Raw genomic sequence first — 70,759 nt, forward strand, 5'->3', positions numbered from 1 at the left:
GAGCTTGCTCAACAGTTAGCACGTTCTGGCTAGGCTCGAGAATCGTATCCAGGATTCCATCGGCCTTGAGATGCTGGCGGACATTACTAACCCACCTGTGATATCCAGAGCCAGTTGTTCCCAATGGAGCAAAGTCCAATTTGTTCAGGTTACTCATCCTGAAAGAGAACAAGAAATTAGGGTTAGTTTCGAAGCGTAAAAGGCTACCACGAAAACATATAAAATTTCTGAGCGTAGTTGCTCCCAAGAAATTATGAATTTCTGAGCGTAATCGCTTCCAAAAATTTAGGAATTTCTGAGCGTAATTACTTCCAAGAAATTCAATTCCAAGAGGTATTGGATTAGATCGAAACAATGACGTAAGTGGTCAATCATAAATTCTCTACAAACTCTAAGTTTGGAGATCTCAACAAGCTTCAAGGTTGGAGTGAGCACGAACCCCCATCGTCTGGCTTAATTAGGCCTCCCTTATGATGAAGAAAGAGGGGAGGGTAGAAGAGGGAGTTTGCAAGTCCTCGAAAAAGAAGAGAAATTGAATTTAAAAACTCTAAAAAACGGGAACTTTTAGGAAAAAAAAAAAAAAAACCTCGCAATAGGTCACCGGAAAATTTGATCGGAAAAAGTCGCCGGAAAAGTGCATGGAAAAGTCGCGGCGGTCTTTGACTGGCATTGACCAGGAGCTGACCGAGCTTACGTGGCAGTGGGGTCCAGTGCTGACATGGCAGTAGGGTCTAATACTGACTTGGCAGTGGGTCCCCCAGATGCTAACGTGGCAATGGGGTCCAGTGCTGACGTGGCAGTATGGTCTGATACTGACTTGGCAGTGGGTCCCCCAGATGCTAACTGGCATTGGGTTCCCCGGATGCTGACGTGGTGGCTGACTGTTCTGTTGACGTGGCGACTGACTGTTCTGCTGGCGTGGCTGTGGCCCTGTGCTAACGTGGTTGTGGGGTCTGTGGGTCTACGTCAGTGGTCTTGGGCTTCTGGACTTCTTTTCCTTTCCTTTTTTTTTTCTTTCTTCTGTTGACTTTTCTGTTGGCCGGTTCTGCTACTTTTATACCGGTTTTTGGTATTTTTCTTCCGGTTCCTAGATCCTGGTATCGAAGAGTTACTGCTGGAAATATTTGGTAGCAATCGGAGGTCCGGAAGGTGGTGAACTGGTGCAGGGATCCCTTTTCTTTTTTTTCTTCTTGGAGGGCTAGTTCGATACTTTCGGTGGCCTGTTCGGTAGTTTTCCGGCCGATTCTAGTGGTACCGCCGCTGGTTCTGGAATTCTGGGATTGAGGGCTTCAATATATGCGGCGGTGGTGGCTAGGGTTTCAGGGTTAGGGGTTCGTGCTGATAACGTGTTTAAGGAAAACTAAAATTGGGAGAGAATTGAGTTGTACTTTCATTGATAATAGGGGTCTCTTAATATAGAGGATTACAAGGTATAGAATCAGAGTTCTACAAGGAAACGTAATATTACAATTAATTGGATATCTCCAAGATTCTCCGATATTATCTCTAATTCTAACCCTATTACCACTATGTCAAGTAACCTAGAGTTTGAGCCAGACACATATTCTTGATTTACTTGAACAATTTTAGTTTTTTTTTTTTTTAAGAGACCGAGAGAGGTTGCCCATGAGACAGAGTTGTGGAGAAAGGAAGGTTTTGTGATAGTCCATCCATGGCTGGTGAAGCCCTTATTGCAACGAGGTTATACTGTCAAAGCCACTGTTTTTGACCCAAGTTAGTTCATTCCCCCTTTTTTATTTCTTTTTGTTCCCTGAATTAAAGTTGCCCAGATTGCCAGTTCCTTCAAGAAAATTCATTATCAACTTCTCGGTTTTAATTTTTACCGTAAAAAATCTGACCAGTTCTGTTTTTGCATATCGTAGATGATCAATAGAAGACAAAAGGGTTGGTCTGTCACTTGATGGAGCAAAAGAAAGGATTCATTTGTTCAATTAATGCAGACTTGTTAGAACAATTTAGGGTCACTCTTTTGGTCATGTAATTCATCGATCCCCTGTACTTGTTTCAGTTACTGACCCAGTGGTTCAATTATCTCTTTATTTCTTGCAGTTATTAGTTGTTTAACTCACTTGTATGGTAATGTTCATTCCTTGTTTGTAGCATATTGCCAGTGGGGTGTAGAATTCATTTTATTTGATACTTTGCTACAAGTTACAGATGCAATTCAATTTTAGCTGTAAATACTAAACTCAAGATCCCTTACTGTTGTCAGGCAGAATTAATTGATCCTGATTTAAAGGGAACTTAATGTCCTCGGATAATGCGCAAAAGGGTGGATATAACATCCTCTATCGTGTCAGTTTTGTTCAATGGAAAACCTGTTTTGATCCCCTGATGTTATAGTTGATAAAACTTGGATTTCAGATCCAGCTGTTTGAGCCCAAAAGTAATTTTGGCAAGATCCTTTAGTGGATTTAGCACAGCGGGCAGATACCTGCGGCCCAAAAATAAGCCTACTTGGGTTTGGGTTACAGCTTCGCCCATTCCATAATCCATAAGGAAAACGAAACCTTATTGGAATCAAGTAGCAGAGATTGAATAAGAAACTTCAATCAATAATCCTTCTATAGCAAGGAACAGTCGAAACCCTAGTTATAAATACTAGGTTTCAAGGACGAAAGAAGGACCTCTCTCGAATCAATCAATCCCAGCAATTACAAAGCCTCCCCGGAGCAAACCTTCAACCTCGTTGAAACCCAGTGACCGCACGCCAGTCCTAGTCTCCCCGCGAGCCAACTGTCAGCATCACTAGATCAACCCGGCGATCGTGCTTCCAGTCCTAGTCTCCCCGCGAGCCGACTGCTAGTACCACTGCCACCGATACAACCAGCGAAGCAAGGGTAACGCCCTCGCAACCCAGTGAAGCTAAAGTCATGCTTTAGCAAAACCCGTGCTTTCTCCAAACTTCCCAGTGATTGCTCTGCTCAGCCTACAACGTTGAGTATCGATTCGGTGACGCAAAGAGATCACATCCAAAGTCCTTATCCGTAAGGAAAGAAGTCCTTTCTCGGAAGGCTAGAGAAGAACCTTGTGGCGAGGTTGGTGCTCTCCTTGCCCACAAACGCTTGAAGAAGAAGTTAGGTCAAGGGACTCCCCCGACGACTGCAGCCCACGGTGCTGGCACGTCTGTGTACACGCTTAAAAGAGACAGTTTGCACGCCAACTGGTTTTGGAGCCAAACATTTTGGCACGCCTAGTGGGACCGCAATAGTGTCTCTTCGTGAACGTAGCCATTGGGAAGTCGAGCGAAAACCCTTACCAAAAGGTTTACGCTAACTGCTCAAGACACAAGACCTCCAGTTACAGACCGCACTCTGGCGCGGACTGTCGTGGTCTTTCTGAAGAACAAGTGACTCAACGATTTTCTCATCCGGCCCACTCATCCGACATGTCAACCGAACGGGGAGAAAATCACCCGACCGCTACTGAGGGTCAGAATGTCACTACCAATCAGGCCAGCGAGCCTGTTATCACTACTGCTGTCTCCAATACAGCAGAAAGTGGAGGAAGAGAGGCTTTCATAGCGAAGCCTATTATAGAAGAAGCGACCTCAGAAGTGAGGTTCGCGATCATCATGGAGAACATTGAAAATCATCGCAAGAAGATAGCCGCTGATTTTGAAAGGGAAACCGCGAAGACAGACCGGCTAATAAGCGAATTAGACCAGCGTATTACCCGACATGCAGAAGATACTAAGCAACAAATCGCACAATCAGAAAGTGCAGTAAGGGCTCATGCCACGGGTATCGCTGGTCAGCAGAACCAGTGCCAAAAAGAGATCATGGAGGCCATCACGAACCAAACCAAGCAGACCACGTCGGATATGGCAGGTCTTCGCAAGGATGGAGCTAACCTCGCAACCGAGGTTGCCATGCAAAGAGCCGAACTGAACCAGGCACGAGAAGTATTGAACAAAGCTTTAGGGATCCTAATGCTATCCTCGGCTCTCTTGGCCAGCCATTTGGTTCAAGCAAGTACGTGCCGCCGAACCAGTGAGAAAAGGTTAGCACAATGCCGCTACACCTCCCCCAACTGTCACTGCTACACAACTGAAGAGTAAAGAGCAAGCTTTGGTTATCAGCGGTACCAAAGAAAATGCCACCCCGTCAGGCGGACAGACCACCAGGCAGAAGCATCAGGCATCAAGGGTTGGTGGAACCGCGTCTGGTTCTACCACCTTTGTTCAATATGACAGCGACGGGGCAGAAAACGTATATCAGGAACTGCCAGGAAGCTATTATGGTATTGACCAGGCTGGTAACCCGATTAAGATAACAGCCTTGACAAAAGAGATGCTCATACCAGCATTAACTCTTCAGCAACCAGTTACAACCCACGTTGTTCATGTAGGAGAAGGAACAGGGGCTCTAAACCAAGCAATACCCTTACAGGCTGCTCGCCATACTGTGGCAACACCCCCTCCTCCACCTTCGGGTCCGGAGTATGTAAGACGTGAAGAGGTAGAGGAGATGATCAGGCTGGCTAATCCTAGGACCCAAGTGGATGGGGTCTATGAGGGACCTTTCCTGCCGCATGTAATGCTCGTGCCCTTTCCCAGGGGTTATAAAAATATCATATTTGCTACTTTTTCAGGGGAAGACACAGAGAATGCGACTACCCATCTGGCCAGGTTTAGGGTGCAATGTGGCCAGTACCAAAATGATGATATCCTCAAATGCAGGATCTTTGGCACTTCTCTCTCAAGAGCTGCCTTTAGGTGCTTATCCAAACTTCGGCCAAGGACCGTAACGGATTGGCTCGCAATGGAAAAGCTATTTCGAGAAACCTTTAGGGCCATTGAGCCTGAGGTTGACTTGGTTTCTCTCACTCAGATGGCCCAACAGTCTACAGAGTCTGCTGTGGCCTATCTTCAGCACTTCCAAATTCAGAAAGCCAAGATGAATGTCATCCTGCCCGAGAAAGAGTTAGTCAAACTGGCGGTCAAGGGCTTGGAGCCTCGTCAGTGGAAAAAGCAACATGGCAGTATGATCCAGTCAATGGGAGAGCTCATCACAGAGGTAGGCAGCTTTGAACATCTCCTTAGAGAAACCGACGCAAGGAAGAACGCATCCAAAGGGACATATGTACTAGGAAAACATCGCACCATAGCTGCCCTGAGCTACCAGCCGGCTACTTATGACCCTTACTACCATCATCACATTGAAGAGGTGGTTCAAGATGACGATGAGGAAGAGGAGAATGATATCACTGCTTATGAACTAACCGGGAGAAAGAATCCAGCCTTGAAGCAACTGAAACTTTCCAAAGAGCCTGTCAAGCTCAAATCGATGGCCTTCACCAAACCTGAGTTCGCGACATATACTTATGATGCTAATAAGGCGCCTGAGATTCTGGATGAGATGATCGCCGCGAAGATGGTGAATACTGACTTCAGACCTTTTCCTCGACCAGACCAGTTGAAAGGGAAGAAGTATTGCAAATTCCACAACCTGTGGAATCACAACACCGCGGACTGTGTGAAGCTCAAAGACCAAATTCAGGTATGGCTTAATAATGGCAGTTTGCAGGTGGAAGCTCCAGTAACGGCGGCAGTGCTCGTAGACTTGAACCCTTTTCCTGACACTGGGGTCAATATGGTCGGTGTGAACTGGGCCAAGCAGAACTGAAGGAAACCAACCTTGGATTTGAGTACAACAGGGTGAGAGGAAAAGTCTACAGAGGATGAGATCCCGGCACAGCAAGAAACTAAACCAATTGGGAAAGCCTCACCCGTGGTCTTATGCTCGCAATGCAAGGAAGAGTGTGGCATCCAAGTGTCACATGAGGAGGTCGAGCAGACGTTTCGTTTTGGCTCTCTCCCACCTATTAAGTAGGCCTTGCCATCGCGGAACTATCAGCCTTCTAGCCCGAGAGGAAAAGAGAAAATGGAGTCGCCACCATCCCCAAAGGACTCCAATCTATTCAAGAAACTGAAAGCGGCCGCGGTCGATCACAAACAAGAGGAGAAGGCCACGAACGAGCGCAAGAATATTATGACCAAGCCCTACATCCCACCTGCTCCAGCTGCCACCATCAAGGAAGGAAAATGGTACACTAGGGAAAAGGGGAAGGCAGTGGAAATAAGCTCTTCCAGAAAGAGGAAACTGCGACACAGGTTTGGGGAAGCCAAGCGCGCTCTAGAGGCTCTGGACCAGGGCCTGATCAAGCCTTCACAATTGGTCAAATCACATGAGCAGTATCAGAAGGAGATGGAGGCACTAGCTGCTAAGCCATTAGTGGCTCCCCGCAGCCTTCAGAAACAAGCAACAGGGGCAGATAAGCCCAGTGTTTTTTGCAGGATCACTGAAGAGAGAATACCTCCGCCAGCTAGAAAGGAGGGTTCGCCGACGCAGTGACCACATGTCAGGCGCAGGTTATTTCGCGAAGAACCAGAAGCTAAATACTTTCGATACTTTACAATGGAGACCAAAAAGAGACTGGGGGGCAAGGACAAGACTTTCGATACTTTACAATGGAGACCAAAAAGAGTCCAGAGTGTAGTGGTCGCTCCCCTCGAGGTAAGCGCAGAAGGAGAACCGAAGTCAAACTCGCCCAAGCAGGCACCTGTGGTACAAGAACGCAAGCAGTGTGAGGTCAAATGCCTTACAGAGGAGTCGTTAGTAGATCGTTTGGCTAAGCAGTTCAACACTGACGCCCCTGTCAAAGAGCCCAAGCTTAATCTGGAGGACGACATGGAGGAGACAGATATGGCTGACACGTCTTGCAACATGGTTTACGTACTTCCCGCGCGGTATGCACTACCGGTTGCCGCTCAGGAATGCGTCGAAACTGAGGAAAACAGTGTGCAGCCCTTGCAGATCACATCGGCGGTCACGACATTTGTGGAAGAAGCGGTCTTGCTTGAGACGGGGGATGCTCATAGCAAAGAATTCTTCATGAGCTTCACCAAGCCAACACCTGCTATGGTCCAACACATGAGACCTCTATATATAACATCAGAAGTTGGTAGCATCAAAGTTAGCAAGATCATGGTCAACACCGGAGCTGCCGTTAATGTCGTCACTACCAGGACCATGCACCTACTCGGAATCAAGAAGGAAAAGATCCAGCCTACGTCCCTCACGCTAAAAAACTTCGCGGGGACTGTAACAAAAACCCTGGGACTACTTTTCTTGCGCATCAAGGTTGGCCCGGCTGTGGGAGTTTATGCTTTCTTTGTGACATATTGCTATGCGGCCTACAGTGCTATTCTGGGCCGAGACTGGATCCATCGGAGTTATTGTGTTCCGTCGACTTTTCATCAGGAGCTCGTTATGTGGAACAGGAAGACAGATAAAGCGGATTCTCGTCCATTCCCCTTCTCCGCAAATTATGTAGATGCCAGGTACTATTTGGAGCCTATCACTCCATTGCAGGTCAGTGGCATTGATGACAAAGGTCGCCCCACAGGGGTGACAACCTCTGAATTGGCACAGTGGGGGCTCACGCTCGCAAAAGAAGGCTTGGAAAGGCCTGGCCACGCTGTGCCCAAGCCCTTAAACGATTAATGGATTACTACCTTCCAGAGGAAGGGATAGAGGCCTTCCACTCGCTGTACGAAAGATTATCGTCATACTTAGTGGAAAAAGAGGCCTATGATCGGATCGCGACCTTAGAGGCCGTGAATGAGACACTCTCTGACCAGGGACAAGATGATGAGGTCGATATTCAGCTTGCTCCAACAGCGCTGGACGATACACCTCCTAAAGTCAGAGATCCTACCGAGAAGGTCAATCTCGGAACAGCAGATGAGCCTATGGAAGTGGTCATCAGCGCTTACTTAGAGCCTAGCGAGAAACAGAAACTCATTGATTTATTACATGAATTCAAAGACTGCTTCGCGGAGAAGTATGAAGACATGCCCGGCCTATCACCGGACTTGGTCTGCCATCAACTACCAACACTTCCTGACAAGAGGCCTGTGAAACAAGAGCCGCAAAGAATGAATTCAGAGACCCAAGTCCTTGTTAAGGAGTAAGTCGAAAAAATGCATAAATCGGGCATTATCAGGGTAGCCAAGTACAATCAGTGGCTATCTAATATAGTGCCAGTTCGCAAGAGGAATGACAAGATGAGGGTCTGCGTTGACTACAGAGACCTTAATATTGCTACACTTTACCCCATGCCGGTCGCGGATATGTTAGTAGATGCCGTAGCAGGACATGAATTGTTGTCCTTCATGGACGGCACCGCAGGGTATCACCAGATTCCGGTCACAGAGGAAGACAGGCATAAGACCGCATTCCGGTGTCCCGGGTTCTTGGGCGTTTTTGAATATGTGGTCATGCCGTTCGGACTGAAGAATGCCGGAGCAACGTATCAGAGAGCCATGAACCTGATCTTCCACCACATCCTGGGGAAGATTTTAGAGGTCTACATCGATGACGTAGTTGTGAAGTCTCAACACAGAGCAGACCACATCACTGATCTCAGAAAGGTATTCGAGTGCATGCGGCAACACAAGCTCAGAATGAATCCCGCTAAATGCGTTTTGGAGTTCAAGCAGGAGATTTTCTGGGATTCATTATCCATCAGAGGGGAATTGAGGTCCCTGAAGACAAAGCAAGTGTAGTCATCAATGCCACCGCCCCACGAACGAAAAAGGAATTGCAGTGTTTGCTGGGTAAGATCAACTTTCTGAGACGTTTCATCTCTAACTCTGCAGGTAAAATCCAGCCCTTCTCTCCATTGCTGAAACTACAAGGTCAGGCTGAGTTTGTGTGGGAGCCTAAACATCAAGAGGCTTTCGACAGAATCAAGGCCTACCTAGCAAGTCCGCCAGTGCTTGTTCCCCCGAGAGCTGGATTTCCATTGAAGTTATATATTTCAGCAGCTGAGGCGTCCATTGGCAGGCTGCTCGCCTAGGATGATGAAGAAGGCGTCGAGCATGCCATTTTCTACCTTAGTAGGACACTAACAGATTGCGAAACCAGATACACTCAAATGGAAAAGCTTTGTCTTACATTGTACTTCTCAGCATGCAAGTTGCGGTACTACATGTTATCCTTTACTACTTGCATCATCGCTCAAACCGACCTGGTCAAGTACATGCTGTCGCGCCCAATTCTGTGAGGCCGCATTGGCAAGTGGGTATTGGCCCTATCTGAATTCTCGCTACAATATGTTCCCAAGAAGGCAGTAAAAGGACAGGCCATCGCAGACTTTCTGGCACATCACCCTATCTTGGACATCTCGACGGTGAGAGAGTTGGAGATAGCGACCGTAACTACCACCCGACCAGATTTGGCGCGCATTCCAGAGTGCGCCATATGGTATCAAGCCACAGTCTCCCTGCAGCCCTGGGTATTGTTTTTTTATGGTTCAAGAACTGAAACATTAGTAGGGGCAGGAATTGTTCTGGAAAACCCAGCGGGCGATCGTTTCTCTTACTCTTTCCAACTGGAGTTTAAGTGTACAAACAACCAAGCTGAGTACGAGGCCCTTATTATTGGCCTAGAAGTCTTACTGGAAATGGGGATAAGAGATGTTCAGGTCCGCGGCGACTCCTTACTTGTGATAAATTAGCTTCAAGAGAAATACAGATGTGCAAGCTGTTTGCTCGTCCCATATTTGCATCGCACTATCGAGCTGCTGGATCAGTTTGACGACGTGGGTTTGGAGTACATCCCTCGCGAGCGCAACTTCGCCGCCAACGAACTCGCTCAACTGGCTACATGTATTACATTGAAATACAGGGTTCGCGAGCGCATTCGGAAAGTCGAGCGCTGCACATTGCCTTCATGGCTCGCGTGGCCTGACCCACCTGATGATCCCGTCGTCACGGCCCTAGAGCCTATTGACGTCGATTGGCGCGTTCCGTTGATCGATTACCTCAAACAGCCAGATCAGACAGCAGACAGGAAGACTCGTTTCCTTACCTTAAACTACTTCCTCAGGGGTGACGAGCTATGACGGCGTGGGGAAGATGGCATAGACTTCCGCTGTGTTTATGGCCGCGAAGCGAAACGATTGATGCGCGAAGCACACACTGGAGTATGTGGAGCCCATCAAGCGGGACCTAAGATGCGTTGGCTCATCAGAAGACATGGATACTATTGGCCCAGTATTTTGAAGGATTGTATCGCTTTCGCCAAAGGATGCCATGACTGTCAGGCACACGGACCAGTCCAGCACATTCCCAATATTCCCATGCAACCCATTATTAAACCTTGGCCTGCACGAGGCTGGGCACTAGACTTGATTGGGATGATTCATCCCCACTCTTCTCTCTAACACAAGTTCATCATCGTCGCTACTGATTTCTTCACCAAGTGAGTCGAAGCTGAGCCTTTGAAAGTGGCTTCAGGTCCCACCATTCGTCAATTTATTTTTCAGAACATCATCTGCAGGTTCGGTATCCCGGAGGTGCTCGTTTCAGACAGGGGGGCAGCATTCATGGGAGGTGAGGTCGAGCGACTTGTCAATGACTTGGGCATCCAGTTCGTCCACAACACTCCATATTATGCTCAGTCCAACGGTCAAGCAGAGGCCAGTAACAAGATTATTATTACCCTGCTAAAGAAGATGTTGGTTGAAAACCCTCGACAGTGGCACGATACGTTATATGAGACACTATGGGCTTATCGCACCTCCAAGCGGAATCCCACTGCTACGACTCCTTATGCACTCATGTTCGGCCATGATGCCGTTTTACCCTTAGAAATCAACGTTCATTCCTTACGCGTGCAAGATCAGCATCACTTGATAGGTGAAGATTATGTCCAGGCGATGTGGCAAGAACACGAAGACTTGAGCGAGCAGCGCTTAGCGGCTTTGGATAATTTAGTAATGGAAAAACAGCGTATCGCCCTCGCCTACGATAAGCGGACGCGTGGTCGCAGTTACAAAGAGGGAGACCTTGTTTGGAAAGCTGTTTTGCCCTTTGGTGAGAAATTGACCGGTCGCGGTAAATGGACTCCACGATGGGAAGGACCTTTTATTGTTCACCGCATTTTGGAACGCGGTGCTTTTCACCTCAAGGATTTGGATGGCGAACTTCATCGCAACCCCATCAACGGGCGGTTCCTGAAGAAATATTACCCTAATGTTTGGGAGTTCGAAGATCCACCGGGTCAACCTTCGTCCCAGACTGGGGGGCAACCATAGTTTTCGTCGGCTCGCATCATCTCTATATTCAGGCCTTCTTTTGTGGCCTAAGTCTCATGTGTTTGCTTCACCTACGACCACTAGGGGGCAACACTCTATACATTCAGGCCTCAGTTGTGGCCTTATTTTTGATTAATTTCTAACTTTTGTTGTAATTCTTTTCTTGACAATGCGTTTTAAGATTATACATGATGGCCTGTTCATGAGGCCTTATTTAATAAACAATATTTTTATTTGTGCTCAAAAACATTCATTCATAGAGTGGCTTTGCAGCCAAAAGCAGTACAAATTGAAACAGTTACATTTACAATTATAAGGCCAAAGGTGGCTTGAAAAATCATAAGGATTGCAGATCTGCTATGAGTTTCTGGATCTTGCGGCGACAAGGGGAGGTGATTTGATTGCTTATGCTCTTCCTCTCTTTACCCACATCCCTCCTCCGATCTGATTCGCAGCTACTCTCATTTGTACCGGAGGAAGAGGGAAGGAAATAATCCATCGCAACCCTTCCAGTTGATTATCCTCTAGGATCGAGATGGTCTTCAGAGAGAGCGCGACTCACAACCACATCTACCTCCGGGGGAAAAACGGAAGCCTGACACTCAGACCTCAGAGGTAGACCGCGGAAGAAGAACGATCGGCCTCAAAGTGGCCTCCCGCCCTTCTCCCTCCTGCTCCACGCGAACAGACTGAGGAGAGAAATCCCTCAGAATCTGGTTCTGCCACGTTAGGAGAGCGACATGTTATTCAGTCTAACTGAAACCGGTGAATCCCATCCGGATTTCCAAAGACCGAACACATGCCACTGGACCTGAGATTAGGCCATAAGACCTACCTAGGTTTTGATATTAAGCCATAAGACCTAGGGATTAGAGGCTTAGGTTGAGATCGCAAGGAGAAGATTTCAGAAACTGAAGGAAGAGAAGTAAGGCTTGCAAAATTATCTCTGGGAAGGCCATATTTGCTTATGTTTATTCACTTCTCCAAAGTACAGGTATGTATAGGGCCAGTCACAGTGGCCTCAACCGTGCGATGGGCAGTTGAAATCTTTTCGACGCCATCAATAAGAGTATGAATAAAATTGAATGCTAGGATCTCGGAAATGAAGGAAATTGAAAACGCATGGGAAGCGGGGCAGTCTTCAAGGAGGTAACCGCCCCATTTCGAGATTATCTTTTCAAATAGTTGCAATAGTAATAAAGGCAAATTAAACGCTGAACTGTTCGAAAATTGGAACATGTATTTGGGCCAAGCAATGTGGGCTAGATATTTGCATTATAAATAATAATATTGTTCATACAAAATGGGCCTAATAGTAGAGGCCTAGAGTTTTCGGCCCGCATAGGTTAAGCGAAGTAAATGTTCGTCCAAGCAGAAACTGGCATCTGCAGCGGCTCGCTCCGCTTGTCGGACCATCTCACGAGCTTGAGATAGGATTTCAGAGGCCGCCAGGGGTTGCTCCAGCTCATGCTCGAGACGGGCTGTCACAGCGGTCAATTGGGCCTGAAGATCTTGAATTTTGGACCGGAGGTGATTTTACGTGATCCGCAGGTCTCTAACAAGGGTAGCCCTGTCTCCTAAGAAATCACGAGAAGAATCCATTTGTAGAGCAAGGCCCTGATAATGGACCTGGGCCTGTCTGGCTTGTGCGGTCGCGGCCGCTCTTTCATTAAGCCGCTGGGGGAGATTCTGTAACAGCTCGTGTATCTCAATGAACTCGCCCTCAGTGATGGCGTGCTTGCGACGAAGAACCCTCAAATACTCTAGAGCCCATACGGATGCGCCAGGCAGCAGGATTTTGGGACTCAAAAGACGGTGAAGTCCTTCCCTGGCTTCATCTATAACTCCAGGAGGAGTCACTTCAAGTAGGCGAGCCAGTCTGTTCAATCTGGAGGGAGGCACAGGCATTGGATGGGGGGCAGCAGTAGCTGGAGCCTCAAGAGGCTCCACAACAGAGACCGCTTCCAGCACCGGCTCTACGTTCACTTCTTCTTCTTCTTCAGGAGCAGCGGGGATAGGCTCTTGGTTAACCATGTCTTCAGCAGCTGGGTCAGCGGGAATAGCACCAGGTTCTTCCACAGCGATAATTGCTTCCTCGACAAGACCAGGAGCCTGGGTTTAAGAAGGAATCATGAGAATGCCCAAAGGATCAGTAAAGAATCAGGACATCATGCTGTTTAAAGAGAAACGTACCTCTATAGCCGGAGGCTCGCAGAGAATGGCTATTGGCAAGGGTTCTTGGGCCACCTCATCAGGGATTGGATCAGGCGCTATCTCTGCCAGGACAGGTGTGATGTTTGGCTCTTCACGGGTTGCGTCTGAAAGAGGCGGCCTTTCTTCCGCTTCAGGTGAACTGTCATCTATGACTTGTACCGGGATCAGGCCCAGTTGTGCATTGCTCGCGCTGCTGACAGGAGGTGGAGGATTATTGGAACCAGTAGGCACTTGGGCTTGTGAAGCAGATGTGCCTTCACCGACGGCTGAGGAGCCTTCCCCAGTTTGTCTTGAGGATCTACGACGAACCTACAAGCAAGGATTGTTACGTGATTGCATGGCATAAAAAGAAAAATTTCAATGTGCATTTTTAGTTTCTTACCAGTCTGTCAGCGATTGGTTCATCTTCCGCCCAAGGATCAGTTCGAGGGTCAGAGCGACTGCGCTTGCGGGCTAAGATAGCGGCGATCTGCTGGATTCAAAGGAAGGAATTAGACTGGACTTGATAAGAAAACACTGTTTGTTTAATTAACAAAGTTCTTACGGTTTGCGGGTCATCCTCGTCGGAAGAGGAACCTTCTACTTCAGGTTCCGTTATCACTGTCTTTTGCTTCCCAGACTGTCCAGTGGCTGGGGAAGCACCAACCGCGCGGCTGCCAGAAGGTGGCACATTTCCCTGGTACAGTAAAGTTTGAGTTAAAAGGAAGAGTGAAAGAAGGAATAAATTATGGACCAAGATACTTACATCTTGAGGGGGCTCGCGAATTACGATACCAGCCCGGGCTTGGCGCGGGGCTCGCGTCGGTTGTGGAGCCGGTTCAGGAGGAGGCGGAGGTTGTGCAGCATCTTCAGGGAAGCGATCAAGTAGCTCAATATCAGCAGCATAGGGACATCTCAATTCCCCAAAAATGGTCGCGAAGAGTTCATCATCTCGCTGGCTCCAGCAATTGACGGAAACTTCTGCCCACCATTCCTTGTATTCTTCCCCAGTCCCATCAACAGCGTCGATGCTCTTAACCCTATCGGGAAGATCAACCAGTGTGAGCATGCTTTGTACCGGCACAGGCCCAGAATGGGGCCCAAATCTACGCCAGGAGGTGTTGTAGTTCCAAGCATCATACAGCGGGAATGGCACTAATTAGACAAGGCCGAATTGGCGAGCGAAATGGTTAGGAGCGTAAAGCTCATAACTAAGTTCCTCAGCAACAATTCTGATGTCTGAACAAGAGATCGCGCGGCGAAAAGCCAGGCCCGCGCCATCGCTGTAGCGAGGAGCGCCAGGGAGGAATCCGTTTTCAAGTGGGGCCTGGAATCTCCTGCCCAGTACCAAGTCGTAATAGGGCATCTCATGCAAAAGGTACAGGTATGTAAAGCACTCGGAGTAAGGAGGAGATGAGTACTTTTCTTCGCGGCTGAGCCATTGACCCTAGAGTTTGTCAGCCTGTGGAAGCAGTGAGATGTCATCGCGACGAAAGTATGGGAAATAGGTTTGGATCCAGAAGTCAAGAATCCAAAAAGGACCAGAAATGCTAGTCTCGAAAGGATGCATAGTGGCCTGGTAAAGAGTCCGATAGAGGGCGCCCAACACAGGTTGCCCGAGCCCGACATTGCGGCCGTTGTAGAGGGCCGTTGCCAAAAGAGTCCAGGCACCAGTGGGTTTACAGGAAGAAGTGCAGAAGATAAATTTACACAGCCAGTATTCTAGGAAAGCGATTCCGCCGGTCGCATTGTACTCCCGGCTGTAATAAGACAGCCACCGCGGATAGGAGCTGCTGTGGGCGCTGCGACCATGTTGGGCCATGGTCGAAGTGAAAGTAACAGAGTCGAATTGGCCATGCAGATAAGGCTCGCCATCAATGGGTAGACCAGTGATGGTAAGAATATCTAGTAAAGTGATACCCATTTGGCCAAATCGAAAATCAAAGGTGTTTGTGGCGGTGTTCCAAAAACACAAAAAGGCAGCAAGCAGTGAACGATTGCCACCACGCGGAAGACGAAAACAGAGATCGATAGTATGAGTGATACCTGCCGCGTTCCAGCGAGCTAGATCTCTTGTTCGTGCTTCGCGGTACCAGGAAAGCTCCACCGCGCTGATAGAGGATGGCCAGTGCCCTATCTTTGCTCGATGATTCTGCGCACCCCAACTGGTGAAATCTCCATGAGTCCTTCAGAGGATCGGGATGGGTCGACGAACGGGCAAGCCATAGAGGGCGATTGCGTCGGCTGGAATAGAGTCTCGCGGCGCTGGGCCCAGTCCGACATGGTGATTTGAGAACTAGAGGAGTAGGGGTCTTTGAATACTGGTATGGAGGCGAATGCGGGCACTGATGCTGGTTCCCCAAGTGTGGGCGGCTTGTTCATTTAGTTCCTCTTCTTGGTCGATGACTATCTTCTTTGGGGGAGCCATTTCTGGGTTTCTAAGAGGAAGATATTAGCAGTAAGAGGGTTTCTGGGTTTTAGCAGACTAAAAGAGTTTCTGATGTGACAGGTCTGAAGTGGCTGCGGGTTTAAATAAGAAATTTTGTGAGGGAAACGATACGACAGAAAGGCATTTTCTCAAGCGAAAGGACGCAATCCTCATTAATGATATCGTTTCTAGCGATCGGTGTGTCGTTTTAGCCCCCTTTAAGCAGTTACATCTTCGCGGGCCTGCTTTCGGGGCCTGGGGGGCAATGTTTGAGCCCAAAAGTAATTTTGGCAAGATCGTTTAGTGGATTTAGCACAGCAGGCCGATACCTGCGGCCCAAAAATAAGCCTACTTGAGTTTGGGTTACAGCTTCGCCCATTCCATAATCCATAAGGAAAACGAAACCTTATTGGAGTCAAGTAGCAGAGATTGAATAAGAAACTTCAATCAATAATCCTTCTATAGCAAGGAACAGTCGAAACCCTAGTTATAAATACTAGGTTTCAAGGACGAAAGAAGGACCTCTCTCGAATCAATCAATCCCAGCGATTACAAAGCCTCCCCGGAGCAAACCTTCAACCTCGTTGAAACCCGGTGACCGCACGCCAGTCCTAGTCTCCCCGGGAGCCGACTGTCAGCATCACTAGATCAACCCGGCGATCGTGCTTCCAGTCCTAGTCTCCCCGCGAGCCGACTGCCAGTACCACTGCCACCGATACAACCAGCGAAGCAAGGGTAACGCCCTTGCAACCCAGCGAAGCTAAAGTCACGCTTTAGCAAAACCCGTGCTTTCTCCAAACTTCCCAGTGACTGCTCTGCTCAGCCTACAACGTTGAGTATCGATTCGATGACGCGAAGAGATCACATCCAAAGTCCTTATCCGTAAGGCAAGAAGTCCTTTCTCGGAAGGCTAGAGAAGAACCTTGTGGCGAGGTTGGTGCTCTCCTTGTCCACAAACGCTTGAAGAAGAAGTCAGGTCAAGGGACTCCCCCGACGACTGCACCCCACGGTGCTGGCACGCCTGCGCACACGCTCAAAAGAGACAGTTTGCACGCCAACTGATTTTGGAGCCAAACACCAGCATTTTGTGAAAGATCACAGGTATGTAGTTCTTATGAACGATCACAGATTCACAGGTATGTAGTTCTTATAACTCTAATTATTTTTGCATGCTATTAATTTATGTTGTTTCCTGGTTTTGCTTAGGATACCGCTTCTAATAAGAACATAATTGGACAAACCTTATTGCTTTCATGCTATTGAAAAGACAATTGGCGCATTCTCACTACTTGCAACTTCGGTTTTCATCAGCTTTGGTGTGTGGTCTCAAAGATCTTAGCTGAGGAAGCTGCTTGGGAATTTGCAAAACAAAACAGAATTGATATGTTTACACTTACAGTACATGCATGAATAGTGAGTAGCCTTCTCCGATAGCCAACTGTGAACACAAGCATGGAGCCCCTTCTAAGACTCATAAACGGTACAATAAAGAAGGTATTACCAATCTCATTTCATGATTTCAATATGCCATAATCTCTATGGAACAACCTGTTTTGAGGATAAGATCCAATAATTTAAGGGAATTCTGATGTGCTAGTTACATTTTTTCTACACTTACCTGTCAGTTTAATAGAACTAGTGCAGTCTCACGATAGGAGATTTACTCTCTTAGCGAAAGAAGAAAAGAACATTACACTCAGCTGCTAGGCTTGATGTTTAACTGTTTATAATATAGAGGATAATAATAGTAGATGTGCGTGGGTGTGACTATGTATGTATTTTACACTAGCCATGCACTCCCCAATATGTATCTTGTCCTTGATTACCATATCTAGCACCAATAAAATCTTATGGTCGATGCTTTCTTCTATATTTATAGATGGGATCGTCTACAGTACATTAATGTATCGATACATTAAGTAGACTAGGTTCAATATAGAGGTAGACTAGCTCAGTACATAGGTAGACATGCATGGAGTTAGTCTACCCTTGTACCGAGCTAGTCTACTTCTGTATTGAACCTAGTCTACTTGATGTATCGGTACATTAATGTATTGAAGTATTTTCCTTTATAGATAGGTACGAAATAGATTTCAAATGTTAGAATATTCATATGATATTTGAAAAGAGAAAACACTTGAAATGTCTAATATGTGACTAAAATTGGGTCACAAATGATGTGGCATCTGTCATGTCAAATGTCATGTCTTCATTTCTAACGTACTAATGTCTTATAGTTGATACTTTCTTCTATATTTATAGATAGGTACAAAATAGATTTCAAATATTAGAATATTCATATGATATTTGAAAAGGGAAAACACTTGAGATGTCAAATATGTGACTAAAATTGAGTTACAAATGTTGTGGCATCTGTCATATCAAATGTCATGTCCTCATTTCTAACGTACTAATGTCTAGCATAATGATTTGTTATCTACCAAATTAGATGTCACGACATTTAGAACTCAAATTTGATACAAAAAGTTGAGAATTGTAGAACTACTCTTTGAAAATCGAAGGATTAAATGTTAAGTTATAGGACTATGTGTTGTAATTCATACTTTTTTTTTTTTGATGAACATATATCACTGTATATGCATATGAAATTATGAAGAGAATGAATCTCAGGCAATAGAACTTTGTTAGTCCCACTTTTGGCTGTCATACCAGAAACGTACAATCAGTGTTGTCAGCCAGAACTTTTGCACCTTTTCTTTTGTACAAAAGATCGGACTTGCATATACCCCTGCTTCAAAGGCTATTTGGCTATTAGCTTATATTCAGCACATCTTTGTATGCAAATGTAGCTATAGTTTGAGATTTTCCTTCTTAGTTTCTTGGGCTTATCATTTCATTTACTTGTTTATGCAGGTATCATTTCCCTTTTCTTTCTGTTATCATTATCAATATACTGTGTTGACTACTAATAGTATAGTATGTTTTCCTCGGTTGGAAACTTTAATTGTATTGCTTTCATGGTGACTAATAGTATAGCATGTTTTCCACGGTTGGAATGACTAATAGTACAACATGTTTTCCTCGGTTGAAATTTTAAAATATATTACTCTCAAGGAATTTAAAAGAAGATACGTGTTGTGGCAACATAAGTCTCGTGGTCTATTCATGGGTGAGACAGAGTATTATTTTCCTAACTTAACCACCTTACATCAACCGGTGTGGGGTTTTGTCCCAAAAATGCCTCTGTACTATTAAGAATAATTCAACCATTTATATTTTTTATGTTGTTATGTCTCATTTCTGATGTGAGATTTTATCATTTTCACATTCTGATTTGTACCGAGCCACACAACTCCAATAATAGGTTCATTTTGCTTATTGAAACTTTGGTTTAATTGATGCAGGATCTCTCATAGATGGGATGATATTTAGAGATGTTGCAAACGCACATATTCTAGCATTTGAGAATCCTTCCCTGCTCTCAATCTTCTGGGAAAGTAAGCTTCTAACTAAATTGCAGGAACTTTTAATCATATGAAATATGTGGAATAACATTATTCATCATTACATATATTGCTACATAGGACAAGCATCTAAGTTTACCTCAGAATGCCCAATTGAAATTCACCAGAAAAAAAAATCCAAAAACGGAAACCTAGCCAAGAAAGTAGAGTGGAAACAATAGATATATAAGAACAAATCCGGGAGCAGATCACCCAAGTGAATCCAGATGCCTTCAAGTCTAAGCAGCCACACTGTGAAGCACGACGGTCTCGACGGTGAGCCCAGGCCCAAACCCAAATAGAACACCCCACTCTAGCCCTTCTCCAGTGGTCTTGTGCCCATTAGCTGCAGACTTCCTCCTCACCTCGTCCAAAATAAACAACACACAAGCACTAGACATGTTGCCATACTCGGATAATATATGCCTTGTGGCTTCTAACTTTTCGGGTTTGAGGCCCAATTTAGCCTCTACTTGGTCCAAAATTGCAGGGCCACCCGGGTGTGCAATCCAGAATAGTGAGTTCCAGTCCGTGATATTCAAAGGTTTGAAGGCCTCGTTGAGGCTCTTCTCAACGTTCTTAGAAATCAGCCCGGGAACATCCTTGAGAAGGTGAAATGTGAGCCCAACTTCACGAAGATGCCCGTCGATGGCTCCGTCACTGTCAGGAAGGATAGTTTGAGCTGCCGAGACCAACTCGAACAAAGGCTTCTCAACCTCGGGCAATGGGTCAGACCCAACAATAATCGCCGCAGCACCATCACCGAACAAGGCTTGGCCCACAAGACTATCAAGATGAGTGTCGCTAGGCCCACGGAAAGTCACGGCAGTAATCTCTGAGCAAACAACAAGAACACGTGCACCTTTGTTGTTCTCGGCCAAGTCCTTAGCCAACCGAAGCACCGTGCCTCCGGCAAAACACCCTTGCTGGTACATCATGAGACGCTTGACGGACGGGCGGAGGCCCAAGAGCTTAGTGAGCTGGTAATCAGCCCCGGGCATGTCGACGCCACTCGTAGTACAAAAGACCAAGTGGGTGATTTTGGACTTGGGCTGACCCCATTCCTTAATGGCCTTGGTAGCTGCCTCTTTCCCAAGCTTTGGAATTTCAACCACCACCATGTCTTGTCTTGCATCAAGTGAAGGGGCCATGTACTCGCACATGCTGGGATTCTCTTTGAGAATTTCTTCAGTCAAATACATATAACGCTTCTTGATCATAGATTTGTCACCTGAAAGTGCAACATCACAGTTAGCCATGAGCATTATATAATCTTCCATCAGTATACTACAATCATTCCATTCCATACAATTAAATTCATGCATCAAGGATTAAAGAGTAAGCTATTCGAACACAAAAACGGACGTGTTATGAATTAAGGACAAAGAAATGGAGAAGAAAGAAATCATCGATCAGTGGCTAGGTGATAGTACTTACACATGCGCTGGAATTTCTCTTTGAGCTCAGCCTTGTGCTCGCTGTTGGTGATACGAAAGTAGTAGTCGGGGTATGTGCTCTGGTCAATACAGTTCGGTGGAGTGGCTGTCCCGATGGCCAAGACGGTGGCCGGACCCTCAGCACGTTGAGCCTTGCGGACTTCCTCGACGGTCACCATTTTGATATCTCAGAGAAGTGTCGAGTCAAGATCAAAATGGGGAGGCGGGAGGAACAAGGATGGATTGAGCTGTTTGTTTTGTGTTACAGTAGGAAGGAAAAATGTTAGAATATAATGGTATTAGAAATGGAGTTGTATTTATATATGAAAAATAGAGAGGATTGATGGGTAGCTGGGGGGTCACATGCCTGCCCAATCGCCTTGTTAGAAACCATCAGCCAATGGCACGTGCATGGTTTTTTGTGTGATCAAAATCCACATGATTTGGAATGTGCATGGTCTTTCGTCGTGCCTACCAAACAAAAGGCCTGTTTAAATTCAACAGTCGTCTTTATTTTTAATTCAAATTTTAATTTGACATATGAATTTATTTTGATAGAGCAACAGTACCATACGGATCATAATCAATGAAATTGTATTAGAAGGTTTCGCATATATCAAACATATAAGTGATTTTAATATTATTGAGTGAGTTTTTATTCATCTAAGAATACGATCATATTTTAATGTTTGATTTACTTAAACTGAAAGATTATTAATTATAGGTTTATCGACTTCATTGTCATTAATAACAGTGCTGCTACTCTACAAAAAAAATATAAAATAAATAAATAAATTGAAGTAATTTTACTTTTAGATAAAAATACCAAAAAATCAAAAGATATCGGCAAATTGATTATTATCAGTTTTATTTCTTGGTGTTAGCTAGACAGAGTGACATAGATTATAGTATAGTATATAGATGGCTAGTTAAGCAAGTGGGTCATTGACTGGGGTCGCTAGAAGATGGTTATGATAGGCGTAGGTGAGAGGAGTGGGTTTCATTTATATGGCATGGGCAGAGTAAAAAGAGAGGTGGTAGCTGCAATTCATGTACTTGACCAGTGCATTATTGCAAAGCGCTCACAAGTCTCAACTACCAAAACCAAATGCCTTGCCTTTCACTGCAATGTATAATGTGATAGCCATGGCATCAAAAAATGAACTAGGGTTTCGTAGAGAGAAAGAAGAAGGAAAAGATACTGAGACAAAAGGAATCTACTAACTGTTTTGTTTTAATCAAAAGCTTCGTTACAGAGAAATGAGAAAGTTTAGCTATATATATATACTACATAGCTAACTAACTAACTAATCCAGCAGCTAACTAAATAAAGCTAACTGACTAATACAGCTGGAAAGAATGGAAATGCTGCAACGTGTCCTCAAGTCTCTGAAATCTTCCAGATTCTGTTAAGTCTAACAACAGATTCTGTTAGAACTAACAGTACTGTTAACACCCCTCCTCAAGCTCAGCTAGGGTGGCTAGTTTGAGATTGATACAATGAGTGCGAAAGATTGGTGAAGGTAACCCTTTTGTTAAAATGTCTGCAGTATGTTCTGTAGTAGATAGCAGTATGTTCTGTAGTAGATACATATTCAAGGTACAAATCATAGCGTTGAACACGCTCCCGAACAAAATGAAAATCATTATCCAAGTGTTTAATCTTAGAATGAAACACTGGATTTGAAGCTAGAGCCAATGCAGACAGGTTATCACACTTAAGTAAGGGGGCTCTAGGAATTGGAACCTTCAAATCACAAAGTAAATGTCTAATCCAACTTATTTCAGCTGCAATATTAGCTAAGCTTCTATACTCAGATTCAGTTGAACTTCGAGACACAATACCTTGTTTCTTTGACTGCCATGAAACTGGACACATACCAAGATATACTACAAATCCAGTGGTTGAACGTCTTTGAATAACTTCTCCTGCCCAATAGGCATCACAAAATGCCTTGACACAAACTACATTGTTAAGTGCATTAGCTGAGTTGTAAAACAAACCTTTATGAGCAGTGCCATGTAGATATCTTAGTATCCTCTTGACTACACCAAAGTGAATGTCTGTAGCAGTTGTCAAAAACTGACAAATAGTGTTCACTGCATAAGCAATATCTAGTCGTGTAAAGGTGAGATATTGTAAGGCTCCTACAATGCTTCTGTACATAGTTGGATCTTTGAGAGGCACACCTTGATCTTTTGTCATTTGATAATGAGGAAGACAAGGGGAACTGCAAGGTCGAACTGTATCAATTCCTGCCTTTACAAGAAGATCATTAGCATATTTAGCTTGACTTAGAAAAATTCCTTGTTTGACTCTAGTAACTTCCAATCCCAAAAAGTATGTTAAAGGACCAAGATCTTTCATGTCAAACACCATACTCAACTCAGATATAACCTCATGAATTCATGTGGTATCTGAACCAGTGATCACAATATCATCCACATATAGTAATAAGGCCACCATTCCTGCAGAAGTATGTCTAACAAAGAGACTTGGATTAGAATGTGAGAAAACAAATCCCAAACTTGGTAGGAAACTTGTGAACTTCTCATTCCAGGCTTTAGAGCTTGCTTTAAGCCATATAGAGATTTCTTTAATAGGCATACATAATCAATGTGTACTGGATCAACAAAACTTTGAGGTTGAGCCATATAGACTTCTTCTTTCAAATCCCCATGTAAAAAGGCATTTTTAACATCCAATTGCCTTAATTCCCAATTGTTCATAGCTGCAAGTGCTAGAATAATTCTTACAGTACTGTGCCTTACCGAGAGTCTTCAAGAGCATGCAAGTACCTAAATTTGGACATTATTGAGAATGTATTGTTTTGTTGTTGTGTTGTTATATACCGTTTTACTTCTTGCTACTCTAAAATTATTGCAGGCTGCCCCATGCATTACAACTGACCCCTTGCTTGTGTTGGTATACCTTTGGGTTGATCATGAATTAAATGCAATCAATTTTTAAAGTTTCTATAAGGTTAGGTTTGCTTGGCTTGTGTTAGGTTGTTTTCCATTGTGATACTTGGTCTTTTTCATGTCACAAGCAGTCGTTAAAGGAAATCTCTCTCTCTCTCTATCATTCAATACTTGGATTGTTGTTGTGTAAGAGGCAATTTCCAATAACACAAAGCAATTCATCAAATACTTAGTATATCATTGTTCCGTGTTAGTTCATGTATTTTACAGATTTTGATGTTTCAGTTGCAAACTCATTCTATGTGAGAACAAAATCTAGTCTTTCAGTATTCAGTCAGGTCTTTCTTAATAGAGATGTAGAAAAAGTTATATCCATTATATTTGGCCATTTTTGTTCAGTACAAGTGATTGGGTTGTTGATGACTTAGGCAGGCAGCATTATTTTATTTTATTTTTTGTTACAGAAGGGAATTGTTATTGAGTGTCTAAACTACTAAGTGTTTCTTTTCATCATTTTGCCCTTTGAACTTTTTATACTCTTGAATGTGCCAAGTAGTAACATTGCTTTTATATTCATCAACATGTATTTGAGCCCTTGAGAGGCAGTAATTGTTGCTCAGGAAGTTGTCAATACAATGGCTGCGAAGGGATATGATTTGGGACAAGATGCATTAATCAAGGCCAAAAGCTTATGATGAGTCCTACCAAGTATCAGCTACTTCATAAAACTATATGTTAATGCTCAAAGTCCGGCGGTAGCCGATCTTTCGTTTAACGCGGGTCCGGTGGGCGGACCGCTACTCTGAGGACTTGATGGCCTTCGCTAGCTGTCACACGAGAGACAGGGCGTCAGAGGGAGACCGTGTTGGGCGGTCTTCACTTCTCCGATGCCTAAGTCAGTCAGTGTATATAGGTAGCATAACAATAAATGAGTAGTAAAATGCGTAATTAATGAGGAGAGATGAGAGAACCATTTATAGGTGAGGAGAAGGTTGATCTTCTTCTTGTTTTCAATGTGGGACTGATGTGCTTCGATTCCTAGCGTCTGGAGCTTCTGATGCTATCTTGGCACGGCTCGTGGCGGCGCGTCAGCGGTGATCTGGGGGCGATTCGGGGCTCAAGCGGTAGCCCATCTGGCCGTGTTTCCGTAGGTCACTCCTTTGGTGGGAGTTGGTACCTCTGGCGGTACAATGAGCGTGGCTCATTATAGCTAATCATGCTTGCAAATGCACATGTAGGTACACTATATTTTTCTCTTTACAGAGGGGAGAGTTATCAAGGGGACACCTCCATCGATATGAGCAAGCACCATATGCCCAGAATGTAGTTGAGATAGAGAAAAAAAAATTTTCCAATCACCAAGTATGTATTTCAATGTATACTTTGCATATCACACATGAGCTCAGATGTATGACCTTCGTTTCTTTAAAGCTTAATTATCTTGTAAACTTTCGTATAACCTTCATTTCTTTTGTAACATTCATGAATGTATCATTCCCTTTTGTATAAGTTGCATTCCTTTTTGTATAGCTATAAAAAATAAAAAATAAAAAATAAAAAATAAAAAATAAAATGCATTTTGCATGCCCATTTTTTTATTTATTTAAAAATACTACCTTTGCGACGGCATTTTTGCCGTAGCAAATTTCTTTTGGCAACGGCAAAAAAACTTCAGTAGCGATTGGTGGTGTTGCCATTGGTATTTGGGACGGAATTTTTCAGTCGCAAAATTCTTACAACGGCAAATGGTTTGCCGTCGCTAATAATCTTGACACGGCGCATTTGTCATGGCAAATACTATTGGCGACGACACCAATTGCGTCTGAAGCATTGCCGTCGCCAATGCTCTTTTGCGACGGTAAAAGAGGCTTTTGCCACGGCATGGCACCGTGGCTGTTGCAATTTTTTTTGTAGTGATGGAAAATTGTTCTAGATAATTGCTGGGGGGGGGGGGGGGGGGGCAGCCGAGCAGGCATAAACAGAGCCATGAGCTATAGAACTTCCAGCTGAGTTTTCACTCTAATCGCTTGGTTTTCCAAATCCACTGAATCAGCAGGGTCAGCAAACAAATATATCTCTTCATCATAAACACAATCTTTCCTCTCGAGTGACAGTAGACCAAGTGTCAGGGATGCACAAGGATTTACATCACTCATCTGTGCTGTAGCTTCATGCAAAGACGGGAAAATTGCATGTACAGTGATCAGCTAGCAAACATAATAATCGATATTACATCGATCAGTGCTCCCGCATACCACTCACTCGATCATAACCCACTTATCGCATACCTGTTCTGAACCAGACTTGATTTGCATGCATGGAGCTGATTTCTTTTTTTTTTTAATCAAGGGGCACATGATCGAGTGACATGACTATCAGCTGGGACTTTCACTTCAACCCAGCCATGCATCATCTTCACTGGTGCTTAAGTTATTGCCATTTCTTAGGTTTTCTTCAAATACGTCCTTGAGAGATTCATTTGAATTTGCCGAACCAACTTCTTCGTTATCAGCTGTGTGAAGCACTTCTTCATCTCTAGAAGCAGTTCCGCAGAGAACAGTACATAGATACTTGTTGTCACTCTGGAAATCAGGTGCTTATAGTTATATGGTATATCTTCATAGACTCGGGCAGTACTCCCAACATAAATCTGCTTAACCTCATGTTTTAATTTTGTGTGAAATTAACACTGCAGTGCTTGGTCATGACTCATTTGTAAGGAGATTATGGAAGTATTGATTCTTTTCTACTTTGACCATTACACTTTTCTTGAAAGGGACACTGATGCATTTGGTATAATGAGGATGTCAAGAAGTTCTTATAGGCACCCTGATAAAAACAAAGCCGGTGGTACGTAAGCCCAAAAACCAGCCAAATTAAAAATAAAGTCATTGGCTTTGTGTTATGGATGCAAAGAAACGCATATTAGAGGAGGCCAACTAGCTAGTTGCCATGCATCAAGTAGTGGTATCAATGCCTGGACTATTCCAAGAAAACAACAAGCTAGATTGATACTAATGTAAATAGAAAGGATGTGGGAAATCTTATTGCTTCTAAAAATTGATCTTTATGTTAGATCTGCATGTACCATACTATATATTATGGAACTTATATATATATATATATAATCTTTGCTACTAAATCTCCTATAAACTAAGTATGAAACCCCTTTGAGTTGTGAAATGTAAATCTATCTTGCTCCAATGCTAGGCATGCGTGGTGAGCCCTTTCTATTTGCAAAAAGTACAATAATCTTTTGCAACTTTGTTTGTGTTATACACAGAACAATATGAGTACCATGCAAATTTGAGTTACAAGATATGACATCTACCATATTAAATGTATTGTCCTTATTTCTAACATATCAATGTCAAACATGATGACGTGTCATCTACCATATTAGAAGCCACATCATTTTGAAATTCAAATTTGGTACAGAAATTTGGGAATTGTAGAACTGCTCTTTAAAATTCGAAGGATTAAATTTTGCGAGTCAAGTTATAGAAAATGTGATAGTCAAATACATATCTACTTGTCCTTCTTACATTAAGAATGCTCGTGGACTCATGTTAGTCACCTCAGCATAGAACAAATTCTAGGCTAATGGTTTGTAGTTCATACTTAATGATGAATATATCACTGTATAAGCATATGAAGTGAATTAATTGAAGATAGTGATACTTTTTTGTACCACTTTTAGCTGTCATACGAGAAATGTAAAATCAGTACGTGTTGACAGCCAGACTTCTGCACTTTTTTCTTTTGGTACAAAAGATTGGACTTAAATTTTACCCCTGCCTCCAAGGTAAGGTATGAAGATCAGTTATTTTTCCAGCACATCTTGCATGCAAATGTAGCTATGGTTTGACTTTCTTTCTACGTTTCTTGGGCTTATCATTTCATTTACCTGTTTATGCAGTGTCATTTCCCTTCTCTCTCTGTTATCTACATTAATTTGCTGCATTGACAACTAATAGTATAGCATATTTTCCTCGGTTGAAATCCTTAATTGTGACACTTCCATGCTAATACAAAGAAGATAGGTATATCTGCTTATCGAAATTTTGGTTTAAATGATGCCGGAACTGAAACATTCTTAAATGTAGCTCATAGATATGGGTTGAAGTTTAGAGATGTTGCCAATGCACATATTAATTCTAGCCCTGGAGAATCCTTCAGCTGGTGGGAGATATCTATTAGAAATGATATCTACCTTAATTGAATATCAAACAGATTTGATTTGTATAGGATTCTGCTTTGATTGTAATAGGTTGTATAGGATGTCTTTCCTTACTTAGTCTCCTAAACTGCTGGAGACTTCGTGTTGTTCAAGTATACCATTATGTATATAATATCTATAATCAATAAAATGAAAGATATTCCCGCCAAATATCTTTTTTTTTTATGGTATCAGGGCAGGATACGTCCTAGCTCTTTATCCTTCCTTTTCAACGCATCTGTTGCATCTTTGATTTCTTTTTCATTCCTTCATTAGCATCATGACTGAGAACGATGTTGAATATTCAAGTTCTGTCCTCGATTCATCCAATCCTCTATTCCTTCATCATTCAGACCATCCAGGTCTATTGCTTGTTTCAAAGCGATTGAATGGTGACAATTATTATTCCTGGTGCCGTGCTATGCGGATTTTATTGAGTGCTAAGAATAAGATTGGTTTTATTACCGGAAAAATATCGGAGCCTAATGAAGTCAATGATCCAGATAAACATGCTCTTTGGCAACGGTGTAACGATATGGTGCTTTCATGGATACTCCAATCCTTAGAACCACCAGACTTGGCAGATTCAGTTCTCTCCTGCAATACTCCTCGTGCTATTTGGGAGGACCTTCGTGAGAGATTTTCTCTTGGTAATGCTTCTCATATTTTTCCAGATCCAACAAGACATATATAGGATTGAGCAGGGCCAAATGTCTGTTGCTGCGTATTATACGAAGTTGAAGGGGTTATGGGATGAGCTTTCTTCTTACAACTCAAATACTTGTACTTGTGGTGTTCAACAAGATCGCACCAAATTGATGCAGTTCCTCATGGGACTCAATGAAACATATTCAGATGCGCGTGGTCAGATATTATTAATGAACCCTTTGCCTTCAGTTCTTCAAGCCTATGCGGCCATTGCACAACAAGAGAAACAGCGTGAATTGGCTTCGTCTATTCCTGTGCCGTCAAACATGGCAGCGATGATGGTTCATGGCACCACCAACAACATGATACCAAAGGGAAACTATCAAGGGAATCATAGCAAGGAGCCTTTTGAGTGCACTTACTGTGGAGGAGAATATCACAGAGAAGCAACATGTTAGAAGAAAAATGGTTATCCACCTGGGCATCCAAAGCACAAGCCTGGAGAAGGGAACACCATCAATAAGAGTCGCAATTCACATCAAGGAAACAACAGCTACAAATCTGGTAACAATAGGAACAGGTCTAAGTCAACTCCTTTTGCCAATTTTGTTGATTCAAATACATCTGTTCCCACTTTTCAAGAGTTGCAAAAGACTTTACCAAACCTCACAGAAGAACAATATGTTCAAGTTATTGCTGCCTTGAATCCCACTCAAGCCAATGCTGCATCGGCCTCAGTTTCAGAATTTTCTAGAGGTTTGTTTCCCGTTGCACATAACCGCTGGATTATTGATAGCGGAGCAACCCATCACATTACTTCATCTTCTAAATCATTAACAAATATCAATGGTCCTTCTTTTACACCACAAGTCCTTCTGCCAAATGGGGATAAAGCTAGTATCACCAAGACTGGATCAATTCGATTTACAGACTCATTCAAACTTAATGATGTTTTATGTGTGCCAAGCTTTAAAGTTGATCTTTTATCTGTTGGTAAGACAATTGATGATGTGCATTGTTCAGTGACTTTTTTTTTTTTCTGTCTTGGTGTATTTTGCAGGACTTGGATATGAGGACGATGATTGGTGTGGGTAAGCGACGTGGTGATCTATACTATCTTGTGGCGTTGGCTTCCATTCCTTCATCCCATCGTTTTGCTTGCAACTTGACCATCTCATCTAGTCTTTGGCATCGCCGCTTAGGATATCCTTCTTCTACTCGTCTACGACATTTACCAAATAATAATCTTCTTTTGTTTTTGATTCTAGTCATAAATGTGACGTTTGTCCATTGGCGAAACAAACTCGTCAACCTTTTTTTCCTAGTTCTATCTCGACAAGCAAGTGTTTTTCCCTTATTCATAGTGACATTTGGGGACCTTATAACATTCCTTCTCATTCCGGTGCCCAATATTTCTTGACTATTGTTGATGATTTTTCCAAATTTACTTGGATATTTTTGATGCGTCACAAGAGTGAGACGCAAAATTTACTCCGTCATTTTTTCACTTATGTTGCTACTCAATTTGATACCAAAGTGCAACAATTTCGCTCTGATAATGGAGCCGAATTTCTTTCCTTACTAAATTTTTTTCTTGACCAAGGAGTCATTTTTCAACACTCTTGTGTGTATACACCTCAACAAAATGGTGTTGTTGAGAGAAAACATCGACACATTCTTGAAACAGCTCGTGCTCGCCTTTTCCAAATCTTCTCTTCCACCTTCTTTCTGGGGAGAATGCGTTCTCACTGCCGTTTATAACATAAATCATCTTCCCACTTTATTGCTTCAAAAGAAAACTCCATTTGAAGTGCTTTATAACAAACTTCCTGATTATTTGAGAATGAGAGTTTTTGGCTGCGTTGCTTATGCATTTTCGTTGGTTATCCGATGGGACAAAAGGCGTATAAATTGTACGACGTTGAAACCAAAAAAATCTTCACAAATCGGGATGTGATATTCCTAGAGGATACTTTCCATCATTCACCCAAAGCATCCTCCCATACTTACCAGCCTGCAGAGCCTACTTCACAAGCCCAATCCATTCCCATTCCTCTTCTACCCGATCTGTCTCCTTCCTCTGACCCTTTAGCACCAAACACATCGACCAGCCTTCCCCAAACGCCGTTTCCATCTTCTTCCAGCCCCAATTCGTTGTCCTCGGCCCCACCTCTGCAGTCCGCCGGTGACCCATCCTATTCCGGCGGTGCCATGTCACCTTCCGCTCTGCCATCCTCCAGCACCGATTCGGCACCGGTTCCTATCCCTTCTTCTCCATCCGATCCAGCCCCAACCTCGGATTCTCCACCACCACCGTCCTCTCCTCCCATCAAATCTCTTCCAATAGAATCTCTTCCAATCGATGCCCCCATCATGCCCCTGGCTTGGGCATCGTTCCCGCTGCTCCTATACAGTCTCTCCGTCGTTCCCAACGTCCCCGAAAGCCCAACGTCCTTAAAGACTACGTCTGCTCGCAGGTGATGCTGCCTCCACACCACACTTCATCGACCTTGCCAAGTCCCTCACCAGGTACACGATACCCACTCTGTCACTATTTATCTTACGATCGATGTTCTCCTGCACACTTGGTTTATTTGACTAATCTTAGTCAAGTTTCAGAGCCTTCTTCTTATGATGAGGCTGTACTTGATCCGAAATGGCAGCAGGCCATGGATTTAGAATTGAGGGCCCTTATTGATAACAACACCTGGACACTTGCTCCTCTGTCTCCAGGAAAACGTCCTATTGATTGTCGATGGGTATATCGAATCAAGTACAATGCTGATGGATCAATTGAGCGCTATAAAGAGCGCCTTGTGGCCAAAGGCTTCACTCAGACTGCTGGCATTGATTATCACGATACCTTTTCTCCCACTGCGAAAATGGTTACTGTTAGATGCTTTCTTGCCATTACAGCTAGTCAAGGTTGGTCTTTGCATCAGCTAGACGTTAACAACGCCTTCCTCAATGGTGACCTCCTTGAAGAAATTTACATGACTACTCCTCCTGGACTTCGGCGACAGGGGGAGAACCTTGTGTGCCGCCTCAACAAGTCCCTCTATGGCTTAAAATAAGCCTCAAGGCAGTGGTTTTTGAAATTTACAGAAGCAGTAGTTCGTGCTGGTTTTTCCCAATCCAAAGCAGATTATTCCTTCTTTGTTTGCAAAGGTGGTAATTCTCTTACTGCTTTGTTAATATACGTGGATGATATTCTCATTATAGGCAATTGCAAGAAGTCCATACATGCTCTCAAACAGTTCCTTCATGCTCAGTTTCGTATTAAAGACCTTGATGATTTAAAGTATTTTTTGGGCATTGAGATAGCACGTTCAAAGAAAGGAATTTACTTGTCCCAAAGAAAGTATGCACTAGAGATTATCAAGGATAGTGGTTACTTGGGAGCCAAACCAGTTGAATTTCCCATGAAGGAGTGCAAGCTTTCGAATAAGGGTGAGCAGCTTAAAGATCCAGCAGCATATCGGCGTCTAGTTGGCCGATTAATTTATCTGACCATCACCAGACCCGACATTACATATTCAGTGCACGTTCTAAGCCAATTTATGCACAAACCTCGTCAGCAACATATGGCGGCTGCACTCAGGGTGGTGTGTTACTTAAAGACTGCTCCAAGCCAAGGTTTACTTCTTCACTCAAATAGTTCATTAACATTGAGAGCCTTTTGTGATTCAGATTGGGCGGGTTGTCTGATTACCTATCGTTCGACCACGGGATATTGTGTGTTCTTGGGTGATTCTTTAATTTTATGGAGGACGAAGAGACAGAAAACAGTCTCATTGTCGAGTGCCGAAGCCGAATATAGGGCTATGGCAGGTACATGCTGTGAACTCACATGGTTGCGTTATTTGTTAGCAGACTTACATTTTCCTATTTCGGTTCCTGCTATTTTGCATTGTGATAGTCAAGCGACGTTGCTTATTGCTGCAAATCCGGTGTTCCATGAAAGGACCAGACATATTGAAATGGACTGTCATTTTATTAGGGATAAAATTTTGCAAGGTCAAGTTGTTACTAGACATGTTACTTCATCTCAACAATTAGCAGATGTGTTTACTAAGGCTTTGGGAAAAGAAAAGTTTAAGTCACTGTTATGCAAGTTGGGAGTTATGAACATACACTCTCCAACTTGAGGGGGAGTATTAGAAAGGATATCTACCTTAATTGAATATCAAACAGATTTGATTTGTATAGGATTCTGCTTTGATTGTAATAGGTTGTATAGGATGTCTTTCCTTACTTATTCTCCTAAACTGTTGGAGACTTCGTGTTGTTCAAGTATACAATTTTGTATATAATATCTATAATCAATAAAATGAAAGATATTCCAGCCAAATATCTTGTTCTTTCAATATCTTCCCAACATCACTATCTGTGTTGACGACTAATATATAGTATAACATGTTTTACTCAGTTGAAATCTTTAATCGTACGATCTCTTTCATGTTGCTTAAAAGAAGATAGGTGTTCTTTTGCTTATTGAAACTTTCGTTTAATTGATGCAGGATCAACTGAAACATTCCCAAACGTAGCTCATATATGGGTTCAAGTTTAAAGATGTTATTGTCATTGAACATATTGCCCGGGATAATCTTTCAGCTAGTGGGAGATATCTTCCCTGCTCTCAATCTTCCGGGAAAGTAAGCTTCTAACTAAATTATTGCAGGAAGTTTTAATCATATGAAATATGTGGAATAATATTATTCATCATTACATATATTGCTACATGGGACAAGCCCTTTTGTTTTCTTCATCAATCTAGTAATTAGCAATATGAAAGTAGACACAGTGATGGCATCTAAGTTTACCCTCAGAATGCCCAAATGAAATTCACTGGTAAAATAAATCCAAAAAAGGAAAACCAGCCAGGAAAGTAGAGTAGAAACTGGAAACAATACATATAAAGGAACAAATCCAGGAGCAGATTAGCCAAGTGAAGCCAGATGCCTTGGAGTTTAAGCAGCCACACTGTGAAGCACAACAGTCTCGACGGTGAGCCCAGGCCCAAACCCAAATAGAACACCCCACTCCAAGCCCTCTCCGGTGGTCTTGTGCCCATTAGCTGCAGACTTCCTCCTCACCTCGTCCAAAATAAACAACACACAAGCACTAGACATGTTGCCGTACTCGGATAGTATATGCCTTGTGGCTTCTAGCTTTTCGGGCTTCAGGCCCAATTTAGCCTCTACTTGGTCCAAAATTGCAGGGCCACCCGGGTGTGCAATCCAGAAAAGTGAGTTCCAGTCCGTGATGTTCAAAGGTTTGAAGGCCTCATTGAGGCTCTTCTCGATGTTCTTCGAAATCAGCCCAGGAACATCTTTGAGGAGGTGAAATGTGAGCCCAACTTCACGAAGATGCCCGTCAATGGCTCCGTCACTATCAGGGAGGATAGTTTGAGCTGCCGAGACCAACTCGAACAAAGGCTTCTCAACCTCAGGCAATGGGTCGGCCCCAACAATAATGGCCGCAGCACCATCACCGAACAAGGCTTGGCCCACAAGACTATCGAGATGAGTGTCGCTAGGCCCACGGAATGTAACTGCAGTGATCTCTGAGCAAACAACAAGAACACGTGCACCCTTGTTGTTCTCGGCCAAGTCCTTAGCCAACCGGAGCACCGTGCCTCCGGCGAAACACCCTTGCTGGTACATCATGAGACGCTTGACGGACGGGCGGAGGCCCAAGAGCTTAGTGAGCTGGTAATCGGCCCCAGGCATGTCGACACCACTAGTGGTACAAAAGACCAAGTGGGTGATTTTGGACTTGGGTTGACCCCATTCTTTAATGGCCTTAGTGGCAGCCTCTTTTCCAAGCTTTGGAATTTCAACAACCACCATGTCTTGTCTTGCATCAAGTGAAGGAGCCATGTACTCACACATACTAGGATTCTCTTTGAGAATTTCTTCAGTCAAATACATGTAACGCTTCTTGATCATAGATTTGTCACCTGAAAGTGCAACATCACAGTTAGCCACATGCATTATATCTTCCATCACGTATACTATAATCATTCCATTCCGTACAATTAATTCATGCATAAAGGATTAAGGAGTAAGCTATTCCAACACAAGTGCACATGTTATGAAGTGAGGACAAATAAATGGAGAATAAAGAAATCATCGATCAGTGGCTAGGTGCTATTACTTACACATGCGCTGGAATTTCTCCTTGAGCTCAGCCTTGTGCTCGCTGTTGGTGATACGAAAATAGTAGTCGGGGTATGTGCTCTGGTCAATACAGTTGGGAGGAGTGGCTGTCCCGATGGCCAAGACGGTGGCTGGACCTTCAGCACGTTGAGCCTTGCGGACTTCCTCGACGGTCACCATTGTGATATCTCGAAGAAGTGTCGAGAAAAGATCAAAATGGGGAGGCTAGGAGGAACAAGGATGGATTGAACTGTTTGTGTTGTGTTGCAGTAGCAAGGCAAAAAATGTTAGAATATAATGGTATGAGAAATGGAATTGTATTTATATATGAAAAAAAGAGAGGATTGATGGGTAGCTGGGGGATCACGTGCCTGCTTAATTGCCTTGTTGGAAACCACCACCGAATGGCACGTGTATGGTGTTTTTGTGTGATCAAAATCCACATGATATGGAATGTATCCGTTCTCTCGTCTTACCTACCACACAAAAGGGCATGGAAAATTCAACAGTCGTCTTTATTTTTAATTCAAATTTTGATTTGACATATGAATTAATTTTGATAGAGCAACAGTACCATGCGGATCATAACCAATAAAATTGAGATTTCGCCTATATCAAAAATATATGTGATTAAAATATTTCTGTGTGAGTTTTATTCAATATTCATCTAGGAATACGGTCATATTTTAATATTACATTGTTTTTACTCATTTGAGTGAGTTTCAATGACTTCATTGTCATTAATAACAGTGCCGCTTCTACTTGACCTAAAAAAATAACTAAAGTAAAAATAATTTTAGTTTTGGATAAAAATACCCAAAAATCAAAAGATATCAACAAATCGATTATTATTAGTTTAATTTCGGGGTCGTAGCTAGACAGAGTGACATAGCTTATTAGCTTATAGTATAGTATATAGATGGGCAGATGGCTAATTAAGGCTTAGTTTGGGATTGCTGTGCTATGAGAGGAAACACTTCCGAACTTGCTGTGAGAAGAAGCAACTGAGTGTTTGATAAACTGTTTTTAAAAGTGCTGTGAGAACAAAAAGCAATTTCTAAGTGTTTGATAAGTTGCAAGACAAAAGTGCTTTGGCTGGGTATAATTACCAAAATGGTCATACATGTTAATACACTAAGCACATTACTCATCTCATCATCTCCTTTTTGTACTGTACTATTAAAATCAAACCAAGCAACAACCTTGTTAATTAACTCAAGGGCTTGTGAGACATTCTTCCCATGAACTCTGCAATTTATATTTTTCCATAAAAACCTAGCAATCACTGCAAACCATTCTAGCTCCCAATCTTTAGCAACAGTTGCAACATGATTAAAAAGCTCCATGAAATTTCATTATTTCCAGACTTTGCAGACATCCACCAAGAAATATTTTTCCACACATTAGCAGCTACTTTACAGTCCCACAAACAATGAATAGCAATCTCTTCCTTGAAACCACAACTCCCACAACTTGCACTAGACCCAATCTTTCGATAGAACAAGACATGTGAGCCCCGGAAAATTTATCGAGCTTAATTGAGATAATTTGATAATTATTTATTTACGATCTCGAAAATTATTAATGGTGCTCGGAAATATTTTTCACTGGGAGAAATTCTTGATTTAAGGGTTTGAGAATAACGTACACGACACAACGAGTCCGTGAGAATTTTCGGAGAATTTTTCGGATACCGAGCTAATTTTTACGAATTTTGGAAGTTTTGGGGATTAAAGAAATTATTAAAGGAAAATAGAAAATCAGGAGGAGTGATCTAAGCCGTTCACTTTCTCCACCAACTGATCTTGGCCGTTAGATGTTGTTTAAAAGGGGATGGACCAGATCAGATAAATCTAGAAGGCTCGGGAAGGGATCAGAGCCTCTGACCTACAACGCGACCCGACGACCCGAAAACGAGATCCAACGGGAACTCCTATGTCCGGCCATATCCTGGCTGCGCACCACCGACGTTCGACTCCTATTCTCAGTGCTGACACGTCTATGGTGATGGATCGTCCATGCAAGGACCTGAGAGAGATTCGAATCTTGGAAGATTGAAGCTTTTCCGGCGACTCCGGTCACCGTTGTCGATGCTTGAGATATAGAAATTGATCTTCTCTTCACGCTCTACACGATAGTACACCTAATTTTTGATTTCGCATGAGTTATGATCGAATGATATTTTTGGTTGTTTTGGGTGCCGACGGAGCTCACTGTGCACAACAGTTTTCTGGGCTTTGTGGTTTGATTTCGACGTTGATGATCATCCTAGAACAAGAAACCGGGCTTGGTAGCGCTCAATTTCAGAATCTATGTAGTGGAGTGCAAACCCGTGTGGAATTGGAGGGTAGCAGGGTGTTGGCTTCGAAGTTGGAAAACATCCTGTTCAATGATCGTGTTCAAAGCTACACACAGTAGCAATAATCGTTATTAACACAAGTAAAGGTAAATTTCATTCTCATACTCCATGTGTATTGAGACTGTTTTGCTCGGTGCAGAAATGGAATGGGTTGTGGATGTATGCTTATTGTTGGCTCTGTTGTATTTTAATCGATTAGAAAAGGACGAGGATAAAATAGGTAGTTGGCTTAACTTCGTTAAATCTTTCATGTTTTCAGCCGCATTCCTCAAAAGCCATTTTTAGAAGCTACTAAAAGTTGCTTCTGATTTCCTGCTGCCCAGAGAAGCACTTCCGCCCAAAAGCAACAATTTTGAAGTTTACCAAACAACCTCACTTTCCTCCAGAAGAGCTTTTGGACCAAAAGAAGGTTCCAAAAGCAATCCCAAACTAAGCCTAAGCAAGCGAATGTCAGCGCAACGATTGATTGTCGTCTCTAGAGGATCATTATCCCGTGTTTTCTTTATTCGTGGGACATGGGGAAGCCTTATAGATTTATTGGTTTTGAATAGTTTTTACCCACCATACCTGGGTCGCTATATTTTATTGCTAGCTAGCCTATTAGTACTTCTCCCTACTTACTATGTGTTTGTGGGTGAGTAAGAGCAGAGCATGGGATGCTCCAGAGTGTGGGACACTCCGACCCGAGCTTGGGAGGCTCCCTTCTTTCGTATGGTGAAATTTCTTCCCCATATTTTATCGCTACTTGACTAGCGGGGCTAGTCCGATTTCTTTTAACCAGCGGGGCTGGTATGTTTTTCATGAGTTTTTGAATTTAAAGAAATACGTTTTATAAACGTTGCATGCATCGAGTTTTTTTTTATTAAATCTAAATCTGTGGGAAAGTATAAACTTTTATTCCGTTATGCTTATTTATTTTGTCCACTCACGCTAACGTTTTTATGTACTTTCCCCTGGGCCCTTTGGTTTCAATTGCCCAGATCGCAGCGTTGCTGACCGGCTTAGGAGTGGAGGCTACCACCACCTTTGCCATCTATCCTCAGTAGGTTATTTATTAACCTACCATATGTATTATATTTCGAGTGTGTTCTATAGATTGCTCTGATTACCTTAAAAGGTTGGATTTATACATTTGTATAATTATGGGTGTTTGGGAGTTGTATAATATTGGAGGAAGTTGAAAGATTTGATTTGCTGGGTTGTAATTTATATAAGTGGATATGTTTGTGTAGTACGGTGTTTATATTTGGATATTTGCGGATTGTTGCTAGGAAGCAGGGTGGCTTCAAGCATTGAAATTTATATTACTTAGAAGTGTTTTCAGCAGGTTTAGGGTTGTCCACTTTTAGGGGAAGTTCTGTCGAATTTTCCTGAAAAGTGGGCCCCGCAGGTCCATCTTGGAGTTAGGAGGGTAATTCCGAGGTGGGTCCTGACACATAAGCTCCTGCATTCCACATATGCTATTAAAAACATAATGATGCAGTATATGAACATTGTGTATTACCAGAAGATCATATACCTAAATGGTCCAACTGAATGTGTCAAAATGAAACTCAAGCAAAACTGAAAACACTGATGGTCTTAATGTTGAAGGAACATGTTCACTGAAGTTTCAAGACCATCTGCAGTAACACAAAATGAAAGTTACAGAAAATTCTATTAAAGCTGCAGTAACACAAACTAAATGAAATACCTCGAGAATTTTATTAATAATCAAAAATTCAATAATACATAATGTTGTGATGATGGATAAACTGAAAATCACAACTACCAAAATTTTACCAGAACTCAGAAAATACAAAACTCATAAAATTTACTCTTACTAAATAGGCTCCCACTGAACTCAAGAACTTAAACTAGGTAAAACACCAATATTCTCAATATGCTTCTTGAAGGCAGCAACTGACAATGCCTTAGTGAAGGGATCTGCAAGCTGAGAGTCTGTAATTATACTCAATACTGAAATTTCACCATGCTTGACTCTCTCTCTCACACTGTAATACTTGAGGTCAATATGCTTTGAGTTATTTGACCTTTTACTGTTTTTACTGAAGAACATAGCTGCCTCATTGTCACAATGAATTACAAGAGCATAAGAAACTATTTGACTTAAAATCCTAGTTTGTATCAAAAAAATTCTAATCCAAAGCTCTTCACACATTCCTTCATACACTGCAATAAACTCTGCTTGCATTGTAGATGTTGTCACTAAGGTTTGTTTCATAGTTTTCCAAGCAACAGCCCCTCCTACAAGCATGAAAACATATCCACAAGTCGATTTCTTAGAATCAGGATAATTCCCTGCAAAGTCTGAGTCTGTGTATCCTACAAGCTTCAATTTTTCGACTTGTGTATACACAAACATGTGGTTCTTAATCCTCTGCACGTACCTGAGTACTTTCTTTCCAGCTACCCAATGTTCATGACCTGGATTAGACTGAAACCTGGAAAGAATGCCAACTATAAAAGATAAATAAGGCCTAGTGCAGACTTGAGCATACATAAGGCTTCCAACAAGCCTTGCATATGGCTTGGACTCCATATCCACCTTTTCTACTTCATTCTTTGGACTTTGTTTCTTAGTAAGCTTTTCTCCCTTAGACATTGGAACCTCCCCTGATGCACAAGTTTCCATGCCAAATCTTTTCAGAATTTTGGCAATATAGTTTTGCTAGGATAAACCTAGCAAACCTTGTGCCCTATCTCTTATAATTTCTATTCCTAGTACATATGATGCCTCACCTAAATCCTTCATGTCAAAATTCTTTGACAAAAAAGCTTTGGTTTCTTTAAGTAGCTTTAAGTTGCTACTGGCCAACAAAATGTCATCAACATAAAGTACTAGAAAAATGAATTGGTTTCCAGATGTTTTGAGATAAACACATTTATCCACTAAATTTTCAGTGAATCCAAAAGAAGAAATCACAGAGTCAAACTTTTTATACCACTGTCTAGAGGCCTGTTTTAAACCATAAATGGATTTTCTTAACTTGCAAACTAAGTCTTCTGTTCCTGGTTCTATAAACCCTTCAGGCTGCTTCATGTAAATAACCTCATCGAGTTCTCCATTCAAGAAAGCTGTCTTGACATCCATCTGGTGTAGCTCCATGTCAAATTGAGCTACAAGTGCCATAATAATTCTAAAAGAGTCTTTGGTTGAAACTGGGGAAAAGGTTTCAATAAAATCAACACCCTCCTTCTGTGTGAAACCCTTGGCAACTAGCCTAGCTTTATATCTCTCAATATTCCCGTTTGCATCTCTCTTGATTTTAAACACCCACTTGTAACCTATAGCCTTTTGTTTGGGGTCAGGTTTCACTAAATCCCAAACTGCATTTTTGTTCATGGAGTTAATCTCAGCTTCCATAGCTTGTTTCCAATCATCTAACTGACTACTTTCAATAGCTTGATTGAAATTGACTGGTTCATTGTCATCTGAAAGATCAATTTCAACTTCATGTTCTTGCAGATAAACAATGTAGTCAAAATCTTCTCCCCCCCCCCCCCCATAAGTTGGTTTCCTTGCTATATTGAACCTTCTTAATTGGGGATTTACATTTTGGTGTTGTTCTGCAGGCTGATCTTGAGGTTCTACAGGCTGTGGTTGATCAGGTAAGGGTTCAGGATTAGCTTGATCATCTGCAAAATGCATTTCTTGTTCAACAAGTTGATCTTGTGCATTTTGAGTTTCTGTAATACTAATAGCTACTTGTGTATCATGAACTATAGGCAATATATTTTCAGAATGCTCATTATCCACAATTTCTTCAAATTCTGAAGATCTTTGTATTGTGAATTTTCTCGTCCAAGAATTTTACTTGATGTGTTTCAAAAATTCTTGGTGAGTGTTGAGCTGCATAAAGCCTGTAACCCTTAGATTTTTCAGGGTAGCCTATAAAATAGCAGCTTATTGTTTTAGGATCAAGCTTGTTAATGTTTGGATCGTAAATTCTAGCTTCTACAGGGCATCCCCATACATGACAATGATGAAGACTAGGCTTTCTGCCACACCATAACTCAAAAGCAGTTTTCTCTATAGCTTTACTAGGTGTTCTATTGCAAACATAGTTTGCAGTCCTTAAAGCTTCACCCCATAAAAACCTAGGTAGGCCTGTTGTGCACATCATGCTCCTGACCATATTCAAAAGTGTCCTATTCTTTCTCTCAGCCGCACCATTTTGCTGAGGATTATATGGTGTGGTATATTGAGCCTTAATGCCTTATTCTTGCAGAAACAAGGCAAAGGGACCCTTTTGTTGTCCACTCTGTGTGTATTTTCTATAAAATTCACCACCTCTATTTGACCTAACAGTTTTCATTTTTTTTTCTAGTTGTTTTTCTACTTCAACCTTAAATATTTGAAAGGCTTTAAGTGCTTGAGATTTTTCTGAAAGTAGATAAACATAATAATATCTAGAAAAGTCATCGATGAAGGTTATCAAATACAAATTTCCATAGATTGTTTGAGTTCTAAATGGACCACAAATGTCAGTATGTATGAGCTCTAAAAGTGCTTGGCTTCTGTATGCAGTCTTTTTCCTTAAGTTAGTTATCTTTCCCTTAAAACATTCAACACAATCTTCTAAACCAGAAAAGTCAAGTTCATTCAAGATATTGTTTTTAACCAAAATTTTCAATCTCTCTTTTGATATATGGCCAAGTCTTCTGTGCCACAAAAATGCAGACTTTTCATTGCATTTAGTTCTTTTAACACCAGTTAAAGTGTTGCTCGATGTGCTATTATTTTCAACAAGAGAAATTTCTTGTTGACTGTGTGAACAATTTAACTGTAGGTAATCATTCAATATAACACCAAAACTAATTTGAACTGAATATTTAGAAATAATAATTCCATTATTGTCAATAAGAAGTCTGCATCTAGATTTAGCCAAAAGAGAAACTGAAACTAAATTCCTTCTCATGGAAGGTACATAATAAACATTATCCAAAACTAACAACTTTCCTAAACCAAGATCTAATTTTCAGGTTCCAATAGCTTTGACTGCCACTCTCATGCCATTGCCTACACACAGGTTCACTTCATCACATCTTGGGACTCTCTTCCTTATGAATCCCTGCAAGGAATTAGTAATATGTAAGGGACTTCCTGAATCAATCCACCAAGTTTTTGGTTCAACATTAACTAAATTAATTTCTAAAGAAAACAGTGAGTTAGAAAAATTACCCTTGTTGATCAACCAATTCTTAAAGCATGTGGAGTCTTTCTTCATGTGCCCCACTTTCTTACAGAAATAGCACTTAAATTTGAATGGTTTATTTGCTTTGGCTGCTCCTGAGGTAGACCCTTTGGTGATAGTTTTGGTAGGCTTGAGCTTAGACTGGTTCTAGTATTTCTTCTTAGGCTTGTCAACAAGGTTCACTGAGGTGCTTGGCTCTTTTCCTTCCTAATCCTATCTTCCTCATCTACACAGATGGCAATCAGCTCCTTGAGGCTCCATTTTTCCTTTTGAGCATTGTAGCCAGTCCTAAGTTGGCTAAAACTATTAGGCAAGGAATGCAGTGCAGCATGCACTACATGATCATCAGTGACCCCCATGTTGAGGTCCCTAAGCTGAGCATTAATCTCAATGAGCTTCATGATATGCTCTCTCACTTTCCCTGTGCCAGTGTACTTAAGCTTGTTAAATTCCTTTACCAATCTAGCAGCCTCAGCCTTATCACTCTCTCTATACATATCATGTATGGCATACAAGTAATCCATGGCTAGATCAGGTTCTTGTATGCTATCTCTAACTGTGTCTGACATGGTAGTCCTAATAACATTGTTTGCCATCTTATTTGCCTTATACCACTCTTTAAAATACTTCTTCTCTTCATCAGTGCTTTCACTAGTAAGCAACTCAGGTTCATCCTTGGTTAAGCAAAGGTCCATGTTCTGGTTCATGGCTAGGTAAAAGTCTACTTGATTTCTCCACTTCTTGTAATTATATCCAGTTAAGAGCTAAATGGTGTTCAAAGTTACAGTAGGGATTCCTAAAGAGCAAAAAACAAAAGAAAGTTTTGTGAGTTTTCAATCTGTAGGGTTCTTGAAATCTTAAGTTTATGTTTTCGTAACTTCAAGCAACATCCAAACCAAACAATGCAAACAGAAAAAAAAAAAAAAAAACACAAGCAATGTCACATATTAACAGCCCTTTAACCAAAATTAATATCATGCAACACTTTTGAGCAGAAGACACAATATTCTGAAGGTTCCAAATCAACATGCCACATTTATTTAATTCAAGTTATGCAAAGAACACAAATCACATCTTTAGACAGAAATTTGAATTCTAAGTATCCATATTTGAATAGAATAAATATGCATATCTATCTGCATTATAAAATCATACTGTACTACTTCTTTGGAAGCAAAATTATATGCATAACTTTAAAACACAAGATACAATTTTTCTGGTTTGTTAACTTAAGGTTGTCTGCAAGAATTAGTGAAGAATGTTTTGTGCATGTTAATGTCTAAAAGTCTAGCGGTAGCTGGACTTTAGTTAACGCTGATCCGGCGGGCGGATCGATACTTCTGTTGTTAGTGGTTCCCGTTACCTGTCAAGTAAAATACAATGGGCGTCAGAGGGAGACCGCGCTGGGCGGTCTTCAACTCTCCGATGCCTAAGTTAGTCAATGTATTTATGTTGACAAAGTAACAGTAGGTAAGTATTGAATGCGTAATAAATTAGGAGAGAGGAGAGGACCTTTTATAGGTGAGGAAGAGGATGATCTTCTCCTTGTTTTCGATGTGGGACTGATGTGCTTCAGTTCCCAGTTTCAGTAGCTTCTGATGCTAACTTGACACGGCGCGTGGCGGCGCGTCGGCGGTGTTTTGGGGTTGATCCGGGGCTCAGGCGGTAACCCGGCTAGCTGTCTTTACGCCAGTCACTAATATGGTGGGCGTTGGTACCCCTGGCGGTACAATGAGCGTGGCTCATTATAGCTAATTATGCTTGCAAATGCACATGTATGTACAAGTCCCCAAATCCCCAGTCAAGGAGGGCAATCTTGGTTGGGGAGTTGATCGGCGGTTTGAAGCGTTTCTCCCGCTAGACTTTGCAGAAGCATAATTAGCGTCAGTGCGTCGTCAACCATGGATTTACTGAGCAAACGCTTTGTGCCCTTTCGGGTGGGCCCCTGCTAGGCCCCCCAGGGGGTCCCCCACTCCCCGGCTAAGATGGACCTCCGGATGGTCGCTATTATTGTTTGTTGAGGGGGAGCTGCACGGAGCAGCGCTGCACGGAGCAGAGGGTGTTGGGTTGCGAGCCCAATCTTAGCACCCAAGTGACGGGGGTCAACGTACCTGATCAGGGCTGTCGTAGACTGTTGACTAGTCCCCGTGTCCCGTAGGGACATTCTGACTGTAACTCCGCGTGGCGGCGTTGTCAGAGAGGCGTGGCCTCGGGATCCACCGCTGGCGGAAGTCCCCCGCTAGATGTAGCAGGAAGCAGCGTCAAGTAGACGTGCTTGGTGGTATTTTATTGAGCGGTATTGCGCTGAATAAAGTACGCAGTTTGTCAGATGAGAAAGGGGGTTCGCTAGCGGTGTGCTATGTAGCGGAGGACGCCCCGTTTACGGAATGACGAGAGAAGTTCCGTTGGAGACTTAGATGGTGACAAAAGAAGTTCCGCTGGCGGGGTTTCGCTCTGTGGAGACTCCGTCACTTGGCAGATGACAAGTGAAGATCCGCTGGCGGGGTTTCGCTCAGCGGAGACTTCGTGACTTGGCAGATGACAAGTGAAGATCCGCTGGCGGGGTTTCGCTCAGCGGAGACTCCGTGACTTGGCGGATGACAAGTGAAGATCCGCTGGCGGGGTTTCGCTCAGCGGAGACTCCGTCACTTGGCGGATGACAAGTGAAGATCCGCTGGCGGGGTTTCGCTCAGCGGAGACTCCGTCACTTGGATGACAAGTGAAGATCCGCTGGCGGGGTTTCGCTCAGCGGAGACTCCGTCACTTGGAGTATGACAAGTGAAGATCCGCTGGCGGGGTTTCGCTCAGCGGAGACTTGGTCTCGAGAAATGACGAGGGAGAAGTTCCGCTGGCGGGGTTTCGCTCAGCGGAGACTTCAGGCGGTTCCTTACGAAGTCATCCCAACTGTTTAACACGTGTCGAACCTATAGCGGGTTAGCGTGCGTAGGCTTGTCTCCTAAGCCTGTCCATCTTCTAGCTTTTAATGATATTAATTGTGGGTTTCATAACCGAGGTAACGCCTTGGGTACTCCGGAGAGTGAGTGGAGACTGATGACACGTGTACGGCTGGTACGTGATGCCGTTATGGAGCGGACGGCTTAGGATGCGTTGATGCCGAGATAAAAAGGGTGGGGGGGGAACCTTGGGAGATTTGCCACTTTGCGAAAATTTGAAAACCTAGTCGACGTCTTCGAGTTCTGTTTGTCCGAGATCGAAGAGAGAGCTTGCCGGAGCGTGGGTATACCGTTTCCAGAGAGACGTCGACCGTCACCGTGCACGACCGTGCAAAAGATTGCGCCACTAAGGTTGGTACCTGGATTCCCTCTTTTGTTTTTGTTTTAGTGGGTCTGTTTATTTCTGGGTTTTGCTGTTTTTGCCTTTCTGAGATGACTGCTGGTTTTGCTGGGTGTGTTTTGAGGTGTGAATGGGATTTCTTTGGGGGGGTTGGATTATGGTTGGCTAAGCGTTGGTGGTTAAGGAATAGATAGCCGAATCTGGGTTGAGTGCGTCTGTTTTGTACTTTGGAGTTTTCTGGGTTTTGTTGTTGATACCCTTGGCCATATCTGATGCGAGAGTAGGTTAGATCTGTATTTGTGCTAACTGATGTGGGTTTTAGGGTTTGGGATGGCTAACGTTATAGAGATTTCGAGCAGTGAGGATTCCGGGTCTGACGTGTCGTTCAGCGCGGCGGATAGGATTTTTATTGATTCGTTGCGTCCGTCTGCCGATGCAGGAACCTCACTGCCAGAACCGCTAGAAGTTGAGCCTCTTCAGACCATCCTCTGGGACGTAGCTATGGGCCGTGGTTCGCGTCCAGAGAGCTCTAGGGCAGGTGAGGCCGCTGCCGCCAAAACTAGGCGCGACGAGCGCTTGGCAAGCAATAGTGCTGCTAGCGGCTCTGCTGGCGAAGAGGAAGTAGCGGGGCAGAATGCCGAATCAGCGTGGTTTCTCTCAGATAGCACCGCCGTCGACGAGGCAGGTGGGCGGATGACCGCCGCTGCCGTTAACCGGATGAAACAGACGTTTCGGTTGCCGGGGTCGGTGAAGCTGCGCCCGCCACAGCGGATGAAAAGGCCTCGATTCTCCCAGCGGGTTTTGCTGCCGTTCACGAGGCGATATTCCGTCAAGGACTGACATTCCCGCTGGTGCCCAACCTCCAGATATTGGTGTGCGAATTTGGCCTTGCGTTTGGTCAGATTTGCCCCAATATGTGGCGGTTAATGTTGGCCCTGAACTCCCTTTGGCGGTTATCCGGGTGCGAGGGGCCGACTGTGGCGGAAGTGCTTTACTTCTACGAGTTAGTGTATGTGAAGCACTGAGGCTGCAAAGGGCAAGTGAACTTGAGTCGCCGGCAGGGAGCGCCCAAGCTAATTGAGAATCTAAGGGACTCAATGTCCTACTGGCGGGGGACCTTCTGCGTCGCTACAGACGGTTGGGAGTACCACGCCAGATCGAATGAGGAAGGGCCGACGTTTAGGATCAAGTCTGAGTTCCAACCCATTCGAGGTTGGTGTCCGGTTTCCGCTGAAAGTATTTGGCGTGTTGACGCGCTTGCACTTGTATTCCTACTAACGACGTGTTTTTTTTTTTTTTTTTTTTTTTTTTTTGCAGCGGGACTTCGGTACACGCTAACGCGCGAAGAAGAGTGTCGCGTGGCGAGGATCAGGGGTTGCTGGCGGAACCGAAACTTGCTTGATTTCCGCCTGCTGACTGGTTGGGAGTTGCTGGTCGACCTGCGACTAACACGCTCCATTGGTGAGGAGTCTACCCTGTCATATCGTACTATACTTTTGAATTGTTTGACTGATGGCTGTCGCTTTTTTTTTTTTTTAGAAACTCCGCCGGGCAACAAATCGAGTCGCGACGCATTTGAGAAGGCGATGGATCGGGCGGAGATAGACAATTTTTTGGAGGCCATGTATGCCGAGGGGCTGGCGGCCCAGCAGACCGTGGTGAACCCGGAGACATTGGCGCTGAGCCAGTCCGATGTTCCGGTGGTGATGCCGATGCCGCACCAGTCTCACCTTGGTGAGGATGGTCTGCCTACGGTGCAGGCGGGGACTCAGACAGTCAGCGTGGATCAGAGGGGAAGTGCTGCGGCCGGGCCAGAGAAGGAGCGGATGCCTGCTCACAGGCGGGGTCCTCAAAAGGTTGTGCAACCGGCGGAAGATGTCACTATGACAAGGGAGGAGCCGCCAGTGAGGGTGACGAGGGCCGTCGCTGGGAGTCAGAGGGCGCTGGAGAGAAAGCGCCGGACGGCTGAGTCTCCTGACGAGGAAGAGGGAGACGAGGTGGTGATCGGGTCCCGTCGTCAGAAGAAGGCCCGACAGGCTCCCTCAAAGACTGCGGCGGTGGAGGGAGAGGCGCCCGCCGTCGGTGAGCTAGACTCGTTCGCCGAGTATGCGCCATTTATGACAGAAGGGGAGCGGGAGTTCCTGTTCCATCTGTGCGAGCGGCTGGGGTTCGGCGGTCTGGCGGGCATATCGCGCCCGACGGCAATTGACCAATCGCCCTTCAGCTCGGCCTTTGGCCAAATATCGGTGGGGTTACATGATATGTTCGTGGCGACGTCGAAGCAGCCCCAGATTGAGGGAGAGCTCCGGGAAGAAATCGGAGGTCTCCAGAGGGAGTTGGCGGAGGCAAAGGAGAGACTGGCGGAGGTTGAGCGGGGGCTGGTCAAGGTGGAGTGTGATTATGCGGACGCCCGCGGCAAGCTTAATGCGGCCATCAGGCGGGACTTGGAGAGGAATGAACGCGTCTCCCAGTTGGAGCAGGAGATCGCATTGCTGCAGGAGCGGATAGCCGCTAAAGACAAAAAACTCATTATAGTGCAGCGGGAGTCTGCCGATAGGATGGCCGAAATGAAGCGGCTGGGGGGTGAGGTTACCCGCCTGAGAGCTGAAGGGAGTACCGCTGCGGCCGCCGCTGTCGAAGCGTTCAAGCAGTCGGCAGAATTTAAGAAGACACTGACCGAAGCGGCGAAGTCTGGGGCCCGGGCCAATATAGACATGTTGAAGCGGAAGGGTGCCATTGACTTTGCAAAGGCGTCACAGCCTGACGTGCCGGCAGCCGAGAGTGTCCCGCCGGAGACAGACGTCGTGCCTGCCCCAGCTGCGGGTACTCATTCGGGCAGCGGGGAAAGTGGCCCACATTCGCCGGAAGGGTCCCAGCAGACTCCCCAGCAGACCCCGTCGGAGGTGTCACGTGCCGGATTTCTGGAGGCACACACCCGGGTGGATGGTACCATAGAGACCCCCAGTCCGACAGCTAGAGGGTCCGATCAAGCGAGCCGATCGGTCGCGCCGCCGCCTGTTGAAGCCGCAGAAGTCGAAGCCAACCGCTGAAGCTAGCTGAGACTTCCATAGTTTTTTTTTTTTTTTTTTTTCGCTTTCCGCTTTTTTGTAGCCGCTGAGGCATATCAGTTTCTAAAGAATTTTGGGGCGTAACATAAATTTCTGACTTGGTTTGCCATGTAGTGTTTTTAAGTTATATTTTTCTTTTGTCGATCAATGAAACATTAAAGGAATTAAAATTGGTCCAAGTGCACCTCGTAGCAGACGAGGTCCGCCGACGATTGCTGGCGTTGCCAGTTACCCTCAGTGCTAGACTTGGTAACAATGGTTTGAATAATTCCTCGTTTCATTGATAGCTGATTGCTCAGTGTACAAAAGCGGGGTAGTACCCGTTGGGTAGCTTCCCTTAGCTAAATATTTGAACAAAAAATTTAGCTAAGTCAAGATGCTCCTGGGTAGCGTTCTGACTATTTGTAGTAATACCGAAGGTTTTCAGTATTCCAAGGGCGGGCCGATGTGACGCCGTCCTTGTCCATTAAGTAGAAGGTGCCTGGGCTAACGACTTCCACAATTTTGTACGGGCCTTCCCAAGTTGGGCGGAGTTTTGTCGGCGGCGGAATGACTTCCTTCATGACCGAGTCCCCCAGCTGGAGGTTTCAGGCCTTGACTCTGGCGTTGTAGAAACGTGATACCCGTTGTTTGTTTTGTAGATTGTGTAAGTGGGCCCTGCGTCTTTTCTCTTCTAGGAGGTCCTTGTCCAAGTTGACGCCGGCGCTGTTGTTCTCTGGGCAGTAGCCTTCGACTCTAGCGGTAGGTTGAGTAACTTCAATGGGTAAGACAGCCTCTGTGCCGAACATCATACAAAAAGGAGTTTCTCCGGTGGCGGAGGTTGGAGTTGTTCGTATGGCCCACAGAACCTCTGGGAGCTTTTCTGCCCATAAACCCTTGGCGTTGTCGAGCTTCTTTTTTAACAACTTTTTGATTATCTTATTTGCCGCTTCGACCTGGCCGTTGGTCTGGGGGTGGGCGACAGATGCAAACCTCAACTTGGTGCCTAAGTTGGTGGTGAAGGAGATGAGCTCGTCATTGTTGAACTGTGTGCCGTTGTCTGTAATGATTGTGTGTGGGACACCGTAGCGGCAGTAGATATTCTTCCAAAGGAAGCGAATTACCTTGGCGGTAGTTATTGCCGTCAGTGGCTCTGCCTCTATCCACTTGCTGTTGTAATCGATGGCAACAATGATGTATTTGAACTGACCCTTGGCAGTTTGGAATTTTCCCATCAGATCAAGGCCCCACGTGGAATGAATCCATGGGCCCACGATGATTGACAGTGGTTCCGCCGGTGCGTGTGGGAGATCTGCAAACTGTTGGCATTTGTGGCAAGACCTCGAAATCCGCCGGGCGTCATCACCAAGTGTGGGCCAGAAGTACCCTTGTCGCATTGTGCGGTTGGCCAGGGATCTGGCGCCCGAGTGGTTTCCGCATTCCCTGCCATGGATTTCTGCTAGGACAACCCTTCCTTCCTCTGGGGTTAGACAGCGGAGGTTAGGATGGGTGAACCCCTGGCGGTAGAGCTTGCCGTGCTGGATGTTGTAGCGGGTTGCTCTTCGCTGGAGCTGTCTTGCCTGTACCTTGTCTTCTGGCAACGTTCCGTTGCGTTTATATGTAATGATCTCGTCCATCCAGCTGGGGTTGACCTGAACGTTGAAGATTTCCGCCAGGGTCTTTGTGATACTTGGCTTGTCAAGATACTCCACCCTTGTGTCCGCTGGACTCTGATGCGGTTGGGCGGTTGCCAGTCTCGCCAGTGAATCAGCCTTGGCGTTCTTTTCCCTGGGGATTTGTGTGATTGTGTGAAATTTGAACTTCTTTAGCAACGTCTTTACGTACCCCAAATATGCCGCTAGCTGCTGGTCCTTGGCTTGGAAGCTGTCGTTGACCTGATTGACGACTAGTTGGGAGTCGCTGAATATGTTGACGTTGTCAGCTCCGGAGTCAATGGCGAGGAGTAGACCGGCTATGAGCGCCTCGTACTCCGCCATATTGTTTGAAGCTTTGAAGTTGAATTTCAACACGTACTCTGCGTTCAGTCCCCCGGGTCCGGTTAAGATGACTCCGGCGCCGCTGGCCTTGGCACAGGCGGATCCGTCCACGTGGAGGTTCCAATCGGACTGTGGGGGAGTTGCCTCTGCACTGGCTACTATTTCTGTTGCGGACTTTGTTTGAGTACTGGGTTCCGGCTGACGCTCGGTAAGTTCAGCGATGAAATCCGCTACTGCCTGGCCCTTCATGGCGGCTCTTGGCTTGTAATCTATGTCAAATTCACTGAGCTCGATGGCCCACTTGCTGAGGCGCCCTGAATGTTCAGGGTTCTGCATCACCTGTCTCAGCAGTTGATTAGTTAGCACATGGATATCTTGTTTCTGCTCCGTTCATGCCTCTGCCGGCGTAGAAAACTGGGAGCTCGTCCTGTCCCTCCCGCCGGACAATGGCGCAGCTCACCGCTGATATCGATACCACTAGGTATATGAACAGTGTCTCTCCTTGCACAGGGATAGAGAGTAGTGGGACTGCCGCCAGGTAATCCTTCAAGCCCTGAAATGCTGTCTGACATTCTGGGTTCCAGTTGATGACTTTCTTGTGAGTCGTTTTGAGGAGTTTGAAAAATGGGGCACACCTGTCAGTGAGCCTGGAGATGAATCGAGAAAGGGCGGTTAACTTGCCTTGGAGGCACTGGACATGTACCTTATACTCAGGGTCCACCAGGTCGAGTATGGCCTGTACCTTGTCCGGGTTAGCCTCGATTCCTCGTTCACTGACGATATAACCCAGAAATTTGCTGGCGGTGACGCCAAAGAAGCATTTTTCTGGGTTGAGACGCATGCCATAGGCCAGGAGGATGGTAACTATGATCTTGAGGTTTGCCACATGTCCGCTGGCCTTTATACTCTTGACCAACATGTCGTCCACGTAGACTTCGATTATCTTGCCCAAATGTTCAGCGAACATAGCATTCATCAACCTCTGATAAGTTGCACAGGCGTTCTTCAGACCGAAAGGCATAACGTTGTAGCAGTACAGGCCTTTGTCGGTGGTGAAGGTGGTACACTCCTGATCGCTGGGATGCATCTTGATCTGATTGTAGCCAGAGAAAGCGTCCATCATGCTGAGGAGTTCATGCCCGGCTGTTGCGTCAACCAGCTGATCAATGCGTGGTAGAGGGAAACTGTCCTTTGGGCACGCCTTGTTGAGATTTTTGAAGTCGACACACATCCGCCACTTGCCGCTAGGTTTCTTGACCATGACCAGGTTGGAGATCCACTGGGGATAGACTACCTAGCGGATGAATCCCATGCCCTGGAGCTTGGCGACCTCCTCCCCTATGGCGCGGTATTTCTCCTCGTCAAAGGCCCTTCGCTTCTGCTTGATAGGATAGAAGGATGGCTTGATGGTTAGCTTGTGTGTGATGATTTCAGGAGAGATACCTGGCATGTCTGCATATGACCATGCGAAGACGGCGGCGTTGTCCTGTAGGAATTGAGTGAGTTCTGCCGCCACCTCTGGGTCTAGCTGAGCTCCTATGCGGACTGTCCGCTCTGGGTGCTCGTCGGATATGCTGATGACCTTCAACGATGTTTCTGGATTGACCGGTTCCTTCTTCACATATTTCTTCTCCTCATCCCTAGGATCCTCGAAGATATCTGGTGGCGGTGCCTGATTTCCTACCGTTAGGATTTCGTGGCGGCGGGTTGACCGCGCAATGGTGGTTGAGTAGCACTCTCTTGCCAATTGCTGACTTCCCTTGACACAGCCCGTGCCGTTGGGTGTGGGGAACTTCATGAGAAGCATGTATCCGGCGATGATGCATTTGAGCTTGTTGAGTGCCGGCCGTCCTATGATGGCGTTATACGAACTGAAACAATCCACAATTATAAATTCAGTATGTACCTCCGCCATACATGGACTGGAGCCGATGGTTAACCGCATGTAGTCAGAACCTAGCGGTTGAGTGATATCGCCGGAGAAGCTAAGCAATGGCTCATGGTCTTGTAGTAGTTTCTTGTTCCGCTTAAGGTTGTTGTAACAACCGCTGAATATGACATTGACAGCAGATCCGCTATCCACCAGGATTCTTCCCACTGACCATCTGTCGAGAATGGCATCGATCAGAAATGGGTCGTCATGGGGTAGATGTGCTCCGCGCTCCTCCTCCTCTGAGAAGGTGATGGGCTCCCAACCAGACTTTGGGAGTTTGGCGGATCTCTCGTAGCGGATGTTACAGACTTCCTTTGGGTGATTGGCGCGTGCGTAGCGCTTTCTTGCCCTGTGAGACATGTTGGTGATTAGAGCCCCGCCATCGATGGTGTTGATGCGGCCCAGTGGCTCAATGTTGGCAATTACAGGTGGCGGTTGGCGCACCTTGAATTGATCCATCTTGCCGTCACGGTACAAGGTCTCAATGGCCGTTTTGAGAGCGTTGCAACTGTTGGTATTGTGACCGCTGTCCTCGTGGTATTTGCACCACATGCCGGTGTTTCTTGGCTTGCCCTTTTTGGGGAATTTCGGTGAGGGTGGTGGTGGTATCTGATCCTTGCACTGATTATAAATTTCCTCGTACGAGGCTGTGAGGACCGTAAATACCGCATACCGCTGAGAGGACTCCGTCTGCTTGTTGCGATTGTCCCCATGGGATGGGCGGTTGCCCTTGTAGTGGTTGTCCTTCTGCCTCTTGCTTTGATAACTGCCCTGTTGCCACTCCCTCTTCTTGTCAGCTGGCCGTGCAGTGGGGGCCTTGCTGGCGGTCTCCTGATGGCTGGAGGAGGGTTGAGATGATTTTGTTGGTGTTGCTGGTGGCGGTGGGGTTTCTCCATATGTGATAAACTCTGCCTGGGCATGAATGACCGCCTCACTCATAAGGTGATCATACGCCGCGTTTGGATGATTGTAGTTGAGGTGATAGAGGAATGGTCCCTTGAGGAGTCCCTGCTTGAAAGCCGCCGAGGCCATTGTTTTGTCGAGATCGCGGCACTGAGATGCTGCCGCCCGCCATCTTGTGACGAATGCCTTCAATGATTCGTCCTCTCCCTGCCGGACGCCAAACAACTGGCTCGTGTTGTGATGACTGGCGGACAACAAGATGAATCAAGATAGGAAAGCATGAGATAACGCCTGGAATGAGCCGATGGACCCTGGCGGACACTCGAAAAACCAACTCATTGCCTCACTATCCAGCGTTTCGCTGAACAAGTGGCACAGGGTGGCGTCATCAAATCCCTTGTTGTTGGTGACCTTCTTGAACGTGTCCATGTGGACGAAGGGATCAGTCTTACCGCTATAATGTGACATTTTTGGGGTCTTTGCAAACGCTGGTCTGACGGCTTGCAAAATTGTAGTGGTGAATGGTCCTGGCCTGGACGCGAAGAGTGGGTTTGGGGCTGGCGCCGGGGTGCCTGCCTCCGCCAGAATTAGCCGCTGTTCTAACTGCTGTATCCTCTCCAAAATTTGGGCGGTTGCGTTGCCAGCGGGGCCTGCTCGGGCGCTCCGCGGAACTGACCCTCGCCCGGGAATGGGTAGATTGTCCTCAGTCCTTGCTCTAGTCCTCGAGGGATGGGTGCGCAGCGATGACTCCGCCTCCTGCTCCAACAATTGGGGGACAGGGGGTGGTCCCATTCCTGCCAGCTCAGGTGGGTTTAGCGGTACCTGCATTTGCACAATGGGTCCTATACCAGCGGTAGGCCGGCTGTGTCTGGTGCTGTGTGACTGCTCACTTCGTGCTGGGTTGGCGTTTGCGTCCAGCGCCCGCTTTAGCTCGTCGAAACGTGTCATCAGCGTGGCCACCTGCTCTTGGGCCTCAGCCTTTTCCTTGCGCTCCTGCTCGCGCTCTCTGTTTGCTTTGTGGAGGTCCGCCAGCGCCAGCTCATACAAGGCGGTGAGGTCCTGACCTGGGGGGCGGCTGCTGCTTGGATTTGTTTCACCGCCAGGGTTGACTGGGGTGCTGAATAGTGCGCGGTTGATGCTTACCGCTGGGTGGGCGGGTTGGGGAACGGCGGACTGGTCTGCCTGCTCCTCGACATTTCCCCCGCTACCGTTAGTCATGGTAACTGTGATGGGATGACTTTTTGTTCAAGGTTTCCCACAGACGGCGCCAATGTTAATGTCTAAAAGTCTAGCGGTAGCTGGACTTTAGTTAACGCTGATCCGGCGGGCGGATCGATACTTCTGTTGTTAGTGGTTCCCGTTACCTGTCAAGTAAAATACAATGGGCGTCAGAGGGAGACCGCGCTGGGCAGTCTTCAACTCTCCGATGCCTAAGTTAGTCAATGTATTTATGTTGACAAAGTAACAGTAGGTAAGTATTGAATGCGTAATAAATGAGGAGAGAGGAGAGGACCTTTTATAGGTGAGGAAGAGGATGATCTTCTCCTTGTTTTCGATGTGGGACTGATGTGCTTCAGTTCCCAGTTTCAGTAGCTTCTGATGCTAACTTGACACGGCGCGTGGCGGCGCGTCGGCGGTGTTTTGGGGTTGATCCGGGGCTCAGGCGGTAACCCGGCTAGCTGTCTTTACGCCAGTCACTAATATGGTGGGCGTTGGTACCCCTGGCGGTACAATGAGCGTGGCTCATTATAGCTAATTATGCTTGCAAATGCACATGTATGTACAGTGCAATATGTTCATTCAAACCTACAGAAACACAAACCAAATTGAGCTTGAAAACTTGATTTTCTATCCTGATTAATAATACTTATAAGAACTAAGCTCTTTGTACCTATTAGAGAGTTTTTTGCATGCATTGTCATATCATGAATTACAAATACAAAACTAAAGGATTCACTTTAAACATGCATATCAAATCACAAACACAAACAACACAGATATGCAAGCACAATTTCGATTTCACAAATCACAAAAGCATCCAAGAAAATTAAATTTCCTCTGGTCACCATCTACTCTAGCCTATGCGCACTCTGAGAATGCTACTAGGGTTCTTGTGCTCATCAATCGACAAAACAAAATTAAATTGAAACTGAATTTTTCTCTAAAATCTAACCTTTGCAAATTTCCTAATTTTGTTGCAAAAATCTTTCGCGGAAGCATGAATTCAAAACAGAAGGCAGCAAAATATCCTTCTTGGCATCTTGATTCGACAACATAAGGGTTTTTGAATTCCCAGAAGGATGAATCATCCTTTGTGCTTCCGATTCCAAAACCCATAAAACCAACTTAACACAGATGACCGTTGTAAAATAATGGTCACCTTCTTTAGTTTCTGAAGGAACAGGTTTTCAAGCCGAGTATGGGCTTGGATCAGCACATGCTGTGACTTGGGCCTTGAAGGATTTTCTGAAGATGGCCAAAACGTGGCCGTTTTATTGCAAAGAAAAATTTATTTATTTTTTGTTTGAAAACCTTAAAACGATTTCTCATTGAAATAAATTGAAGAACAATTTTTGTGAGCCTAAGCTCTGATACCAATTGTAAAACTAAATTACAACCAGGCTCACACAATTACATGCTCAACTTTACTATTAGAGGATCAAAACATACCATTGACATCCAAAGTTGAAGCCATTGTCACAGCTGTAACAACAAGGATGAAGACGAGGTTGAAGTCTTTTGCTATTCACCAACTGAAGCTTTTGAATGGGCAGAACACAATGCTTGTAGACGATGGTGATAACAGGGACCCTAACCTCTTATTTATACAAGTACTAGTCCTAAGAATCCTCCCATAAAGGTTTTCCTTAAGGATCAAGTCTTGTATCGAAGAATCCTAATGCATCACAGTTTAGGACTTTCTTGTAGTCCAAATAATGGATCCCTAATCCAATGCTAAATACACTATCACATTAGATATTTAGGTTAATGCTTTTCTAGATCCATGTTGTATTCGACTTAATGTTTTAATCGTTTCCTAGTTGCTTTAGGATAACTTGTGATGAGTCCACTTTTGATCTAACATATTTGGGACTTTCACTTCAACCCAACCATGCATCATCTACTGGTGCTTAAGTTATTGCCATTTCTTTGGTTTCCTTGAGAGATTCATTTGAATTTCCAGACCAACTTTTTTGTTATCAGGTATGTACGTGAAGCACTTCTTCATCTCTAGAATCAATTCCACAGTGAACAGGTCATAGATATTTGTTGTCAGTCTGGAAATCAGGTGCATATATAGTATATCTTCATAGACTTGGGTAGTACTCCAAACATAAATATGTTGAACCTTATGTTTTTGTGTGAAATTAACTGCAGTGCAAGAAGTTGTTGGTCATTTGGCATCAATCAAGAGTGTATTTAGATTAAGTGAAGACCAGAAGAAGAATAACTAGCCTCAACACCAAAAAATAATGTAAAGGACCCGAATCCTTCATTGAAAACAAACGACCCAAATCCTGAATAAGACTATAAGAGTCTGAATATGTGTAGTGTCATTCCCAATGACCAAATTGTCATCCACATAAATGAGTAAATAAAGCAATATTGAATCAGATTGATAAACAAAGAGGGACGAATCAGCCATAGATGCAACAAATCCCAATACCTCAAGGTAGGAAGAAAAACAAGAGAACCAAGACGGGGCGCCTGTTTTAGACCATAGAGAGAACGTTGTAGCTTACAAACATAATTAGGAAATTGTGGATCAACAAAACCTGTCGGCTGCTTCATATACACATCCTTAGAGAGATAACCATGGAGGAAAGTATTTTGCACATCAAGTTGTCGAATAGGCCAGCAAAAATTGACGGCAACTGCAAGGATAAGGCGAATGGTTGAGTGTTTCACAACTGGACTAAAGGTTTTGCCATAGTCCACCCCCTCCTACTGATGGAATCCATTAGCTACTAGGAGAGCTTTGAAACGATCAATAATACCATCAGACTTACGTTTAATGCAAAAAACCCACTTATTAGGCGACACATTCATCCAAAGTGCAGGAGGAACCAAGGTCCAGGTGCCAACATGCTGAAGAGAATTGAATTCATCGCTCATAGCATGACGCCATTGTTCCTATTAGAATAGCTTGACTATAACAAGAAGGCTCAACCAAATCATTAGAAATAGAAGCATGAAGGACATACTTGGGGTTGAGTTTTCGTATACCATCTTTACCCTGTGGAAGCATGGTGTGAGTAGTTGGTATGCTCTGATACCAACTGTCAGGACCCACCCCAAGATCCCATCCTAGAAATCGAGGTGGCCCTGCGGGGCCCACACATTGAGAAGATCCTACTGAAAATTCGGCAGAACCTCCCCTAAAAGTGGACAACCCAAAAACCTATTAACCAAAAATAACACTTCTAACAATCACTCTCCAAAACCCTCGGAGCCACCCTGCTCCCAATACTGAACAACTCCATAATTTAAAGTAATAAAATTATCCGAGTAACTCAAATACAATCAAAATATAGGTTACAGTAATAATACAACAATCTCATGATTATCAGAGTAGTCTAAAACCAAAGAACAACGATAAACAAAGTAGGTTAACAAGTAACCTACGAAGGATAGATGGCAGCGGTGGTGCTAAGCCTTAACTCCTAAAGCCGAACAGCTACACTGCAGATTGGGCATTAGAAGCCGAAAGGCCCAAGGGAAAGTACATAAAAACGTTAGCGTGAGTGGACAAAAATAATTAATTCTAAATAAACGGGATTTATACTTTCCCACATTTATTCCTTTAAAAACTCGATGCATGCAACAATGGTAAAACATTTATCTTAAAAATCAAGAATCTCACAAAGACAAGCAAGCCCCGCTGGTTAAGGGAAATCGGACTAGCCCCGCTAGTCAAAAATAATATAATAAGTAGGGGAAGATGATAGCCATACGAGTGAACTTCTCAGGCTAAAGTACTCTCATATACTCCCGTATATACCCTTATGCCACTATGTGTGGTGATTAGGATACTGGGGCTTCAATATTACTGTCACAAAGACAGTAACCAGCGCCACAAAGGCGTACGGGTTGATTACTGTCTTTGAGGCGTTGGTTACTGTCTTTGTGACAGTAATACTGAAGCCCAGTATCCTAATCGCCACACATAGTGGCGTAAGGGTATATACAGGAGTATATGCGAGTACTTTAGCCTGCGAGGCTCACTCGTTGATGCGGCTAAAATAGCCTCACAATTTAACCCTGCAAAATGTAGTTGTTAGTATAGGATAAGCAGGGATCGTTCAGTCCGGGGATTGTAGGGTACACCTAAACAAAAATGTCAATTTAAATTAGTAATTAATAAAACAAGTATTTATCTACAAATTTACACAAGAAACAACCATAAAAAGGGGGGATTCAACTTTTGGTTTCTAAGTTCCTACGAAATAAACAAAAAGATAAATATATACATGTGATCGACTTCTTCACACTCAAATCATAATTTCCAAACCATATCAACATGCAATGAATTATTTCAATCTAAACAACCTAAAATCGTGCCAACACTAAATATCAGAAATGAATTCGAAGTACAAGTCTAAAGAGATCGAGTACCACTTTAATTCTTCTTTAATCTCCTAAGTTAGGAAAAGTCCATAACTTAAAATATTTCATATAAAACATCACGTTAATACTGAAGAGCATCCATCAACATTAAATATGAATCATTAAGTGCAGTTAGAATTCTGAATTCAAACATGTATGCATCCATAAGAAGTTACAAACGCACTAACATGTAGCATATAATTTCGACCATTGTACATAACCTTTACCACTTCAATTTATGCCCCAAAAAGATTAGGTGAATTAGAACACAAATTTGGCTTTATTAACCTGCCGATTAACATCATTATTCAACCAAAATCATATGTTTAAAGATATAAAAGGATGGCACAAAATCATATTATAAAGATATCATAAACAACTCAAGAACATAAAGAAACAAATCTGAAAATTACTAACATAAACTCATTCTCAACAAAAATCCAATTCCAATGATAAAGTTCATAATCAAAATCTAAAATTCAATACTAAAGAGTACGAAAATAGAAATAAGGGCCATGAATTACACTTTTTGATCTTCAAGGAAGCTTAGAGAACGTCAAGAGAACACACAAGGCTTGGCCTTCAAGAACACGAATAGCCTTGGAGAAGTCCTAAAGCTCTTCACGACAAGAGGCTTTTTCTGAATATTTAGATAGGGTTTTGGAGAGAAGAGAGCTAAGCTAATGAACTGAATTTTGTATGAAGAAGTGATCATTTTGGAGTAGAGAATGGCTGCTATTTATAGTGGAATTCTCCTCTCTTGTGATGCAATCATGGCCAATCATCTAGAGGTGATTTCTCCTCTAAATTTGCTTGATTTTCTCATGACAAAGTCTTAATTTTTCTGATCTCTTTTCCCCTTAATGACTCATTGTATATTCCTTGAATAGTGATCAGATACATCCCTTATTCCTCTCCTTTGAATTGCACTAATTTCTTCTTCCAATTGTGCACATAATGAACTCCTACAATAAAAAAATTCAGAATTTAATTAGTGTTATAATCAATAGGAAATAAGTTAATTAGAATAAATATTGAATATAACACTCCATTTTATCTCCTAGAATTCTTCCTGATTTATGCAAGTTTTCTTTTCTTTTAAGTTTTTCTTGATTTCATCAGTCAAGAGTTCTTAATTTGATGGACTCCTAAATTCTCTCTTTAAAATAAGAAAATCAGCAATATGAAGGTTCAAATGAAGAAAGTTTCCCTAAAACAAAATAGGAAATATTTCCTAAAATGAAAGGGGAAAGTTTCTAAAATGACTTGTCCTTAATTTACACTCATTTCTGCTCTTTTTAATTTTCACCTGTTTTCTCCATTTCAGTCCTTGAAGTACCTAAAAACATAAACTATGTTATAATTATTAATTTTAAGAGAATAACTTAACCAAATGAGGGAAAATACATATTAAAAACGTCACACTTTGTGCTCCTATCACTCGTATGGCTATCATCTTCCCCTACTTATTATATTATTTTTGACTAGCGGGGCAAGTTCGATTTCCCTTAACCAGCGAGGCTGGCTTGTCTTTACGAGATTCTCGATTTTAAAGATAAATGTTTTACCATTGTTGCATGCATTGAGTTTTTAAAGGAATAAATGTGGGAAAGTATAAAATCCCGTTTATTTACAATTAATTATTTTTGTCCACTCACGCTAACGTTTTTATGTACTTTGTCCTGGGTCCTTCGGTTTCTAATGCCCAATCTGCAGTGTAGCTGTTCGGCTTTAGGAGTTGAGGCTTAGCACCACTGCTACCATCTATCCTTCGTAGGTTACTTGCTAACCTACTTTGTTTATCGTTGTTCTTTGGTTATAGACTGCTCTGATAACCATGAGATTGTTGTATTATTACTATAACTTATATTTTGGTTGTATTTGAGTTACTCGGATAATTTTATTACTTTAAATTATGGAGTTGTTCAGTATTGGGAGCAGCGTGGCTCCGGGGGTTTTGGAGAGTGATTGTTAGAAGTGTTATTTTTGGTTAGTAGGTTTTTGGGTTGTCCACTTTTAGGGGAGGTTCTGCCGAATTTTCTGTAGGATCTTCTGGATGAGTGGGCCCCGCAGGGCCACCTCGGTTTCTAGGATGGGATCTCGGGGTGGGTCCTGACATGACATGGCTCTGAAGATGCAACCGGTGGAGGTGGCTCAGTGGGTATAGTAGAGGGAAGAGGGTTGAGCAGAAGATGTGGAGGAGAAGGAAGGTAGCTAGGGAAGTTTCTGGTGGTGAAGACGGCAAGATGTTCGTTCGGTTAGTAGGCACTGACTCTGAGGTGGGATTAATGACTTGAGAGGAAGATGGAGGTGTTGGAAGGGATCTGGAAACATTAGAGTTAGAGTTATAATCAACAGCCTTTATATTAGGACTACAAGTATATATATACCTAGAGAGGTCGAGGAGGTGGAGAGGTACTGGGCACAGAGAAGAATTCCAGAGGAGATGATGCATGATCATGTGACATCCTCGTAGTCGAAGCACCAATGGTTTCTCGAAAGGGAAACGTATTTTCATCAATGACAATATGGAGAGACAAGTATACTCTCCCTGTAGACATATCAAGACAACGATACCCATGATGGTTTAAAGAGTAACTGAGAAATACACATTGTTTAGAGTGAAATTGAAGCTTAGGAGAATTATAAGGACGAAGATAAGGGTAGCAAGCACATCGAAACACGCGCAAATAATCAAACCTAGGGAGACAATTGAAATGCTTTTCATAGGGAGAGAGGTTATTGAGTACTCGTGTGGGCAAACGATTTATAAGATACAAAGAAGTGTATAGAGACTCAACCCAATAACTAGTAGGCATAGATGCATGGGCAAGGAGTGTAAGTCCAGTGTCAACAAGATGGTGGTGCTTGCATTTGGCAAGCCCATTTTGTTTGGGATGATGAGGCAAGATATGCGTTGATGGATGCCCTTGGAGGTGAGAAAGTTTTGAAGTTCTCAGTTGAGATACTCACCTCCACCATTTGTTTGAAGATATTGAATACCACTAAGAAATAAGTTGGAGATATAATTATAAACTTAATAAAGAGAGAAGAAACTTCAATAATTTTCAACTCCTTGGAAAAAAATCCAAGAATGACGAGAAAAATCATTCACAAAAAGAGCATAATATTTGAAACTTTGAATAGATAAATGAGACGAAGACCAAACATCCGAATGCACTAATTCAAAAGGTTTATGTGAAACAGACTCTAATAATTGAAATGGCAACTTAGTGCTTTTGCCTAACTGACATGATGAACAAAACTCATAGGAACTAGACATTACTAACGGTAACGGACTGGAAGACATAAGATGCTTCAAAACAAGCAAAGAAGGATGACCAAGTCTTGAATGCCAGAGTTGAGGATTGACACGAACACCTAGAGAAGCAAAGAAACGACTAGGAACATGTCCTTGATGAAGATAAACATGATAGAAACCATCGTCACTCCTCCCTTGGAAAAGCGTCCTCCCCGTCTGCAAGTCCTTCACACAAAAGAAATTTGGGTGAAGGAGAAAATAACATTTATTATCATGAGAAAATTTATTAAGAGAGAATATTTGTGGAAGCTTCTGGGCAATGAAGGATATCATTGAGTTTAAAACTTAGAAGAAGCCAATGGAGTAGAAAAGGCAGAAGAACCAATATGTTTAATGGGCAAACCTGAGCCATGAACAACACCACCAACTTTCTCATACTCACGAGGATTATCCAAGTTACTCAAATATGGAGTTATATGAGCATTGGCTCCACTATCCAATAGCCAAGTTCCAGGGGAAAACCCTGTTGAGAATATACACATCCTACATGGGAAAAATAGGACCTTGCCTATGGGTTTATAAGGGTTTGGGCTACTCAATCCATAGCCAATTGGTTTTTGATGTGAACCCCAGATTATTTTACATGATATCAGAGCGGGTTACCCACGTGTACATGCTTCATGGCCACACAGGCTCCATGTCACCCAAAGTTGTCCACGTGTATGGCTTGAAAATTCGCCACATGTGCGGGGGCGCGTTGAGAATATACACATCCCACATAGGAAAAATGGGACATTGCCTATGAGTTTATAAGGGTTTGGGCCACTCAATCCGTAGCCAATTGGTTTTGGATGTGAACCCAGATTACTTTATCAAACTGGGAGGAATTTTGAGTTGCCATAGCACTGAGGCGACGAGTGGGAACACGTCCTTCATTGGAAAGATTCAAATGGTTGAAGCAATCTAAGGCTGAATGACCACCACGGCCACAAATTTGACAAGTTATGCGTTGAGACTAAGAAGATGAATTGGACACCTTGAAATTGATTAAATGGACCACCATGAGAAGAGTTTCCATGTGAGGGAGCAGCTCCAAGAATAGAACTAGTGCGGTTGCTAGAAGAAAAACCATGTCCACCAATTGTAAGTATCGACGGCAACATATGAGAAGTTCCACAGCCTGAGAAGGAACCGCGATTTCCTCCAAACTGAAAACCACGACCACCACGTCCAGCACCACGAGGACGGAAAGCAACCAAGGCAGTTGCACTAGAATCAACTAGAGAGGTTTGAGCATTAAGCTTGCGTTCAGCACTGAGCAACAAAGCTTCAAGATTATCGTATGTGATAGGTGTGTCCCTTGCTTGAGCAGAACTAATAGTATTCTCATACAAAAGGTCCAAATTATACATGATAATGGCAACAAGATCATCATCAGAGACAGGATGGCCAGTAAGAGCAAGATTATTAGCAACACTATTGATCTTACCAAGATAATTAGACGTAAACAAGTCACTGTGACTAGTGCGAAGGAGTTCACTTCGTAATTGAAGAATTCGAGTCTGAGATTGAGAAGCATATAACGTTTCTCCAATGATGACCAGGTGGCACAAGATGAGGTAAAGCGAGCCACGGTTGCAAGAACGGAAGGCATGAGAGAGCCATTAATCCAACTGAGGACTACTTGATAATTCAGGATCCAATCATCATAGTCTGGGTTCACTTCTTTTGTGGGTTTTCCACCAGCAGCAGTTTTGAATTGGGAAGGACATTTGTTGGTGCCATCAACAAAACCAATAAGATTGCGAATCCGCAAAATAGGGATAATCTGAGCCAACCAAAGAGAGTAATTGGTACGGTCTAGTTTGACAGAGAGAAGATTAGTGACTGTGGGAATAGCAGGTGAAGAAGAGGATGAGGAAGCCATGGCGGTAGTGTTGGGTTACTGAGGGGTAAGGTTGGAAAGAAAAAAAAACAGAGGATCAATTGTTGTGTGATACCATGAAAGATAGATGAATAACAAAGAAGAAGTCTGGGAAAAACCTCACACACACAGGACCATATATTATATTGCCTTATTTATATTACAACATATACAAGCTATAAGGTAAGTATTAAACATAAAGATTTACTAAGAGATTTACAAAGAACTAAAGTACTAAACATAGGCAGCAAGTAGACTTTGCCTCCAAGACTAGAAGCAACGAGAAGATTTAGACTTGATCTGCAAGGAACGAAGATTCTGTTCATCATATGGAAGTATTGATTCTTTTCTACGTACTTTCACCATTACACTTTTCTTCAAAGGGACACTGATGCATTTGGTATAATGAGGATTTCAAGAAGTTCTTATAGGCACTTTGACAAAAACAGAGACAGTACGTAACCCCAAAAACCAGCCAAATCAAAAATAAAGTCATTGGCTTTGTGTTACGGATGCAAAGAAACACATTAGAGGAGGCGAACTAGACAGTTGCCATGCATTAAGTAGTGATATTAATGTGCTTGGACTGGAAATTCCAAGAAAACAAGCAGCTAGATTGAAACTACTGTATAAATCCTTTCGTATCTTATTGCTTCTAAAAATTGATCTTTATGCCAGATCTGTACTATCTTATATATTATGGAACTTAAATATAATCTGTGCAACTAATCCTACTATAAGCCAAGTATGAAACCCCTTTGAGTTGTGAATTGTAAATCTCTCTATCCCTAATGCCAGGCATGGATGATGACCCCTTTGGCTATTTGCAAAAAGTAAAATAATCTTTTGCAACTTTGTTTTAGCCGTATCCACAGAACAATGTGGGTACCAAATTTGAATTAAACGATGTGACATATTTAACATCTTGTCCTCATTTCGCTAACATATTAATATCCAACATGATGATAGGGTTTAGGGTACATCATCTATCACATTAGACGCCACGTTATTTTGAAACTCAAATTTGGTATAAAAATTTGGGAATTGTAGAACTGTTCTTTGAAATTGAAAGGATTATATTTTTTGAGTGAAGTTATAGAAAATTTGAAAATGAAATACATGTTTGCTTGTTCTTCTTACATTAAGAAGGCTTGTGGACTCGTGTTAATTAACCACCACAGCATAGAACAAATTTTAGGCTTATGGTTGTAGTTCGCACTTTGTGATGAATATATCACTGTATAAGCATATGAAGTGACCGAATCTAAGATAATGATACCCGTTTCCGTTTGTATCACTTTTAGCTGTCATACCAGAAATGTAAAATCAGTGTCGACAGCCAGACTCCTGCACCTTGTTTTTTCTTGGTACAAAAGATTGGACTTACATTTTACCCCTGCCTCCAAGGCTATTATGTATGAAGATCTGTTATCTTGTAAGTGTAGCTATGGTTTGAGACTTTCTAAGTTTCTTGGGCTTATCATTTCATTTACTTGTTTATGCAGGTGTCATTTCCATTCTCTTTCTGTTATCAACATCAATATGCTGCATTGACAACTAATAGTGTAGCATATTTTCCTCGGTTGAAATATTTAATTGCGACACTTTCATGCTAATACAAAGAAGATAGGTTTATCTGCTTATCGAAACTTTGGTTTGAATGATGCAGGAACTGAAATCTTCCAAAACGTAGCTCATATATGAGTTGAAGTTGAGAGATGTTGCCAATGAACATACTCTATCCCCGGATAATCTTTCAGCTAGTGGGAGATACCTTCCCCGCTCTAAATCTTCCGGAAAGTCAACTTCTAACTAAATTATTGCAGGAACTTTTGCTCGTATGAAATATGTGGAATAATATTATTCATCATTACTTATATTGCTAAATTCACAAGAAAAATAAATCCAAAAAAGGAAATCTAACCAGGAAAGTAGAGTGGAAACGATACATATATAAGAACAAATCCAGGAGCAGATCACTCAAGTGAACCCAGATACCTTCAAGTTTAAGCAGCCACACTGTGAAGCACGACGGTCTCGACGGTGAGCCCTGGCCCAAAACCAAATAGGACACCCCACTCCAGGCCTTCTCCAGTGGTCTTGTGCCCATTAGCTGCAGACTTTCTCCTCACCTCGTCCAAAATAAACAACACACAAGCACTAGACATATTGCCGTACTCGGATAATATATGCCTTGTGGCTTCTAACTTGTCGGGCTTCAGGCCCAATTTAGCCTCTACTTGGTCTAAAATTGCAGGGCCACCTGGGTGTGCAATCCAGAAAAGTGAGTTCCAGTCTGTGATGTTTAAAGGTTTGAAGGCCTCGTTGAGGCTCTTCTCGATGTTCTTTGAAATCAGCCCGGGAACATCTTTGAGGAGGTGAAATGTGAGCCCAACTTCACGAAGATGCCCGTCGATGGCTCCGTCACTGTCAGGAAGGATAGTTTGGGCTGCCGAGACCAACTCGAACAAAGGCTTCTCAACCTCGGGCAATGGGTCGGACCCAACAATAATGGCCGCAGCACCATCACCGAACAAGGCTTGGCCCACAAGACTGTCGAGATGGGTGTCGCTAGGCCCACGGAAAGTCACGGCAGTGATCTCTGAGCAAACAACAAGAACACGTGCACCTTTGTTGTTCTCGGCCAAGTCCTTAGCCAACCGGAGCACCGTGCCTCCGGCGAAACACCCTTGTTGGTACATCATGAGACGCTTCACGGACGGGCGGAGACCTAAGAGCTTAGTAAGCTGGTAGTCAGCCCCGGGCATGTCGACGCCACTAGTGGTACAAAAGACCAAGTGGGTGATTTTGGACTTGGGCTGACCCCATTCCTTAATAGCCTTAGTGGCAGCCTCTTTTCCAAGCTTTGGAATTTCAACAACCACCATATCTTGTCTTGCATCAAGTGAAGGGGCCATGTACTCACACATACTAGGATTCTCCTTAAGAATTTCTTCGGTCAAGTACATGTAGCGCTTCTTGATCATAGATTTGTCACCTGAAAATGCAACATCACACCTATAGCCATCAGCGTTTTATTATCTACCATCATATATTACTTCTTATAATTAAATCATGCATAAAGGATTAAATAGTAAGCTGTTTATATGATTCCAACACAAAAATGGATAAGTTATGAATTAAGGAAGGACAAAGAAATAAATAGAAGAAAGAAATCATGGATCAGTGGCCAGGTGATGGTACTTACACATGCGCTGGAATTTCTCCTTGAGCTCAGCCTTGTGCTCGCTCTTAGTGATACGGAAGTAGTAGTCGGGGTATGTGCTCTGGTCAATACAATTGGGAGGAGTTGCTGTCCCGATTGCCAAGACGGTAGCCGGACCCTCAGCGCGTTGGGCCTTGCGGACTTCCTCGACGGTCACCATTTTGATATCTCGGAGAAGGGTCGAGAGAAGATCAAAATGGGGAGGAACAAGGATGGAATGAGCAGTTTTTGTTGCGTTACAATAGCAAAGCAAAAATGTTAGAATATAATGGTCTGAGAAAAGGGGTGTTGTATATATACATGGAAAAGGAGTTTGGGAAGGGAAGCGAGAGGTGGGTAGCTGGGGGATCACGTGCCTGCCCAATTACCTTGTTAGAAACCCCCGGCAAATGGCACGTGCATCGTGTACGGTTTTTTGTGGTGTGTGTTGCCTATCAAAATCCGCATGATTTGGAATGCGTTTGTACTCTCGTTTTACCTACCAAACAAAGCGCACAAAATATCGTCTTTGTTTTTTTTTTTTTTTTTTTTTTAAATTCAAACTTGAATTTGATAGAGCAACAGTACCATACCTCCGTTGCACATTTATTTACAAACCAAAATGTGATCATAATCAAACTCTATCAATTCAAACATGGTGAGACTGAATGAAAAGAATCTATATTCGTAGATGTGATTCAAGTATTACTATTATTAAGTGAGTTTTATTCATTTAAGAATACGATCATATTTTAATTTTACACCGTTTCAAATTTACTCGAACTGAAAGATAATTAATTATAGGTTTTAATGGCTTAATTGTCATCAATAACAGATAATGAAAGTTTGCCACTTTTTCTAAAAAAGTAAAATAGAAAAAAAAACAAAAACAAAAAATGAAGTCATTTTAATTTAAAAAAATCGATACAAAAAAGACAAAACAAAAAACAAAAAATATCAGCAAATTGACTATTATCAGTTTTATTTTGGGCTGGTAGGTAGACAGAGTGACATAGATTATAGATAAATAATATAATATAGATGAGCTAATTAAGCAAGAGCTGCCATAAATAAAGATGATAGACTTAGGTGAGAAGAGTTGGTTTTATTTGTATGGGAAGAAGGAAAAAAGAGAGGTGGTAGCTGCAATGCATGGGGTTCATGCTCTCATATACCTCAACTACCAAATGCCTTGCCCTTCTCAGTTCTCACTTTCATAAACTTTTCTGAGCTTCAGTACAACTGTATAAAAAGACACAAGAATGCCTCTACGTGTACAATTATTTATAGCAATCATGTCCCATGAGCTAAATCAGAAAATGAAGGCTATTATATAGTTTGGAAATTATTTTATGCACCGACGGTGCAACTGACTCAACACTTATAAGATGATTTCAACATTTGATATTTAGGGATGGCAATGGGGCGGGTTGGGGATGGGGATCACAATACCATCCCCGGGGTCATTCTCTACCCCCATCCCCACCTCAATCCCCAATAAAAATATATTGGGGATTCCCCGTCCCCATCCCCACTGGGGACTAAGCCTCCAAACCCGCCCCAAATCCCCAATAAAAATTTAATAAATAAAATAATTTTTTCTTATATTGCCTTTTTTAAAATCAAAATCTACAAAAAATAAATTTAAAATATGATTAAATTCATAAATCATAATTCAGTGAGTGCAAAAGTCAAAACATCATTAAAATAAAAGTGTAGATATTAAAGTAAAGTAATAAATATATATATTTGAGATTTATATAAACAATAAATTAAAATATATATAAGTTAAATATATGTATATATTATTGGGGCGGGTTTGGGGATGGAGATCACAATACCATCCCCGCCCCATCCCCAATCTTAGAGAGTGGGGATTGGGTATCCCCATCCCCATTCCCCATTTGTCCCCGAATTCTCCTCCCATTAGGGGCGGGTATCCAATGGAGATCCGCCCCGTTGGGGATTTTTGCCATCCCTATTGATATTTATAATTTATATTTTTATTAATAACCTAAGAGTGTATTTAACATAATCTAACAATCCATTTATGTCTGTGCAAGTGCAGGTCGGTGTATTGAACTATTAGTTCTTTTTGGGACAATAGCCAATTGTGGGTTCAACTCTTCTTTCTAGCGGTGTTTAATGCGAGAGACACGATTTGTTGTGACAATACGTTTGGGACTGACCGATATTTTGGGTGGTAGCCGAGTGTCACAATAATTGGATGAACAAATGATCGCAAATTTGTATTATAAATGATGGAAGATGGGTTCGAGTTTGGTGGTAGGTTTGAGTTAACTCCCCAACAAACGTCGTCGCCAGAGGTGGAGGACAAACATAAAGCCTATGAGCATTTTCAATTCACTTAGAGCTTTCCTTTCTAGTCATTTACTTTCACCCAATAGACCTGATTTTGTTATATGCAAAATGTCAAGATGCGTAAAGTTAAAGAATAGAAGAATCCCTGAAGTGATATGCCACCTACATGCATACCAGTTGAGCATTGAAGAATTCAGAGACTCCTCAAAATATGCAGCCAGTTTTCTCTGAATTGGTTTATGAGTACTAAAGCACGGTAAAAACACACGATAGTACACGACCAATTCTTGTCTAGACAAATTTATGTACAGACTAACAAAGTTATTAACACAGAAGCTATCAAATGAGACTTGCAGCAAAAGTCTCATGGCTATTGGATGTTTCACACTGCAGATTCGCATCCCATGTGCTCAAAGGTTCTGCTACACTATAGTAATCCATATCCACAGAAAAATTACCATCAGGAGCAGGACCAACCGGCTCCCGATCTTCCACCAAAATCAAGCTAGACTCCTCACCAACCGGGGGCACATCATCACTTTGCCTCACACAAGGTGCTTCAGTCATTGATTCCGGCGATTCAGACAAAAGGGCTGCAAGAGAACAAGTGGCACTGCAACTTTCAAGAGAAGTAAATTTCACATCCAACACTGGAATTTCAAAATCCACCACAGAAGAAGCACGTGAGAATTCAAGGATATTCTTCAAAACATCTTTGTCAGAATTCTCTTCTGTCACTTCCTTCGCACATCTGTCAGAATTCTCTTCTGTCACTTCCTTTGTATTAGCATCATCCTGAGTGTTATTAAATCCATCATCAGTCTCATTTTGAGGCACCCCGTTTGGAATATCAGTTTTATCAGGGTTGGCAATGTTGCTCATCTCAGTGATGACTACTCCATTCTCAATCTCTTCTGTTATCTGACAAAAATCAGTTCGAGCCATGCCATGATTAGCCAGATCAACTGCATTCTCACCGCTCTTACCATCAGGTTTGTCTTCTTCACCGCCCTCATGACACTCGTGCTGCACATGAATTCCGTCTGGTTTAACAGAGTGCTCATCATTAGATCTTTCAACATTCTCCTCACTATATGAAGAAATTCTGGA

General features: G+C 43.4%; 8 protein-coding genes and 1 long non-coding RNA gene across 9 annotated transcripts in view; 2 read left to right on the forward strand and 7 right to left on the reverse strand.

Moving 5' to 3' along the window:
• Positions 1-10,545: 10,545 nt before the first annotated feature.
• Positions 10,546-11,127, forward strand: LOC112198655. The gene has a single exon (XM_024339792.1). The coding sequence runs from the start codon at positions 10,546-10,548 to the stop codon at positions 11,125-11,127; it is 582 nt and encodes a 193-aa protein (XP_024195560.1).
• Positions 11,128-16,937: 5,810 nt separating this feature from the next.
• On the forward strand, positions 16,938-19,395 carry LOC112175485. The gene is made up of 2 exons (XR_002926468.2): positions 16,938-17,242; positions 19,114-19,395. It is a non-coding gene; the product is annotated as an uncharacterized LOC112175485 (long non-coding RNA).
• Positions 19,243-20,937, reverse strand: LOC112175464 (polyketide synthase 1). The gene is made up of 2 exons (XM_024313145.2): positions 20,650-20,937; positions 19,243-20,443 (listed from the first exon to the last, which is right to left on the reverse strand). Exons 1-2 carry the CDS (start codon positions 20,825-20,827, stop codon positions 19,452-19,454), a joined length of 1,170 nt encoding a protein of 389 aa, XP_024168913.1. The 5' UTR covers positions 20,828-20,937; the 3' UTR covers positions 19,243-19,451.
• Positions 20,938-22,116: 1,179 nt separating this feature from the next.
• On the reverse strand, positions 22,117-23,028 carry LOC112198664 (uncharacterized mitochondrial protein AtMg00810-like). Its single transcript, XM_024339798.1, has one exon. It carries the CDS (start codon positions 23,026-23,028, stop codon positions 22,117-22,119), a length of 912 nt encoding a protein of 303 aa, XP_024195566.1.
• Positions 23,029-33,122: 10,094 nt separating this feature from the next.
• LOC112175474 (polyketide synthase 1) lies at positions 33,123-34,899 on the reverse strand. The gene is made up of 2 exons (XM_024313155.1): positions 34,601-34,899; positions 33,123-34,399 (listed from the first exon to the last, which is right to left on the reverse strand). The coding sequence occupies exons 1-2, from the start codon at positions 34,776-34,778 to the stop codon at positions 33,408-33,410; spliced, it is 1,170 nt and encodes a 389-aa protein (XP_024168923.1). The 5' UTR covers positions 34,779-34,899; the 3' UTR covers positions 33,123-33,407.
• Positions 34,900-38,800: 3,901 nt separating this feature from the next.
• On the reverse strand, positions 38,801-39,592 carry LOC121052753 (secreted RxLR effector protein 161-like). The gene has a single exon (XM_040518591.1). The coding sequence runs from the start codon at positions 39,590-39,592 to the stop codon at positions 38,801-38,803; it is 792 nt and encodes a 263-aa protein (XP_040374525.1).
• A 2,742-nt stretch (positions 39,593-42,334) lies between these two features.
• On the reverse strand, positions 42,335-42,862 carry LOC112198677. The gene has a single exon (XM_024339810.1). It carries the CDS (start codon positions 42,860-42,862, stop codon positions 42,335-42,337), a length of 528 nt encoding a protein of 175 aa, XP_024195578.1.
• A 23,099-nt stretch (positions 42,863-65,961) lies between these two features.
• Positions 65,962-67,612, reverse strand: LOC112175453 (polyketide synthase 1). Its single transcript, XM_024313136.2, has 2 exons — positions 67,331-67,612; positions 65,962-67,120 (listed from the first exon to the last, which is right to left on the reverse strand). The coding sequence occupies exons 1-2, from the start codon at positions 67,506-67,508 to the stop codon at positions 66,129-66,131; spliced, it is 1,170 nt and encodes a 389-aa protein (XP_024168904.1). The 5' UTR covers positions 67,509-67,612; the 3' UTR covers positions 65,962-66,128.
• Positions 67,613-69,789: 2,177 nt separating this feature from the next.
• LOC112175439 overlaps positions 69,790-70,759 on the reverse strand; it is a 4,658-nt gene continuing 3,688 nt past the window's right edge. Inside the window, exon 3 of the mRNA XM_024313119.2 lies at positions 69,790-70,759. This exon is cut by the window's right edge and continues 1,161 nt beyond it. Coding sequence (XP_024168887.1) covers positions 69,989-70,759 — 771 coding nt within the window. The 3' untranslated portion in view covers positions 69,790-69,988.

Source organism: Rosa chinensis, chromosome 1 (genome assembly GCF_002994745.2).
Source record: "Rosa chinensis cultivar Old Blush chromosome 1, RchiOBHm-V2, whole genome shotgun sequence".
NCBI classification, from domain to species: domain Eukaryota; kingdom Viridiplantae; phylum Streptophyta; class Magnoliopsida; order Rosales; family Rosaceae; genus Rosa; species Rosa chinensis.

Bases quoted from the DNA above. Each gene is read 5' to 3' on its own strand.
- LOC112198655 (XM_024339792.1), top strand. From the start codon at position 10,546: ATGTTGGTTGAAAACCCTCGACAGTGGCACGATACGTTATATGAGACA.
- LOC112175464 (XM_024313145.2), bottom strand. From the start codon at position 20,827: ATGGTGACCGTCGAGGAAGTCCGCAAGGCTCAACGTGCTGAGGGTCCG. The intron at 20,444-20,649 runs GTAAGTACTATC...TTGCACTTTCAG, and splicing joins AGAGAAATTCCAGCGCATGT to GTGACAAATCTATGATCAAG.
- LOC112198664 (XM_024339798.1), bottom strand. From the start codon at position 23,028: ATGGTGTTTGACATGAAAGATCTTGGTCCTTTAACATACTTTTTGGGA.
- LOC112175474 (XM_024313155.1), bottom strand. From the start codon at position 34,778: ATGGTGACCGTCGAGGAAGTCCGCAAGGCTCAACGTGCTGAAGGTCCA. The intron at 34,400-34,600 runs GTAAGTAATAGC...TTGCACTTTCAG, and splicing joins GGAGAAATTCCAGCGCATGT to GTGACAAATCTATGATCAAG.
- LOC121052753 (XM_040518591.1), bottom strand. From the start codon at position 39,592: ATGGAAACTTGTGCATCAGGGGAGGTTCCAATGTCTAAGGGAGAAAAG.
- LOC112198677 (XM_024339810.1), bottom strand. From the start codon at position 42,862: ATGAACCAGAACATGGACCTTTGCTTAACCAAGGATGAACCTGAGTTG.
- LOC112175453 (XM_024313136.2), bottom strand. From the start codon at position 67,508: ATGGTGACCGTCGAGGAAGTCCGCAAGGCCCAACGCGCTGAGGGTCCG. The intron at 67,121-67,330 runs GTAAGTACCATC...TTGCATTTTCAG, and splicing joins GGAGAAATTCCAGCGCATGT to GTGACAAATCTATGATCAAG.